This window comes from Triticum urartu, chromosome 5A (assembly GCF_056163025.1).
Source record: "Triticum urartu cultivar PI428250 chromosome 5A, HENAU_Tu73, whole genome shotgun sequence".
In the NCBI taxonomy this organism is placed as follows: Eukaryota; Viridiplantae; Streptophyta; class Magnoliopsida; order Poales; family Poaceae; genus Triticum; species Triticum urartu.
In genome coordinates, this window is record NC_141877.1 from 457079447 (window position 1) to 457151535 (window position 72089).

The window sequence follows — 72089 nt, forward strand, 5'->3', positions numbered from 1 at the left end:
TTTTAGCTATAGAACTTGTTGGAGACTTCATATTTCTCAACTCGGGTATTTGCTTGAAATATTAACTTCAACTCCTGGAACATCTCATATGGTCCATGACGTTCAAAACGTCTTTGAAGTCCCGATTCTAAGCCATTAAGCATGGTGCACTAAACTATCAAGTAGTCATCATATTGAGCTAGCCAAACGATCATAATGTCTGCATCTGCTCCTGCAATAGGTCTGTCACCTAGCGGTGCATCAAGGACATAATTCTTTTGTGCAGCAATGAGGATAAACCTCAGATCACGGATCCAATCCGCATCTTTGCTACTAACATCTTTCAACACAATTTTCTCTAGGAACATATCAAAATAAACACAGGGAAGCAACAACGCGAGCTATTGATCTACAACATGATATGCAAAATACTACCAGGACTAAGTTCATGATAAATTTAAGTTCAATTTAATCATATTACTTAAGAACTCCCACTTAGATAGACATCCCTCTAATCCTCTAAGTGATCACGTGATCCAAATCAACTAAACCATGTCCGATCATCACGTGAGATGGAGTAGTTTCATTGGTGAACATCACTATGTTGATCATATCTACTATATGATTCACGCTCGACCTTTCGGTCTCCGTGTTCCGAGGCCATATCTGTATATGCTTGGCTCGTCAAGTATAACCTGAGTATTCCGCGTGTGCAACTGTTTTGCACCCGTTGTATTTGAACGTAGAGCCTATCACACTCGATCATCACGTGGTGTCTCAGCATGAAGAACTTTCACAACGGTGCATACTCAGGGAGAACACTTCTTGATAATTAGTGAGAGATCATCTTAAAATGCTACCGTCAAACTAAGCAAAATAAGATGTATAAAAGATAAACATCATATGCAATCAAAATATGTGACATGATATGGCCATCATCATCTTGCGCCTTTGATCTCCATCTCCAAAGTACTGTCATGATCTCTATCGTCACTAGCATGACACCATGATCTCCATCATCTTGATCTATATCAATGTGTCGTCACACGGTCGTCTCGCCAACTATTGCTCTTGCAACTATTGCTATCGCATAGAGATAAAGTAAAGCAATTATTTGGTGCTTGCATCTTATGCAATAAAGAGACAACCATAAGGCTTTTGCCAGTTGCCAATAACTTCAACAAAACATGATCATCTCATACAACAACTTATATCTCATCACGTTTTAACCATATCACATCACAACATGCCCTGCAAAAACAAGTTAGACATCCTCTACTTTGTTGTTGCAAGTTTTACGTGGCTGCTACGGGCTTAAGCAAGAACCAATCTTACCTACGCATCAAAACCACAACGATAGTTTGTCAAGTTGGTGCTGTTTTAACCTTTGCAAGGACCGGGCGTAGCCACACTCGGTTCAACTAAAGTTGGAGAAACTGACACCCGCCAGCCACCTGTGTGCAAAGCACGTCGGTAGAACCAGTCTCGCGTAAGCGTACGCGTAATGTCGGTCCGGGCCGCTTCATCCAACAATACCGCCGAACCAAAGTATGACATGCTGGTAAGCAGTATGACTTATATCGCCCACAACTCACTTGTGTTCTACTCGTGCATATAACATCAAATCATAAAAACCTAGGCTCAGATGCCACTGTTGGGGAACGTAGTAATTTCAAAATTTTCCTACGCACACGCAAGATCATGGTGATGCATAGCAACGAGAGGGGAGAGTGTTGTCTACGTACCCTCGTAGACCGAAGCGGAAGCGTTGAGGCAACATAGAGGAAGTAGTCGTACGTCTTCCCGATCCGACCGATCCAAGCACCGTTACTCCGGCACCTCCGAGTTCTTGGCACACGTTCAGCTCGATGACGATCCCTGGGCTCCGATCCAGCAAAGCATCGGGGAGGAGTTTCATCAGTACGACGGCGTGGTGACGATCTTGATGTTCTACCGTCGCAGGGCTTCGCCTAAGCACTGCTACAACATGACTGAGGTGGAATATGGTGGAGGGGGCACCGCACACGGCTAAGGAACGATCACGAAGATCAACTTGTGTGTCTATGGGGTGCCCCCTGCCCCCGTATATAAAGGAGTGGAGGAGGGGAGGGCCGGCCCTCTCTATGGCGCGCCCTAGGGGAGTCCTACTCCCACCGGGAGTAGGATTCCCCCTTTCCTAGTCCAACTAGGAGTCCTTCCATGTAGTATGAGTAGGAAACAAGGAAGGGGCGCAGCCCCTCCCCCTAGTCCAATTCGGACTAGGCCTTGGGGGGCGCGCGGCCTGCCCTAGGCAGCCCCTCTGTCTTTCTCGTATGGCCCAATAAGGCCCAATACTTCTCCCGGCGAATTCCCGTAACTCTCCGGTACCCCGAAAAATACCCGAATCACTCGGAACCTTTCCGAAGTCCGAATATAGTTGTCCAATATATCGATCTTTACGTCTCGACCATTTCGAGACTCCTCGTCATGTCCCCGATCTCATCCTGGACTCCGAACTCCTTCGGTACATCAAAACTCATAAACTCATAATATAACTGTCATCGAAACCTTAAGCGTGCGGACCCTACGGTTCGAGAACAATGTAGACATGACCGAGACACGTCTCCGGTCAATAACCAATAGCGGGACCTGGATGCCCATATTGGCTCCTACATATTCTACGAAGATCTTTATCGGTCAGACCGCATAACAACATACGTTGTTCCCTTTGTCATCGGTATGTTACTTGCCTGAGATTCGATCGTCGGTATCCAATACCTAGTTCAATCTTGTTACCGGCAAGTCTCTTTACTCGTTCCGTAATACATCATCCCGCAACTAACTCATTAGTTGCAATGCTTGCAAGGCTTAAGTGATGTGCATTACCGAGAGGGCCCAGAGATACCTCTCCGACATTCGGAGTGACAAATCCTAATCTTGAAATACGCCAACCCAACATGTACCTTTGGAGACACCTGTAGAGCTCCTTTATAATCACCCAGTTACGTTGTGACGTTTGGTAGCACACAAAGTGTTCCTCTGACAAACGGGAGTTGCATAATCTCATAGTCATAGGAACATGTATAAGTCATGAAGAAAGCAATAGCAACATACTAAACGATCGGGTGCTAAGCTAATGGAATGGGTCATGTCAATCAGATCATTCAACTAATGATGTGATCCCGTTAATCAAATAACAACTCTTTGTCCATGGTTAGGAAACATAACCATCTTTGATTAACGAGCTAGTCAAGTAGAGGCATACTAGCGACACTCTGTTTGTCTATGTATTCACACATGTATTATGTTTCCGGTTAATACAATTCTAGCATGAATAATAACCATTTATCATGATATAAGGAAATAAATAATAACTTTATTATTGCCTCTAGGGCATATTTCCTTCATACACGCCCAAGAAGCCTAGCAGGTTCACGCAAAGGTTCTTCGTCACGTGCATCACGTCGATTGAGGAGCGGACCTCTAGGTCTTTCCAGTAGGGTAGGTCCCAAAATATAGATTTCTTCTTTCACATGGGTGCATGTCCCTCAGCGTCATTCGGAACAGCTAGTCCACCGGGACCCTTTCCAAAGATTATGTAGTGTAAATCATTGACCATAGCAAGCACGTGATCACCGGTGCGCATGGCGGGCTTCTTCCGGTGATCTGCCTCGCCTTTGAAATGCTTGCCTTTCTTTCGACATTGATGGTTGGTCGGAAGAAATCAATGATGGCCCAGGTACACATTCTTCCTGCATTTGTCCAGGTATATACTTTCAGTGTCATCTAAACAGTGCGTGCATGCGTGGTATCGTTTGTTTGTCTGTCCTGAAAGGTTACTGAGAGCGGGCCAATCATTGATGGTCACGAACAGCAACGCCTTAAGGTTAAATTCCTCCTGTCTGTGCTCATCCCACGTACGTACACCGTTTTCATTCCATAGCTGTAAAAGTTCTTCAACTAATGGCCTTAGGTACACATCAATTTCGTTGCCGGGTTGCTTAGGGCCTTGGATGAGAACTGGCATCATAATGAACTTCCGCTTCATGCACATCCAAGGAGGAAGGTTATACATACATAGAGTCACGGGCCAGGTGCTGTGATTGCTGCTCTGCTCCCCGAAAGGATTAATGCCATCCGCCCTGAAAGCAAACCATACATTCCTTGGGTCCTTTGCAAACTCATCCCAGTACTTTCTCTCGATTTTTCTCCACTGCGACCCGTCAGCGGGTGCTCTCAACTTCCCATCTTTCTTTCGGTTCTCACTGTGCCATCGCATCAACTTGGCATGCTCTTCGTTTTTGAACAGACGTTTCAACCGTGGTATTATAGGAGCATACCACATCACCTTCGCAGGAACCCTCTTCCTGGGGGGCTCGCCGTCAACATCACCAGGGTCATCTCGTCTGATCTTATACCGCAATGCACCGCATACCGGGCATGCATTCAGATCCTTGTATGCATCGCGGTAGAGGATGCAGTCATTAGGGCATGCATGTATCTTCTCCACCTTCAATCCTAGAGGGCATACGACCTCCTTTGCTGCGTATGTACTATCGGGCAATTCGTTATCCTTTGGAAGCTTCTTCTTCAATATTTTCAGTAGCTTCTCAAATCCTTTGTCAGCCACAGCATTCTCTACCTTCCACTGCAGCAATTCCAGTATGGTACCGAGCTTTGTGTTGCCATCTTCGCAATTGGGGTATAACCCTTTTTTGTGATCCTCTAACATGCGATCGAACTTCAGCTTCTGCTTTTGACTAATGCATTGCGTCCTTGCATCGACAATGACCCGGCGGAGATCATCATCATTGGGCACATCATCTGGTTCCTCTTGATCTTCAGCAGCTTCACCCGTTGCAGCATCATTGGGCACATCGTCTAGTTCCTCTTGATCTTCACCAGCTCCCCCCGTTGCAGCATCACCGTATTCAGGGGGCACATAGTTGTCATCGTAGTCTTCTTCTTCGCCGTCTTCCATCATAACCCCTATTTCTCCGTGCCTCGTCCAAACATTATAGTGTGGCATGAAACCCTTGTAAAGCAGGTGGGAGTGAAGGATTTTCCGGTTAGAGTAAGACCACGTATTCCCACATTCAGTGCATGGACAACACATAAAACCATTCTGCTTGTTTGCCTCAGCCGCATCGAGAAACTCATGCACGCCCTTAATGTACTCGCGGGTGTGTCTGTCACCGTACATCCATTGCCGGTTCATCTGCGTGCATTATATATAATTAAGTGTCCAAATTAATAGAAGTTCATCATCACAATAAAACCAAAGTGCATACATAGTTCTCATCTAACAACATACAGCTCTCCATAGCATCTAATTAATTAAACCATACATTGAAACTATGTAAAACATTTCAATGCGAAAACAAATGCGATCATAATCACAACCAAGGTAACAATTGATCCAACGGCATAATGATACCAAGCCTCGGTATGAATGGCATATTTTCTAATCTTTCTAATCTTCAAGCGCATTGTATCCATCTTGATCTTGTGATCATCGACGACATCCGCAACATGCAACTCCAATATCATCTTCTCCTCCTCAATTTTTTTTATTTTTTCCTTCAACAAATTGTTTTCTTCTTCAATTAAATTTAACCTCTCGACAATAGGGTCGGTTGGCATTTCTGATTCACATACATCCTAGATAAATAAAATCTATGTCACGTTGGTCGGCATAATTTTCATAAACAATAAATGAACCAATAGTTATAAAGATAATATACATACCACATCCGAATCATAGACAGGACGAGGGCCGACGGGGGCGGATACCAAAACCATCGCACTATATAAGATGCAATAATAAATGTAAGAAAATGATACAAGTATCTATCTGAACATACAAGTAAGAATATTTTTCCTTTCAGAAAGAAGATAAGAACAAGAGGCTCACCACGGTGGTGTCGGTGATGAGATCGGCGCGGGTGATCGACGGCGGTGAAGACGGGGACGGGGCGTGATGGACCGCTAAATCTAGACAAATCTCGAGGAAAATGGAGGTTGGAGGTCGAGCTTCGAGAGGAGAAAGCTTAAGTAGCGTGGCTCGGGTATTCCATCGAACACCTCATGTGCATAGGAGGTGAGCTAGAGCACCACAAAGCCCTCTCCCCCTTGACCAGAGAAAAATAGAGCACTGGGGTGCTCTGCTCGCGAGCGAGGGGTATATATAGGCACCTCATTGGTCCCGGTTGGTGACATGAGCCGGGACTAAAGGGGAGCCTTTGGTCCCGGTTCAAGCCACCAACCGGGACCAATGGTGGTGGGCCAGGAGCGAGGCCCATTGGTCCCGGTTCATCCCACCAACCGGGACCAAAAGGTCCAGATGAACCGGGACCAATGGCCCACGTGGCCCGGCCGGCCCCCTGGGCTCACGAACCGGGACCAATGCCCACATTGGTCCCGGTTCTAGACTGAACCGGGACTAATGGGCTGACCCGGCCTGGACCAAAGCCCTGTTTTCTACTAGTGCCTGCATCCACCACCACGCCGTCGTGCTGCTGGATCTTCATCAACCTCTCCTCCCCCCTTGCTGGATCAAGAAGGAGGAGACTGTCGCTGACCGTACGTGTGTTGAACGGGGAGGTGCCGTCCGTTCGGCGCTAGGATCTCCGGTGATTTGGATCACGTCGAGTACGACTTCCTCATCCCCGTTCTTTGAATGCTTCCGCGCGTGATCTACAAAGGTATGTAGATGCAATCCGATCACTCGTTGCTAGATGAACTCATAGATGGATCTTGGTGAAACCGTAGGAAATTTTTTGTTTTCTGCAACGTTCCCCAACAGTGGCATCATGAGCTAGGTCTATGCGTAGTTCTTTTTGCACGAGTACAACACAATTTGTTGTGGGCGTAGATGTTGTCAACTTTCTTGCCGCTACTAGTCTTATTTTGCTTCAACAGTATTGTCGGATGAAGCGGCCCGGACCAACCTTACACGTACGCTTACGTGAGACCGGTTCCACCGACTGACATGCACTAGTTGAATAAGGTGGCTGGCGGGTGTCTGTCTCTCCCACTTTAGTTGGAGCGGATTCGATGAAAAGGGTCCTTATGAAGGGTAAATAGAAGTTGACAAATCACGTTGTGGCTTTCACATAGGTAAGAAAACGTTCTTGCTAGAACCCTATTGCAGCCACGTAAAACTTGCAACAACAATTAGAGGACGTCTAACTTGTTTTTGCAGCAAGTGTTTTGTGATGTGATATGGCCAAAGTTGTGATGAATGATGAATGATATATATGTGATGTATGAGATGTTCATGCTATTGTAATAGGAATCACGACTTGCATGTCGATGAGTATGACAACCGGCAGGAGCCATAGGAGTTGTCTTTATTTTTTTGTATGACCTGCGTGTCATTGAGAAACGCCATGTAAATTACTTTACTTTATTGCTAAACGTGTTACCCATAGTAGTAGAAGTAATAGTTGGCGAGCAACTTCATGGAGACACGATGATGGAGATCATGGTGTCATGCTGGTGACAAGATGATCATGGAGCCCCAAGATGAAGATCAAAGGAGCTATGTGATATTGGCCATATCATGTCACTATTATTATTTGATTGCATGTGATGTTTATCATGTTTTTGAATCTTGTTTACTTAGAACGACGGTAGTAAATAAGATGATCCCTCATAATAATTTCAAGAAAGTGTTCCCCCTAACTGTGCACCGTTGCGACAGTTCGTTGTTTCGAAGCACCACGTGATCATCGGGTGTGATAGATTCCAACGTTCACATACAACGGGTGTAAGACAGATTTACACATGCAAACACTTAGGTTGACTTGACGAGCCTAGCATGTACAGACATGGCCTCGGAACATAGTAGACCGAAAGGTCGAGCATGAGTCATATAGAAGATACAATCAACATGAAGATGTTCACCGATGTTGACTAGTCCGTCTCACGTGATGATCGGACACGGCCTAGTTAACTCGGATCATGTTATACTTAGATGACTGGAGGGATGTCTATCTGAGTGGGAGTTCATTGAATAATTTGATTTAGATGAACTTAATTATCATGAACTTAGTCTAAAATATTTACAACATGTATTGTAGATCAAATGGCCAACGTTGTCCTCAACTTCAACGTGTTCCTAGAGAAAACCAAGCTGAAAGACGATGGCAGCAACTATACGGACTGGGTCCGGAACCTGAGGATCATCCTCATAGCTGCCAAGAAAGATTATGTCCTACAAGCACCGCTAGGTGAAGCACCTGTTCTCCCTGCAGAACAAGACGTTATGAACGCTTGGCAGACACATACCGATGATTACTCCCTCGTTCAGTGCGGCATGCTTTACAGCTTAGAACCGGGGCTCCAAAAGCGTTTTGAGAGACACTGAGCATATGAGATGTTCGAAGAGCTGAAAATGGTTTTTCAAGCCCATGCCCGGGTCGAGATATATGAAGTCTCCGACAAGTTCTTCAGCTGTAAGATGGAGGAAAATAGTTCTGTCAGTGAGCACATACTCACTATGTCTGGGTTGCATAACCGCTTGACTCAGCTGGGAGTTAATCTCCCAGATGACGCGGTCATTGACAGAATCCTTCAGTCGCTTCCACCGAGCTACAAGAGCTTTGTGATGAACTTCAATATGCAGGGGATGGAAAAGACCATTCCTGAAGTATTTGCAATGCTGAAATCAGCAGAGGTAGAAGTCAAAAAGGAACATCAAGTGTTGATGGTGAATAAAACCACTAAGTTCAAGAAGGGCAAGGGTAAGAAAGCCTTCAAGAAGGACGGCAAGGGAGTTGCCGCGCCCGGCAAGCAAGCTTCCGGGAAGAAGCCAAAGAATGGACCCAAGCCCGAGACTGAGAGCTTTTATTGCAAGGAAAGTGGTCACTGGAAGCGGAACTGCCCCAAATACTTAGCGGACAAGAAGGCCGGCAAAACGAAAGGTATATGTGATATACATGTAATTGATCTGTACCTTACCAGTACTCGTAGTAGCTCCTGGGTATTTGATACCGGTGCAGTTGCTCACAATTGTAACTCAAAGCAGGAGCTACGGAATAAGCGGAGACTGGCGAAGGACGAGGTGACGATGCGCGTCGGGAATGGTTCCAAGGTCGATGTGATCGCCGTCGGCACGCTACCTCTACATTTACCTACAGGATTAGTTTTGAACCTCAATAATTGTTATTTAGTGCCAAGTTTGAGCATGAACATTGTATCAGGATCTCATTTAATACGAGATGGCTACTCATTTAAATCCGAGAATAATGGTTGTTCTATTTATATGAGAGATATGTTTTATGGTCATGCTCCGATGGTGAATGGCTTATTCTTAATGAATCTCGAGCGTAATGCTACACATATTCATAGTGTGAATACCAAAAGATGTAAGGTTGATAATGATAGTCCCACATACTTGTGGCACTGCCGCCTTGGTCACATAGGTGTCAAACGCATGAAGAAGCTCCATGCAGATGGACTTTTAGAGTCTCTTGATTACGAATCATTTGACACGTGCGAACCATGCCTCATGGGTAAAATGACCAAGACTCTGTTCTCAGGAACAATGGAGCGAGCAACCAACTTATTGGAAATCATACATACTGATGTGTGCGGTCCAATGAGTGTTGAGGCTCGCGGTGGCTATCGTTATGTTCTCACCCCCACTGATGACTTGAGTAGATATGGGTATGTCTACTTAATGAAACACAAGTCTGAGACCTTTGAAAGGTTCAAGGAATTTAAGAGTGAGGTTGAGAATCAACGTGACAGGAAAATCAAGTTCCTGCGATCAGATCGTGGAGGAGAATACTTGAGTCACGAATTTGGCACACACTTAAGAAAATGTGGAATAGTTTCACAACTCACGCCGCCTGGAACACCTCAGCATAATGGTGTGTCCGAACGTCGTAATCGCACTCTATTAGATATGGTGCGATCTATGATGTCTCTTACCGATTTACCGCTATCATTTTGGGGCTATGCTTTAGAGACTGCCGCATTCACTTTAAATAGGGCTCTGTCAAAATCCGTTGAGACAACACCGTATGAATTATGGTTTGGGAAGAAACCTAAGCTGTCGTTTCTAAAAGTTTGGGGATGCGATGCTTAGGTCAAGAAACTTCAACCTGAAAAGCTCGAACCCAAGTCGGAAAAATGCGTCGTCATAGGATACCCTAAAGAAACTATTGGGTATACCTTCTACCTCAGATCCGAAGGCAAGATATTTGTTGCCAAGAATGGATCCTTTCTAGAGAAGGAGTTTCTCTCGAAAGAAGTGGGAGGAAAGTAGAACTTGATGAAGTATTACCTCTTGAACTGGAAAGTGGCGCAACTCAAGAAAATGTTCCTGTGGTGCCTGCACCAATTAGAGAGGAAGTTAATGATGATGATCAAGATACTTCTGATCAAGCTCCTACTGAATTTCGAAGGTCCACAAGGACACGTTCCGCACCAGAATGGTACGGCAACCCTGTCTTGGAAATCATGTTGTTAGACAACGGTGAACCTTCGAACTATGAAGAAGCGATGGCGGGCCCGGATTCCGACAAATGGCTGGAAGCCATGAAATCCAAGATAGGGTCCATGTATGAAAACGAAGTATGGACTTTGACTAACTTGCCCGTTGAGCGGCGAGCCATAGAAAATAAATGGATATTTAAGAAGAAGACAGACGCGGATGGTAATGTGACCATCTATAAAGCTCGACTTGTCGCTAAGGGTTATCAACAAGTTCAAGGGGTTGACTACGATGAGACTTTCTCACCCGTAGCGAAGCTGAAGTCCGTCCGAATCATGTTAGCAATTGCCGCATTCTATGATTATGAGATATGGCAAATGGACGTCAAAACGGCATTCCTTAATGGTTTCCTTAAGGAAGAATTGTATATGATGCAGCCGGAAGGTTTTGTCGATCCTAAGAATGCTGACAAGGTGTGCAAGCTCCAACGCTCGATTTATGGGCTGGTGCAAGCATCTTGGAGTTGGAACATTCGCTTTGATGAGATGATCAAAGCATTTGGGTTTATGCAGACTTATGGAGAAGCCTGCGTTTACAAGAAAGTGAGTGGGAGCTCTGTAGAATTTCTCATATTATATGTAGATGACATACTTTTGATGGGAAATGATATAGAGCTTTTGGACAGCATTAAGGCCTACTTGAATAAGAGTTTTTCAATGAAGGACCTTGGAGAAGCTGCTTATATTTTAGGCATCAAGATCTATAGAGATAGATCAAGACGCCTCATAGGTCTTTCACAAAGCACATACCTTGATAAGATATTGAAGAAGTTCAATATGGATCAGTCTAAGAAGGGGTTCTTGCCTGTGTTGCAAGGTGTGAAATTGAGCTCAGCTCAATGTCCGACCACAGCAGAAGATATAGAAGAGATGAGTGTCATCCCCTATGCCTCGGCCATAGGTTCTATTATGTATGCCGTGTTGTGTACCAGACCTGATGTAAACCTTGCCGTAAGTATGGTAGGAAGGTACCAAAGTAATCCCGGCAAGGAACACTGGACAGCGGTCAAGAATATCCTGAAGTACCTGAAAAGGACTAAGGAAATGTTTCTCGTTTATGGAGGTGACGAAGAGCTCGTCGTAAAGGGTTACGTCGACGCTAGCTTCGACACAGATCTGGATGACTCTAAGTCACAAACCGGATATGTGTATATTTTGAATGGTGGGTCAGTAAGCTGGTGCAGTTGCAAGCAGAGAGTCATGGCGGGATCTACATGTGAAGCGGAGTACATGGCAGCCTCGGAGGCAGCGCATGAAGCAATTTGGGTGAAGGAGTTCATCACCGACCTAGGAGTCATACCCAATGCGTCGGGGCCGATCAAACTCTTCTGTGACAACACTGGAGCTATTGCACTTGCCAAGGAGCCCAGGTTTCACAAGAAGACCAGGCACATCAAGCGTCGCTTCAACTCCATTCGTGAAAATGTTCAAGATGGAGACATAGATATTTGTAAAGTACATACGGACCTGAATGTAGTAGATCCGTTGACTAAACCTCTCCCTAGAGCAAAACATGATCAACACCAGAATTCCATGGGTGTTCGGTTCATCACAATGTAACTAGATTATTGACTCTAGTGCAAGTGGGAGACTGTTGGAAATATGCCCTAGAGGCAATAATAAAAGGATTATTATTATATTTCCTTGTTCATGATAATTGTCTTTTATTCATGCTATAATTGTGTTATCCGGAAATCGTAATACATGTGTGAATACTTAGACACCAACATGTCCCTAGTAAGCCTCTAGTTGACTAGCTCGTTGATCAACAGATAGTCATGGTTTCCTGACTATGGACATTGGATGTCATTGATAACGAGATCACATCATTAGGAGAATGATGTGATGGACAAGACCCAATCCTAAACATAGCACAAGATCGTATAGTTCATTTGCTAGAGTTTTTCCAATGTCAAGTATCTTTTCCTTAGACCATGAGATCATGTAACTCCTGGATACCGTAGGAGTGCTTTGGGTGTACCAAACGTCACAACATAACTGGGTGACTATAAAGGTATACTACGGGTATCTCCGAAAGTGTCAGTTGGGTTGACACGGATCAAGACTGGGATTTGTCACTCCGTATGATGGAGAGGTATCTCTGGGCCCACTCGGTAATACATCATCACAATGAGCTCAAAGTGACCAAGTGTCTGGTCACGGTATCATGCATTACGGTACGAGTAAAGTGACTTGCCGGTAACGAGATTGAACGAGGTATTGGGATACCGACAATCGAATCTCGGGCAAGTAACGTACCGATTGACAAAAGGGAATTGTATACGGGGTTGCTTGAATCCTCAACATCGTGGTTCATCCGATGAGATCATCGAGGAGCATGTGGGAGCCAACATGGGTATCCAGATCCCGCTGTTGGTTATTGACCGGAGAGCCATCTCGGTCATGTCTACATGTCTCCCGAACCCGTAGGGTCTACACACTTAAGGTTCGGTGACGCTAGGGTTGTAGAGATATGAATATGCAGTAACCCGAAAGTTGTTCAGAGTCCCGGATGAGATCCTGGACGTCATGAGGAGTTCCGGAATGGTCCGGAGGTGAAGAATTATATATAGGAAGTGCAGTTTCGGTCATCGGGAGAGTTTCGGGGGTCACCGGTATTGTACTGGGACCACCGGAAGGGTCCCGGGGGTCCACCGGGTGGGGCCACCCATCCCGGAGGGCCCCATGGGCTAAGTGGGGAGGGGAACCAGCCCATAGTGGGCTGGTGCGCCCCCCTTGGCCCACCCCATGCGCCTAGGGTTGGGAGCCCTAGGGTGGGGGGCGCCCCACCTGGCTTGGGGGGCACTCCACCCCTTGGCCGCCGCCCCCCCTAGGAGATCCCATCTCCTAGTGCCGGCGCACCCCCTAGGGGGCCTATATAAAGGGGGGGAGGGAGGGGTAGCCGCACCCTTGAGTCTTGGCGCCTCCCTCTCCCCTGCTACACCTCTCCCTCTCATAGTAGAACGGCGAAGCCCTGCTGCGGTGACCCCTGCATCCACCACCACGCCATCGTGCTGCTGGATCTTCATCAACCTCTCCTCCCCCCTTGCTGGATCAAGAAGGAGGAGACATCACGCTGACCGTATGTGTGTTGAACGCGGAGGTGCCGTCCGTTCGGCGCTAGGATCTCCGGTGATTTGGATCACGTCGAGTACGACTTCCTCATCCCCGTTCTTTGAACGCTTCCGCGCGTGATCTACAAAGGTATGTAGATGCAATCCGATCACTCGTTGCTAGATGAACTCATAGATGGATCTTGGTGAAACCGTAGGAAAATTTTTGTTTTCTGCAACGTTCCCCAACAATATGATACTGTAAGAATTCTGCAAATGAATGCAGACTATGAGAACAAAGGGATTCTCCCACGGACATGTACCTGTGACAGCATTAAGGTGCGAGGGAAGGGGAAGAGGTCATATGCATTCTCAGAAGATTTTGAAGATAAATCAGTTTAGAAGACATTGACCTCATCGTGCAAAGACATTCACTCATAGATAAGGAGTTGGTTCCAGATTTGTACGAATCCACGAATCAGTACAACTGAGGAATCTAACTACTTTGTGAAGCATAAGTGAATATACTAGGCATATTATGAGATGCAGTATGAAGTGGATCCAACATGTGTGAACAAAAACCACTTGTGGTAGAAAGTGACGAATCTGTAGGATCAAAGGGGCCGTAAACAGGAGGTTTTTATTTACCACACAAGGAACTGCTAGACGGAGTGGAAGAGGAGACTGAGCAGTTCGATCGTCCGTGCCCTAACTTGGCGACGGAGGACACCTACGGCGATGGCGGAGAAGACGATGTTCGCGGTCGGCGTGAAGACGGCGTCGGAGAGGTTGCGGCAGCTAAGCGCTTCGCCGCCGGCGTCGTCGAGGGCTAGCGGTGGCGCTAGGGTTCGTGCGAGAGTGGAAGAAGAGATAATTACTGTGGTGTGGCGTGTATTTATAGGGACATGGGCGGCTCAGTGTTATTACACAGGTGCCCCTGGCGATTCACATCTGAGGAACATGTGGCCATCATGCAGCATATCGAAGGTTGTTCCACGTCCCACGCACGCCTAGATTGTCGGGTGGTCGTTCCCACTTCTCCGGGTTTCAGGTGAAGGAATTAGCATTGAAAGCGGACTTAATGTTTGTCTCTGTATCTTCTGCTGACAAGGACGCATAGAAGACATTTGACAGTTTCAAGAGAATGCATATGATTTGAAGAGATAGAGTTTGAGATAGAAAGCATAGAGAGGTTAGGGTCCGATCACACTCACTTAGTTCAAAAGATTCAACAAGAAGACATAGCTATAAGTGAATGCTGTAGAGGACAGAACACTAGTATATATATAATCAACATAGTGAAGATAATCATGAAGACATGTTGAGATTGAAGCCAGACCAAATGTGAAGACATAGCAAATGTAACACCATGAGTGAAACACTTCAAACAGAACATTTGGTGGTGGCGTTACCCACCGTATAGGAAGTATTAGACCCAGACACGGCGCACAATTATCGTGGCGCTCCGAAGTCAAATTCCTCATTAATGTATTCACACTTAGAATGCATGTCTTCATTGATTGAAGATATACTTTACTTCGTGTGTTGCACATCTAAGTCATCAATATGCATAAGTGTTAGGATGTGTGCCTGATCACAGGACATTTTAGGATTCCAAGATATTTAGCTCACACCGTAACTTGCAAAATCTCTTCTCATCCAAGGGCTTGGTGAAGATATCTGCCAATTGCTCTACAGTGTTGACGTGTATGATATCAATATCTTCCTTCACAACATGATCTCTGAGAAAGTGATGACGAATCTCAATGTGCTTTGTCTTCGAGTGCTGAACTGGGTTGTTGGCAATCTTGATGGCGCTTTCGTTGTCGCAGTAGAGTGGCACTTGCTTCAGATGAATGCCATAGTCTTTGAGTGTTTGCTTCATCCACAGAAGCTGAGCGCAGCAAGATCCAGCAGCAATGTATTCAGATTTAGCAGTGGAGAGAGATACACAGTTCTGCTTCTTTGAAGACCAACATACAAGTGATCGTCCCAGAAAATGACATGTGCCTGATGTAGACTTACGATCCACCTTGTCACCGGCATAATCAGCATCTGAGAATCCAACTAGATCAAACTCTGAGCCCTTTGGATACCATAATCCTAGAGTTGGGGTGTAAGCCAAATATCGAAGAATTCGCTTCACAGCTAAGTGATGCGATTCCTTTGGTGCCGCTTGGAATCGAGCACACATGCAAACACTAAGCATAATATCTGGCCTAGATGCACATAGATAAAGTAAAGAACCAGTCATGGAGCGGTATACCTTTTGATCGAACTCTTTACCATTGTCGTCGGGACCCAGATGATGTTTGGCTGGCATTGGCGTCGTGAAGCCTTTGCAGTCTTGCATACCGAGCTTCTTCAGGCAACCTTTGAGATACTTCTCTTGAGATATAAAGATGCCATTGCGTTGCTGTCGTATTTGAAGACCAAGGAAGAACTTCAGCTCTCCCATCATGGACATCTGGTATTGATCTTGCATCATATATCCAAATTCTTCACTATATTTCTGATTAGTGCAGCCGAAGATAATGTCATCCACATATATTTGGCACACAAACAGTTCACCATCATATGTCTTCGTGAAGAGAGTGGGGTCGAGGGAACCAGGTGTGAAGCCTTTGCTCTTCAGGAAGTGTTTGAGTGTGTCATACCAAGCCCGAGGGGCTTGTTTGAGGCCATACAGTGCCTTGTTGAGCTTGACCATGTCAGGATGTTTTGGATCTTCAAAGCCAGGCGGTTGTGCAACATACACTTCTTCAATCTTGCCATTGAGAAATGCGCTCTTCACATCCATTTGATATAGAAGTATGTTATGATGATTTGCATAGGCCAGCAGTATGCGTATGGCTTCAAGTCGAGCCACGGGAGCAAATGTTTCATCGAAGTCAATCCCTTCCACTTGAGTATATCCTTGAGCAACGAGACGAGCTTTGTTTCTGACAACTTGACCATGCTCATCTTGCTTGTTGCGGTATATCCATTTGGTGCCTATTATATTGTGCTTCCGAGGATCAGGACGCTTAACCAGTTCCCATACATTATTCAGCTCAAACTATTGAAGCTCTTCTTGCATAGCTTGAATCCATTCAGGTTCCATGAAGGCTTCTTCAACTTTCTTGGGTTCTGTTATTGATACGAATGCGAAGTGCCCACAGAAATTTGCTAGCTGTGTTGCCCTTGAACGAGTGAGCGGACCGGGTGCATTGATGCTATCAATTATTCTCTCAATCTGCACTTCATTTGCAACACGAGGATGTACAGGGCGAAGATTTTGTTCTTGCTGATCATTGACATTGTTAGAGGGATTGTCTTCAGGCTAAGCATTGTCTTCAGGTTGATCAGGTGCGGAGATGATAAGTTCCTCTTCAGGTTGAGCTTCAGAGGGTATGATTTCTCCAGTTCCCATAAGTTTGATTGATTCACTGGATGGAACTTCATCTAGCACATTTGGCAGGTGCTCTCTTTGTGAACCGTTAGTCTCATCGAACCGCACATCCACTGTTTCAACCACTTTATAATGAAAGAGATTGAAGACTCTGTAGGAGTGCGAATCCTTTCCATATCCAAGCATAAAACCCTCATGTGCTTTCGGTGCAAATTTTGAAGTGTGATGTGGATCCTTGATCCAGCACCTGGCGCCAAATACTCTGAAGTAACTGACATTTGGCTTCTTGCCAGTAAGGAGCTCATAAGATGTCTTGTTCAGAAGCTTGTGAAGATAAACACGATTGATTGTATGGCATGCGATATCAATGGCTTCAGGCCAGAATTTTCTTGGAGTCTTGTATTCATCAAGCATCGTTCGGGCCATCTCAATGAGTGTTCTGTTCTTGCGTTCGACGACGCCATTCTGCTGTGGCGTGTACGGAGCTGAGAATTCATGTGTGATGCCCAAAGTATCAAGATATGTATCAAGGTCAGTGTTCTTGAATTCAGTGCCATTGTCACTTCTGATGTGCTTTATCTTGGCGTCATAGTTGTTCATTGCTCGATTGGCGAAGCGTCTGAAGACATCCTGCACTTCAGTCTTGTAGAGGATTATGTGCACCCAAGTATATCTAGAATAATCATCAACAATGACAAAGTCATAGAGACAAGCAGTAGTAGTAAGAGTTGAGTAATGAGTGGGACCGAAAAGATCCATGTGGAGCAGTTCGAAGGGTCGAGTTGTTGTCATGATTGTCTTCGAGGGATGCTTTGCCCTCGTCATCTTTCCTGCTTCACAGGCACCGCATAAGTGATCTTTCTTGAACTTGACGCCCTCGATGCCTATGACATGCTTCTTCTTTGCAAGGGTGTGGAGGTTCCTCATGCCAGCATGCCCTAGCCTCCGATGCCAGAGCCAGCATTCTGAAGCTTTTGCCAGAAGACATACGGCAAGTTGTGGTCCTACTAAGAAATCTACCACATACAAATCATCTTTCCTATACCCTTCAAACACTAGAGACTTGTCAGATTCCATTAGAACAAGGCAACGATATTTTCCAAACATCACGATCATGTTTAAATCGCAAAGCATTGAGACAGACATTAAGTTGAAACCAAGGGATTCAACAAGCATGACTTTATCCATGTGTTGATCCTTTGAGATTGTAACTCTACCTAGACCCAATACCTTACTTTTACCAGTGTCAGCAAATGTGATGTGACTCTTGTCGGATGGACGTAAGGTTGAGTCCATAAGAAGGCTTCTCTTGCCAGTCATGTGATTGGTACACCCACTATCAATAATCCATTCTGAAGCTGCTGGTGTCGTACCCTATAGTGCAGTTAGGGGGATAGGCTTCAGGAAGAGAATTGTGAAGCAAAAACATTTGACGAACTAGTGGGTTATGAAAGCTTAGATCGAGATTTGGACTGATAGGGTGAGTAGCAAGCGATTCAGGAACGAAGTACATAATAAGACCATTTGGGCATTTGATCTTGCGCCCTACAAGATGTTTAAGGTCCCCAGCAATAGCGTCAGACGATTTTGGTTTTCTGCTGGAGACCCTTCCCTGCAAAAGAGAGTTAAGCTTTCTTAGCCACCCACATCTTCAAGGGTGGCTTTGAAGCAATGAGTCTAAGTGTAGCATCTGAGAACTTTGGCTTTGAAGCCCTAGCAAAAAGTCTTGCAGGAGGACAATAGTATTCATAAGAATAAGTAGAATAGTTCTTGGTCTTATGAACATGGCGGTTTGATGAACCGCGCTCATATTCATAGGCCTGAGTATGGCTTCCCTGCAAAACATTTGCATTAGTTTGACTCCGGTGAGTCCTCTGTCTGTGTGAAGCCTTTGGACCGTATGAAGCCTGTGGTCTGGGGTTTGTCTTCTTCACCTGTGGTGTCATGATGACATTCACAGGAAGATTCTCCAAACACTTTTTGGGCATCCAGATCTTCTTCATAGGCGGTCCATTCCTGCAGTTAGTACCAATATACCTGGCAAACACTTCACCATTCTGATTCTTAAACAGTTTATAGTTTGCATCAAAGGATTCATCAATGACAATGGGGTTAGCACAAGTTAAGCCAGATAGAGTGGATGGATCTGCTGAAGGTTCCTTTGCAGCAAGCCATGTGGTTTTGGGGTACTGCTCAGGTTTCCAGTAAGAGCCATCAGCATTCATTTTCCTTACGAACCCAACACCCTCTTTCCTAGGGTTTCGGTTCAGGATCTGCCTTTTGAGGACATCACATAGTGTTTGATGCCCTTTGAGACTTTTGTACATCCCTGTTTCAAGCAATGTCTTCAACCTAGCATTCTCATCAGCAATAGCAGTGGTATCCTCAGCAGAGGGGTTAGTTCCCACATCAACAGTTGAAGATATTGCAACAGTAGCAGCAGTAGAACATTCACCAACAGAAGTAGCATTATCACGCTCGATGCATTTAAGACATGGTGGTTCAAAACCTTCCTGAGCTGAACTGATCTGTTCGGCGCGAAGCGACTCGTTTTCTTTTTGAAGATCTTCATGAGCCGCTCTCAATTTCTCAAGATCTTACTTCCTTTGAAGATAATCATAGGAAAGCCTTTCATGAGCTGTTGAGAGCGTTTCATGACGACTTTCAAGTTCCTCATACTTAACGTGAAGATTTTTTATGTCTTCAATTAAGGACTGAGATCGAGTCATTTCAGCGTCTAACAGATCATCGCTTTTGTCTAACAGTTTTTGAATGTGTTCCATGGTTTTCTGTTGTTCAGTTACAATTTTAGCCAGTGTTTTGTAGCTGGGTTTGGAACCACAATCAGAGTCATCGTCACTAGACGTTTAATAGTGAGTAGTGCGTGTGTTTACCTTGGCACCGCGTGCCATGAAGCAGTAGGTAGGAGCGGAGTAGTCCTTGTCATTTGCATCGGTGTCGGTGATGGAGTCATTGTCTTCAGTGTTGAAGATGGACTTGGCAACGTATGTTGTAGCCAGACTCGCAACGCCAGAATCGGACTCCTCCTCAGACTCCACCTCCGCCTCCTCAGAAGCGGACTCCTCCTCTGAATCCATTTCCTTGCCAACAAACGCATGTGCCTTGCCAGATGAGCTCTTCTTGTGTGATGAAGACTTTGAGGAGGACTTGGAAGAAGACTTTGAGTATTTATTCTTCTTCTTGTCATCAGAATCATACTCCTTACTCTTCTTTTTCTTCTTGTTCTCAATGTCCCACTGCGGACACTCAGAGATGTAGTGGCCAGGTTTCTTGCACTTGTGGCATGTTTTCTTCTTGTAGTCATGAGCAGAAGCTTCATCATTCCTTGAGCTTGATCGTGAAGACTTTCTGAAGCCTTTCTTCTTGGTGAATTTTTGGAACTTCTTCACAAGCATAGCAAGCTCCTTTCCAATGTCTTCAGGATCATCAGAACTGCTATCAGGTTCTTCTTCAGATGAGGAGACAGCTTTTGCCTTCAAGGCACGAGTTCGCCCATAGTTGGGACCGTAGATATCTCTTTTCTCAGAAAGCTGAAACTCATGTGTGTTGAGCCTCTCAAGTATGTCAGATGGATCGAGTGTCTTGAAATCAGGACGTTCTTGAATCATCAGGGCTAGGGTGTCAAATGAACTATCAAGTGATCTCAGGAGTGTCTTGACGACTTCATGCTTGGTGATCTCAGTAGCGCCGAGGGCTTGAAGCTCATTTGTGATGTCAGTGAGTCGATCAAACGTGAGCTGGACATTCTCATTGTCATTTCTCTTGAAGCGGTTGAAGAGGTTGCGAAGGACACTGATTCTCTGATCTCTCTGGGTTGAGACGCCTTCGTTGACCTTGGAGAGCCAGTCCCAGACTAGCTTAGATGTTTCCAAAGCACTCACGCGACCATACTGTCCTTTGGTCAGATGATCACATATGATATTCTTGGCTGTAGAGTCCAGTTGAACGAACTTCTTGACGTCAGCAGCAGTGACACCTTCTCCAGCCTTGGGAACGCCGTTCTTGACGACATACCATAGGTCGACGTCAATGGCTTCAAGATGCATGCGCATCTTATTCTTCCAGTAGGGATATTCAGTTCCATCGAAGACGGGGCACGCAGCGGAGACTTTAATTATCCCTGCAGTCGACATAGCTAAAACTCCAGGTGGTTAAACCGAATCACACAGAACAAGGGAGTACCTTGCTCTGATACCAATTGAAAGTGCGTTATATCGACTAGAGGGGGGTGAATAGGCGATTTTTATGAAAGTCTTCAAAACGTGGAAGTTTCAAAGATAAACGATAGAAATAAACCTATTACCATGCAGCGGAAGGTAGACTACACTAGGCAAACCATAGTCAAGTATTCAATGAAGTGAAAGCACAATGACTAATAGCAGCTAGGTAGTAAGGATCAGGTAGGAAGATATTATGAAGCCAATCAGAACAAGCAGTCACTCAGTGAAGACAAAAGATAGTGCAATCATACAATGACTTCACAAGGACCAACAGTAAGTAAAGGGAAGGGAAGGATGAAACCAGTGACTCATTGAAGACAATGATTTGTTGGATCAGTTCCAGTTGCTGTGACAACTGTACGTCTGGTTAGGGCGGCTAGGTATTTAAACCTGAGGACACACAGTCCCGGACACCCAGTCCTGAACACGCAGCTCAGGACACCCAGTCCTCACCGTATTCCCCTTGAGCTAAGGTCACACAGACCTCGCCCAATCACTCTGGTAAGTCTTCAAGGTAGACTCCCAAACCTTCACAGACTTTGTTCACCGGCGATCCACAATGACTCTTGGATGCTCAGAACGCGACGCCTAACCGGCTGGAGGATTCACAGTCCTCAAGTGTAATAAGTCTTCAGATCACACAGACAGAAAGACTTAAGTGATGCCTAACACTCTTTGGCTCTGGGTGGTTAGGGCTTTATCCTCGCAAGGAATTCTCTCTCAAAGGCTTCGAGGTGGGTTGCTCTCAAACGACAAAAGCCGTACTCTAACTCTGAGCAGCCAACTGTTTATGGTTGTAGGGGGTGGGCTATTTATAGCCACTAGGCAACCCAACCTGATTTGTCCGAAATGACCCTGGGTCACTAAGGAACTGACACGTGTTCCAACGGTCAGATTTCAAACACACACGGCAACTTTACTTGGGCTACAAGCAAAGCTGACTTGTCCGACTCTGGACAAGATTTGCTCTCATAGTCTTCACTTGAAGACATAGGTATTGGTTAAGCATCACTTCAGTCATTCTGACTGGTTCTCTTGGACCCCACTTAACAGTACGGTGGTTCCTATGACTCAATAAAGAAGAAAAAGAACTATGAAAGATCTGAGTCTTCGAGCTCCATAGGCTTCATGCGATGTCTTCTCTTGTCATAGTCTTCAATGTGAATATCTTCACATACCATCTTTGACATCAATGTCTTCATACATTTTTAGGGGTCATCTCTGGTAGGAAAACCGAATCAATGAGGGACTTCTACCTGTGTTATCCTGCAATTCTCACAAACATATTAGTCCCTCAACTAGGTTTGTCGTCAATACTCCAAAACCAACTAGGGGTGGCACTAGATGCACTTACATTCCTACTCATAGGATTTAAGATACATGTCATCTCATTTTCTATAATTTTCCTACCCTATGAAAGGGGGCACCTGATGCACTTATCCCTCTGTAAAGAAATATAAGAGAGTTTAGATCACTAAAGTAAGGATCTAAATGCTCTTATATTTGTTTACGGAGGGAGTACTTGACATCATCGGCCTACAAGGAGCGGTTTGGTAGCCTTACCTCTTCGTCCGTGGCATTTATTGTGTGGAAAGAAACACATCTCCCCCCCTTAAGTTGTTTGCTTGGCTAGTCAAAACAGTGTCTATACGACAGATAGATTACATTGGCGGGGATGGCCAAACATGATCTTTGTCCCCTTTGCAAAAAAGTCTATGTCATCCGCCCATCTACTTTCCCTGAGTTTGGGCGGAGCTCATCAATTGGCTTGGCCTTCATGATATTTTGCCTATGCAATGAAGACACACTACCTCGATGAAAGCTTGGTGGATTGATACTATGAGCAAGAAAAGTGGTCATAAGGGCTCTTGTCCGCTTAATGATAGTGGTTTAGTGGGAGATTTAGAAGGAGCGCAACGTAAAGGTATTCCAAAACATTGTCACCTCACTACGGTGATTGTTGGTTAGATGAAAGACGAGGCCTCGCTTTGGATCATTGCAAGCGCAAGACATTTGAGTGATGTAATGTCATTAGAGTATTTTGCTTGTTTCCCTCCTTTGTGGGATAATATCTAAACCTTCTCTCTTTGTTAACGAAAATGCAAGCCATTTGCCTTGTTTCAAAGAGAGAGTAAAAAGCTACGACTCAGGTTTTGATCCACATGTAACATGGTACGTGTAATTGTTCAGTTAACGCCGAATCACTGACCTAACACTCGTGCTCTCTTTCAGAAAACCTAACCCTTCAAGATTGTACGATATGGTGTTGTGCGTGTGTGCAGATCCATTAATCCAACATCTAAAACAAATGCGTTTGCGTAGTAGATCCACGGATCGTAGTGGACTGACACTATGAGCAAAAGAAGTGGTTAGAAGGACCCATGACTCCCTGATGAGCTAGTTTAGTGTGAGATTTGGAAGGGGTGCAACACAAGGGTATTCCGAGACATTAACACTCCCACTATGGTGATTGTTGCTTAGATCAAAGGTGAGGACCGACTTCAGGTCAACGCGGGTGCGAAGGCATTTAAGTAATGCAATTTCTTTGTTCCCTTGCTTTGCAGGATAATGTCTAAAATCGACTCTCTTTAATTAATAATGAACATGATAGTGAGTCATTTGCCCTCTTTCATCAATCAAAGAGAGAAAAAGACCGCGGCTCGGTTTCGATCGACGCGTAACACGGTGCGTGTAATTGCTCACTTAACGCCAAATCACTGACCTAACACCCATGCTCTTTTCTCAGAAAACCTAACCCGTCAAGGATTCCACGGTACGGTGACGTGCGTGTGTGCGGATCCATTAATCCATCACCCCCGAAAGGAAAAAAAAATGCGCCTGCGTGGTAGATCCACGGAGCCGATCGACAAGCCGGAAAGGGACGCCGGCGTTGGGCGACAGGGGAAAGAGGGCGAAAAGAGATGGGCATTACGCATATGTTTAACAAACTCCATGTCATGTCGCGTTAGTGCTCCTCCATCCATCGGCAGTTTTCAGGTTGCTGTCTGCTGCCCAAAAGGCGCCAAACCGAACCCCGCTCAATCGGCCATTGGCAGCGACGCTCAAGATAGCAGCACCAGCAATGCTTAATTAGAAACCTGTATTTGTGTCCAATTAGCAATTTCAGCGTGGCAGCCGCTAATTGAAAAAGATCTCAGCTTGCTTTGCTGCTGGTGCTCAAGATCGGTGCGCCCAGATCAAGATCGGCCACCATCACATGTGATCAGTTGGGTCGCTGTGCGTCAAGATTTGAGATGCGTCGCCCCAGGGCCGCTTTGGGCGCCGGAGATTAATTTGGGAATGCTGGTGTGGTAGCAGCACCGTTGCATAGTTTATGCGCCAGTACGCAAACTGCCGGCCGCGCCAGGGACTGTGGACCAAGTGTCAGCATCGGTGCTAATGACGTGTAGGTTAATTTTCTTGAGACAACAATCACGTGGAGGGTTACTGTGTTGCCAAAGGAAGAATGTTTGGTTGGTATCCAAGATGTATGTATAACTTTTATGTTGTTGTGAACAAAAGTATATGGCCTGCGTTTGATGGACTGACTGCCAGCAAAACGAACCGACATTGATCAAATAGTTTGTTGAAAAATTTGTTATTAGTAATATGCTTGGAGTCGAACAAGCACGCTCAATATATACAAACGCTCGTCCGGAATTACTCGTCGCTTAAATGGATGTATCTAGCACTGAAATATGACTAGGTACATCCATTTCAGCAATAACTAATTTCTTATGAAGGTAGTATACTCTTTCGGTAAAATATACTTGGAATGCCACTTTACAAACCAACAAAAATAGACTTGGAGTTCAACTGTTCTGTTAATAAATGGCTAGCTGTAAACAATGTCTATGGAGTAATATTCCTTTGGGCATAATTCCACATACTGCAGAAGAAGAATAAGCCCGAAATGCATTCTTATGTTTTTGTGGGTTTAAGGTTTACATAGTTGTCTTTCTCGCTCTTCGAACCCATGTACCAGTGGTGCATGATTAGTCCATTTCGTGCTGGAGTCGACGATGGCGGTGCCTTCGGGTGTCGCTCACCTCCATGGAGGCATTGTTTGATGGAGCTGCAAGGCTGCGACACTTCCTCCTTATTTGTAGTCTTCGGGGAAAACCTCATATCCTTTTGGATCCTTCGATGGTGGCGCTTCGAGCGTCGCCCCCTTCATTGAATGCTCTTCTTCTCTGTTCGTGCCGACGGTGTCAGAGTTTACCTTTTAGCGATCTTAGTGGTGGGTGTGCACAATGAATCAATCTGAGTGTGGACTTAGCTCCTTGATACCCTTCGACTTCACCAGCAGTGCCGTTGTTGTGTTGTAGCCTCGGTCGCGTCTGGCTCTTCGTCTGGATGTGGACTCGGTTGCTTGTTGCCCTTCGGTTGTGCCAATAGCCTTGAAACTGAAGGAAATATACCCTAGAGGCAATAATAAAGTTATTATTTATTTCCTTATATCATGATAAATGTTTATTATTCATGCTAGAATTGTATTAACCGGAAACATCATACATGTGTGAATACATAGACAAACAGAGTGTCACTAGTATGCCTCTACTTGACTAGCTCGTTAATCGAAGATGGTTATGTTTCCTAACCATGAACAAAAGAGTTGTTATTTGATTAACGGGATCACATCATTAGAAGAATGATGTGATTGACATGACCCATTCCATTAGCTTAGCACCCGATCGTTTAGTATGTTGCTATTGCTTTCTTCATGACTTATACATGTTCCTATGACTATGAGATTATGCAACTCCCGTTTGCCGAAGGAACACTTTGTGTGCTACCAAACGTCACAACGTAACTGGGTGATTATAAAGGAGCTCTACAGGTGTCTCCAAAGGTACATGTTGGGTTGGCGTATTTCGAGATTAGGATTTGTCACTCCGGTTGTCGGAGAGGTATCTCTGGGCCCTCTCGGTAATGCACATCACATAAGCCTTGCAAGCATTGCAACTAATGAGTTAGTTACGAGATGATGTATTACGGAATGAGTAAAGAGACTTGCCGGTAACGAGATTGAACTAGGTATTGAGATACCGACGATCGAATCTCGGGTAAGTAACATACCGATGACAAAGGGAACAACGTATGTTGTTATGCGGTCTGACCGATAAAGATCTTCGTAGAATATGTGGGAGCCAATATGAGCATCCAGGTTCCGCTATTGGTTATTGACCAGAGACGTGTCTCAGTCATGTCTACATTGTTCTCGAACCCGTAGGGTCCGCACGCTTAAGGTTTCGATGACAGTTATATTATGAGTTTATGAGTTTTGATGTACCGAAGGAGTTCGGAGTCCCAGATGAGATCAGGGACATGACGAGGAGTCTCGAAATGGTCGAGACGTAAAGATCGATATATTGGACGACTATATTCAGACATCGGAAAGGTTCCGAGTGATTCGGGTATTTTCGGAGGTACCGGGGAGTTACGAGAATACGAGGAAGAAGCAATGGGCCTTAATGGGCCTTAGTGGAAAGGACCAGGAGGTGGCGCGCGCCCCTCCCAAGCCCAGTCCGAATTGGACAAGGGGTTTGGGGCGCGGCCCCTCTCTCCCTTCCTTCCCCTCTTCCCCCCTTTCCCCCCTTCTCCTAGTTGGACTAGGAATGGAGGAAACCTACTCCAACTAGGAGTAGGAATCCTACTCCCTGGCGCGCCCCTCCTAGGGCCGGCCTCCTCCCCCTTGCTCCTTTATATACGGGGGCAAGGGGGCACCTCTAGACACACAAGTTGATCTTCGTGATCGTTCTCTTAGCCGTGTGCGGTGCCCCCTTCCACCATAATCCTCGATAATATTGTAGCGGTGCTTAGGCGAAGCCCTGCGACGGTAGAACATCAAGATCGTCACCACGCCGTCGTGCTGACGGAACTCTTCCCCGACACTTTGCTGGATCGGAGTCCGGGGATCGTCATCGAGCTGAACATGTGCTAGAACTCGGAGGTGTCGTAGTTTCGGTGCTTGATCGGTCGGGCCGTGAAGACGTACGACTACATCAACCGCGTTGTCATAACGCTTCCGCTGTCGGTCTACAAGGGTACGTAGATCACACTCTCCCCTCTCGTTGCTATGCATCATCATGATCTTTCGTGTGCGTAGGATTTTTTTAAAATTACTACGTTCCCCAACAGAGACATCATGGTTGGTCTCGGTTGATTGCCGCTCTTCGTCTATGGTGATGGTGTTCCTTGTGCAACCTCTTGTTCGTGGGGACATGGAAAATGATGGCACTATGCTTCTTTTTTCTTTTCGACGCTTGCCCTGTTCTATCCTCGACCTAGCTTTTCTCTTCTACATTCTCTTTTGTTGTGATCATTGGTGTGACCTAATTCTTCTCATTCATGTTTTCCCCAATAATTTCCCTGCTCCTCTTCTTAATGATGGAAGTAGTGCTGATACATCTCGTCGAGAGAAATGTGTTGAACTATCGAGGAGTTATACCATATGAATGGATATGTAAATTCGCAGGGGCACACACCTGCGAAAATACCTGCTGCCATCCATCTGCATCGTGATCCGTGCACATGCTTAGACAGAAAATGGTTGAAAATGGATGGAAATTGTTAATTCTCTGAATATGAAACAGTATACGTGTTTATTCTGTACAAATACGACTGTCTACCTGTCTGTATCCTACACCCACCGTTCTATTACGAAGCCTGTTCCACGAGTTCCGGCCACTGTGCATCTTCTTTCTTCCTTCATCCTCACCTTGTTCTTATGTTATTTCATTTCTGCGCTTTCTACTCTTCTTTTATATTCCTTTCCCTTCTGTACAATGCTTTCGTTTACGTGATCTCGATTCATCCGTTTGTGTTGTTCTTTTTGTTGTTTTTGATGCATCATTTTTCCCATGCAAACTCGCTACTGTTATTTTCCCAACCTTTTTTGTTCTCTTGCCTCAAATATATATCCTTCTATTCTTCAATAGTCATCCTTCTACTGTCAAATATTGATTTGTGAAAACAATTTGCTATCTCTTGAGCACTGCGTTGGTTTTCCCCGAAGAGGAAGGGATGATGCAGCAAAGTAGCGTAAGTATTTCCCTTAGTTTTTGAGAACCAAGGTATCAATCCAGTAGGAGGCTACGCGCGAGTCCCTCGCACCTGCACAAAACAAATAAATCCTCGCAACCAACGCAAATAGGGCCACTTACGAGAGTGAGATCTGATAGATATGATAAGATAATACTTTTGGTATTTTTATGATAAAATATGCAAAGTAAAATAAAGGCAAAGTAAATAACTAAGTAGTAGGAGATTAATATGATAAAGATAGACCCGGGGGCCATAGGTTTCACTAGTGGCTTCTCTCGAGAGCATAAGTATTCTACGGTGGGTGAACAAATTACTATTGAGCAATTGACATAATTGAGCATAGTTATGAGAATATCTAGGTATGATTATGTATATAGGCATCACGTCCGAGACAAGTAGACCGACTCCTGCCTGCATCTACTACTATTACTCCACTCATCGACCGCTGTTCAGCATGCATCTAGAGTATTAAGTTAAAAACAGAGTAACGCCTTAAGCAAGATGACATGATATAGAGGGATAGACTCATGCAATATGAAGAAAACCCCATCTTGTTATCCTCGATGGCAACAATACAATACGTGCCTTGCTGCCCTTACTGTCACCGGGAAAGGACACCGCAAGATTGAACCCAAAGCTAAGCACTTATTGTTGGAGAACGTTGCAGAAAACAAAAATTTTCCTACGGTTTCACCAAGATCCATCTAGGAGTTCATCTAGCAACGAGTGATTGGATTGCATCTACATACCTTTGTAGATCACGCGCGAAAGCGTTCAAAGAACGGGGATGAGGAAGGCGTACTCGACGTGATCCAAATCACCGGAGATCCTAGCGCCGAACGGACGGCACCTCTGCGTTCAACACATGTACGGTCAGCGTAACGTCTCCTTCTTCTTGATCCAGCAAGGGGGAAGGAGAGGTTGAGCGAGATGGCTCCAGCAGCAGCACGACGGCGTGGTGTTGATGGAGCTGCAGTACTCCGGCAGGGCTTCGCCAAGCACTATGGGGGAGGAGGATGTGTTGGAGAGGGAGAGGGAGGCACCAAAGATCAAGGTAAGAAGTCCTCCATCTCCCCACTATATATAGAAGGGCCAAGGGGGGGGGCGCCGGCCCTAGGAGATCTAATCTCCTAGGGTGGTGCGGCCAAGGGGAGGAATCCCTCCTCCCCAAGGCACCTAGGAGGTGCCTTCCCCTCCTAGGACTCTTCCTCCTTGAAACCCTAGGCGCATGGGCCTCTTGGGGCTGGTGCCCTTGGCCCATGTAGGCCAAGGCGCACCCCCTACAGCCCATGTGGCCCCCCGGGACAGGTGGCCCCACCCGGTGGACCCCCGGGACCCTTCCGGTGGTCCCGGTACAATACCGGTGACCCCAAAACTTGTCCCGATGGCCGAAATAGGACTTCCCATATATAAATCTTTACCTCCGGACCATTCCGGAACTCCTCGTGACGTCCGGGATCTCATCCGGGACTCCGAACAACATTCGGGTTACTGCATATACATATCCCTACAACCCTAGCGTCACCGAACCATAAGTGTGTAGACCCTACGGGTTCAGGAGACATGTAGACATGACCGAGATCGCTCTCCGGTCAATAACCAACAGCGGGATCTGGATACCCATGTTGGCTCCCACATGCTCCTTGATGATCTCATCGGATGAACCACGATGTCGAGGATTCAAGCAACCCCGTATACAATTCCCTTTGTCAATCGGTATGTTACTTGCCCGAGATTCGATCGTCGGTATCCCAATACCTCGTTCAATCTCGTTACCGGCAAGTCACTTTACTCGTACCGTAATGCATGATCCCGTGACCAGACACTTGGTCACTTTGAGCTCATTATGATGATGCATTACTGAGTGGGCCCAGTGATACCTCTCCGTCATACGGAGTGACAAATCCCAGTCTTAATCCGTGTCAACCCAACTGACACTTTCAGAGATACCCGTAGTATACCTTTATAGTCACCCAGTTACGTTGTGACGTTTGGCACACCCAAAGCACTCCTACGGTATCCGGGAGTTACACGATCTCATGGTCTAAGGAAAAGATACTTGACATTGGAAAACTCTAGCAAATGAACTATACGATCTTATGCTATGTTTAGGATTGGGTCTTGTCCATCACATCATTCTCCTAATGATGTGATCTCGTTATCAATGACATCCAATGTCCATAGTCAGGAAACCATGACTATCTGTTGATCAACGAGCTAGTCAACTAGAGGCTTACTAGGGACATATTTGTGTCTATTATTCACACATGTATTACGATTTCCGGATAACACAATTATAGCATGAATAAAGACAATTATCATGAACAAGGAAATATAATAATAATGCTTTTATTATTGCCTCTAGGGCATATTTCCAACACTTATCCCATTGCAAGAAAGATCAATCTAGTAGGCCAAACCAAACTGATAATTCGAAGAGACTTGCAAAGATAACCAATCATACATAAAAGAATTCAGAGAAGATTCAAATATTATTCATAGATAGACTTGATCATAAACCCACAATTCATCGGTCTCAACAAACACACCGCAAAAAGAAGATTATATCAAATAGATCTCCACAAGAGAGGGTGAGAACATTGTATGAGGTCCAAAAAGAGAGAAGAAGCCATCTAGCTACTAACTATGGACCCGTAGGTCTGAGGTAAACTACTCACACTTCATCGGAGAGGCTATGGTGTTGATGTACAAGCCCTCCGTGATCGATGCCCCCTCCGGCGGAGCTCCGGAACAGGCCCCAAGATGGGATCTCGTGGATACAGAAAGTTACGGCGGTGGAATTAGGGTTTTGGCTCCTTTTCTGATCGTTTGGGGGTACGTGGATATATATAGGAGAAAGGAGTACATCGGTGGAGCAACAGGGGGCCCACGAGGGTGGAGGGCGCGCCTGGTGGGGGTGGGCGCGCCCCCCTACCTCGTGGCCTCCTGTTTTCTTTCTTGACGTAGGGTCTCTCTAGTCTTATTCGTTGAGAAAATCACGTTCCCGAAGGTCTCATTCCGTTTGGACTCCGTTTGATATTCCTTTTCTTCGAAACCCTAAACAGGCAAAAAATAGCAATTCTGGGCTGGGCCTCCGGTTAATAGGTTAGTCCCAAAAATAATATAAAAGTGGATAATAAAGCCCAATAATGTCCAAAACAGTAGATAATATAGCATGGAGCAATCAAAAATTATAGATACGTTGGAGACGTATCAAGCATCCCCAAGCTTAATTCCTGCTCGTCCTCGAGTAGTTAAATGATAAAAACAAATTTTTTGATGCGGAGTGCTACTTGGCATAATTTTAATGTAATTCTTCTTAATTGTGGTATGAATATTCAGATCTGAAAGATTCAAGACAAAAGTTCATATTGATAATACTTCAAGCATACTAACAAAACAATTATGTCTTCTCAAAATAACATGGTTAAAGAAAGTTATCCCTACAAAATCATATAGTCTGGCTATGCTCTATCTTCACCACATAAAATATTTAAATCATGCACAACCCCGATGACAAGCCAAGCAATTGTTTCATACTTTTGACATTCTCAAAACCTTTTCAATCTTCACGCAATACATGAGCGTGAGCCATGAATATAGCACTATAGGTGGAATAGAGTGGTGGTTGTGGAGAAGACAAAAAGGGAGAAGATAGTCTCACATCAACTAGGCGTATCAACGGGCTATGGAGATGCCCATCAATAGATATCAATGTGAGTGAGTAGGAATTGCCATGCAATGGATGCACTAGAGCTATAAGTATATGAAAGCTCAAAAAGAAACTAAGTGGGTGTACATCAACCTTGCTTGCTCATGAAGACCTAGGGCATTTTGAGGAAGCCCATCATTGAAATATACAAGCCAAGTTCTATAATGAAAGATTCCCACTAGTATATGAAAGTGATAACATGAGAGACACTCTACTATGAAGATCATGGTGCTACTTTGAAGCACAAGTGTGGTAAAAGGATAGTAACATTGTCCCTTCTCTCTTTTTCTCTCATTTTTATATTTGGGCCTTTTTTTATGGCCTATTCTATTTTTCATTTTTTTCTTTTTCGTCCGGAGTCTCATCCCGACTTGTGGGGGAATCATAGTCTCCATCATGCTTTCCTCACTAGGACAATGCTCTAATAATGATGATCATCACACTTTTATTTTTCTTACAACTCAACAATTACAACTCGATAGTTAGAACAAAATATGACTTTATGTGAATGCCTCCGGCGGTGTACCGGGATATGCAATGACTCATGAGTGACATGTATGAAAGAATTATGAATGGTGACTTTGCCACAAATACGATGTCGACTACATGATCATGCTAAGCAATATGACAATGATGGAGTGTGTCATAATAAACGGAACGGTGGAAAGTTGCATGGCAATATATCTCGTAATGGCTATGGAAATGCCATAATAGGTAGGTATGGTGGCTGTTTTGAGTAAGGTATATGATGGGTGTATGATACCGGTGAAAGATGCGCGGTATTAGAGAGGCTAGCAAAGGTGGAAGAGTGAGAGTGTGTATAATCCATGGACTCAACATTAGTCATAAAGAACTCATATTCTTATTGCAAAAATCTACAAGTTATCAAAGCAACGTATTACGCGCATGCTCCTAGGGGGATAGATTGGTAGGAAAAGACCATCGCTCATCCCCGACTGCCACTCATAAGGAAGGCAATCAAAAAATAAATCATGCTCCGACTTCATCACATAACGGTTCACCATACGTGCATGCTACGGGAATCACAAACTTCAACACAAGTATTTCTCAAATTCACAACTACTCAACTAGCATGACTTTAATATCACCATCTCCATATCTCAAAACAATTATCAAGTATCAAACTTATCATAGTATTCAACGCACTCATAAAAAAGTTTTATTATTAATCTTGTATACCAAGCATATTAGGATTTTAAGCAGATTACCATGCTATTTAAGACTCTCAAAATAATCTAAGTGAAGCATGAGAGATCAATAGTTTCTATAAAACAAATCCACCACCGTGCTCTAAAAGATATAAGTGAAGTACTAGAGCAAAATTATATAACTCAAAAGATATAAGCGAAGCACATAGAGTATTCTAACAAATTGTTGGGGAACGTTGCAGAAAACAAAAAAATTTCCTACGGTTTCACCAAGATCCATCTAGGAGTTCATCTAGCAACGAGTGATCGGATTGCATCTACATACCTTTGTAGATCACGCGCGGAAGCGTTCAAAGAACGGGGATGAGGAAGGCGTACTCGACGTGATCCAAATCACCGGAGATCCTAGCGCCGAACAGACGGCACCTCCGCGTTGAACACACGTACGGTCAGCGTAACGTCTCCTTCTTCTTGATCCAGCAAGGGGGAAGGAGAGGTTGAGGAAGATGCTCCAACAGCAGCACGACGGCGTGGTGGTGGTGGAGCTGCAGTACTCCGGCAGGGCTTCGCCAAGCACTATGGAGGAGGAGGATGTGTTGGAGAGGGAGGGGATAGGGAGGCACCAAAGGCGTGTTGTGAGAGGCCCTCTTTTCCCCACTATATATAGGGAGTCCAAGGGGGGGGGGGCGCCGGCCCTAGGAGATCCAATCTCCTAGGGGGGTGCGGCCAAAGGGAGGAATCCCTCCTCCCCAAGGCACCTAGGAGGTGCCTTCCCCCTTTGGGACTCTTCCCTTCCTTGAACCCTAGGCGCATGGGCCTCTTGGGGCTGGTGGCCTTGGCCCATATAGGCCAAGGCGCACCCCCTACAGCCCATGTGGCCCCCCGGGGCAGGTGGCCCCACCCGGTGGACCCCCAGGACCCTTCCGGTGGTCCCGGTACAATACCGGTGACCCCGAAACTTGTCCCGATGCCCGAAATAGCACTTCCTATATATAATTCTTTACCTCCGGACCATTCCGGAACTCCTCGTGACGTCCGGGGTCTCATCCGGGACTCCGAACAACATTCGGGTTACTGCATATACATATCCCTACAACCCTAGCGTCACCGAACCTTAAGTGTGTAGACCCTACGGGTTCGGGAGACATGTAGACATGACCGAGATCGCTCTCCGGTCAATAACCAACAGCGGGATCTGGATACCCATGTTGGCTCCCACATGCTCCTCGATGATCTCATCGGATGAACCACGATGTCGAGGATTCAAGCAACCTCACATACAATTCCCTTCGTCAATCGGTATGTTACTTGCCCGAGATCCGATCGTCGGTATCCCAATACCTCGTTCAATCTCGTTACCGGCAAGTCACTTTACTCGTACCGTAATGCATGATCCCGTGACCAGACACTTGGTCACTTTGAGCTCATTATGATGATGCATTACCGAGTGGGCCCAGTGATACCTCTCCGTCATACGGAGTGACAAATCCCAGTCTTGATCCGTGTCAACCCAACAGACACTTTCGGAGATACCCGTAGTATACCTTTATAGTCACCCAGTTACGTTGTGACGTTTGGCACACCCAAAGCACTCCTACGGTATCCGGGAGTTACATGATCTCATGGTCTAAGGAAAAGATACTTGACATTGGAAAACTCTAGCAAACGAACTATACGATCTTATGCTATGTTTAGGATTGGGTCTTGTCCATCACATCATTCTCCTAATGATGTGATCTCGTTATCAATGACATCCAATGTCCATAGTCAGGAAACCATGGCTATCTGTTGATCAACGAGCTAGTCAACTAGAGGCTTACTAGGGACTATGTTGGTGTCTATTATTCACACATGTATTACGATTTCCGGATAACACAATTATAGCATGAATAAAGACAATTATCATGAACAAGAAAATATAATAATAATGCTTTTATTATTGCCTCTAGGGCATATTTCCAACACAAATTATAAATCATGTATGGCTCTTTCAAAAGGTGTGACAGCAAGGATGATTGTGGTAAACTAACAAGAAAAGACTCAAATGATACAAGACGCTCCAAGCAAAACACATAGCATGTGGTAAATAAAAATATAGCTCCAAGTAAAGTTACCGATAGAAGTAGACGAAAGAGGGGATGCCTTCCAGGGCATCCCCAAGCTTTGGCTTTTAGGTGTCCTTAGATTATCTTGGGGTGCCATGGGCATCCGCAAACTCAGGCTCTTGCCACTCCTTGTTCCATAATCCATCAATTTTTTACCCAAAACTTGAGAACTTCACAACACAAAACTTAAAGTAGAAAATCTCGTGAGCTCTGTTAGCGAAAGAAAATAAAAGATCACTTCAAGGTACTGTAATGAACTCATTATTTATTTATATTGGTGTTATACCTACTGTATTCTAACTTTTCTATGGTTTATAAACTATTTTACTAGCCATAGATTCATCAAAATAAGCAAACAACACACGAAAAACAGAATCTGTCAAAAACAGAACAGTCTGTAGTAATCTGTAGCTAACGCAAGATCTGGAACCCCAAAATTTTTAAAATAAATTTCTGGACGTGAGGAATTTATCTATTAATCATCTGCAAAAAGAATTAACTAAATATCACTCTCCAAATAAAAATGACAGCAGTTCTCGTGAGCGCTAAAGTTTCTGTTTTTTACAGCAAGTTTAACAAGACTTTCTCCAAGTCTTCCCAATGGTTCTATTTGGCACAAACACTAATTAAACACAAAAAACACAACCAAAACAGAGGCTAGATAAATTATTTATTACTAAACAGGAACAAAAAGTAAGGAATAAAAATAAAATTGGGTTGCCTCCCAACAAGCGCTATCGTTTAACGCCCCTAGCTAGGCATAACAAGCAAGACTAGGTATTGCCATCTTTGGTATTAGGAAAGAAAAGAGCAAACTTGCTATCTATAGAAGTAATCCTTCTATTTTGATAAAGCACATAGCTATTAATGGTAGAAGAAAGATTAAGTATGTTACGGAGGTTTGTATCTAGGCTAGCCTTTATCTCTTTAATAGATTCATTTTGGTAGGAGAGCAAAAGAGATGTAGATTCAACTTTCTCATTCATGGGGTGCCTAAATATAATTTTCATTTTTTCATAAGTGTCTACGACATCCCCTTCAAGGAAACCCCTAGCTAGGCATAACAAGCAACAGTTTCATTGACAATAATAATTATATGTTGTAGATTATTAGGTTTATTGTTCACTATTAGGGTTTTAAGTTTTCTTTATAATTTGTGATTAGTTGCGATGCCATTACTATTTGTGCCTTGTAGATTATTAGGGTTTAGGGGTTTAGGGTTTTAGGATTAGTTTTATTAACGACTTGCAAAGATTGTCCTTTCAAAAGTTTTGACCTTCCAATATAAAATTATTCTCGGCCACTCAACACAACTATTTTTACCGAGAATGATATACAGTAATGATCTACGACTCAATTAAATTTACGCAATGTTCAAGTTTCACAGGAAGAAATATGGATTTTAAAGTTCATATAATTTAGCTTCAGCGTCTGTAACTTGTGAAAATAGATTCCACTGTTATCTAGCCTGCGTGCCACCGTTTACTCTTTCGTACTGTGTCCCTTATGTTGGTGAAACTTTTGTGTGGTCTCGTTGACTCTGTCTGGTGGCTTTATTCATAAAGTCAGGCGTATGCCTTTTCTCTAAAAACTTGTGAAAATAGATTTTATACACATACATGTGCTCCCATTGTTTACAGATGCATCATAAGATTCTAGCTCATACAATTTCAAATTAAAAGTACTCAATATTTCAAAGATAACAAATGACCAACGCGAACACTGACGCAATAAATACAAATATCAAATATCAGAATGATCCAGCTATAGCACACATTAAAAGCTCGTTCTTGAACAAACAAGATCGCTCAAGGACTAAACAAGAAAATCAAGTTTGCAGTCGAATATGTACCTATTTGCACCAAATATACTGTTGTGGTGCTTCTTATCTTGATGGCTTCAATCTCCGAGGACACAAGATGATCTCTTTTCTTTTTGCGTATGTACTCAAATGATGTTCGAAGGTGGATATTCTATTTTGATGCACATGAGAGAAGAACAAAGAAGAAGCAGCAAGAGTACCATAACTAGGGTCCGGTGAACCATTTTTCCTTATCTTCAAGTGTTTGTCATTTCCCTATCTACACGACCCCACACGAACAGGTATATCGTCATGATATGCGAACATATATTATAGATAAAAGTGAAAACAAAAACCTGTCTATACATCCCCAAACGCGAATCTTGGCGCAGATCAACGGCACAGAATCTGCGTGCGCCGCACTTACGCGCCCTAAACCCTCTCCCGGAATGGATAGACCGTATCGAATTGATCGAACGAGCTTGACTCTATAACACAAACTTTTAGATCAATGCCTTTGAATTCCAAAACAAATTCCTTTACAGCATGCACACACATTCCCCCCATGAAACCCTAGATGGGAAGAACGGACGGCCAGGATGGGCCTCCAGCACCACCATCGCCATCCAGATCTCTGCAACAGGAAGCGCCCGCAAGCAGGGGAAGGAGGAGGAAAGTGGACGTTGGGCACGGGAGTCTCGGTCCGTGGGAAAAAGAGGGAGCGAGAGGAGGGAGACCACGCCCTGCACGCCGTACCCTCGGCTGGCTACCCACCCTAACCCTAACCCAGGTTTAATTTACTCACCACCATCATCATCAACCGCTCTGTAGACTAGTTTATGCGCCCCAAAAGCCCAGCTTTTCACCACCACCACCATCATCTTTGACCCGTCCCTCCATCCCCTCCCCTTCTCCCCCACAAGCGCTTGTCTCTTTGCAGGCTGGGCCAGCCACTGACCCAGCGCCAGCAGCTCTCCTCCCCTTGCCCGGATGAATCCCCACACCAATTAGTACTCTCGCCACTCCACCCGCCCCCACCTCCCTCCACTTCCCTCCGCCATTGCCAGCCCCGCCCGCACATGGCCCGCCTTCCGCGCGGAGACGACGAATATCCCGCCGCCGCCGCGTCTCCGCTCCCTCGACCCGCCGCCACGGCCACCCCGCCCTCCTCCTAAGGTAAGGTATGCCGCCTCCCCCGCCCGGCCACGGCCCGGCTGCTTGGTTTCTTGACTGGACGGCCGCCTAGGGATTTAGGGGCGGCGTCATTTTCCTCAGGTGGAGGTGGGGATGGATATGCGGGTGCTCCTTCTTGATCTGCTGCTTGTGCGGCTTTACCGCCGCCGCCCATCACTCTCCAGATCCAATCCCGCCCCTTTTATTCATTAAAAAACCATTTTTTCTCTCTTCTTTCCGTTGCTTGCCTGCTAGCTTGCATTCAATGGGGGCGCTGGAGTGAGTGCCCCCCATGCCCTGATGTGGATGCCATGCTAGTCTGTCCCTACGTATGCGCGACACCGCATGTGTGCTTGCCGCGCTGTGGCTCATATGATCCATGGCGCGCTCCATCATGCCTGCTTCTCCCTTTGGGGGAAGGGAGGGGAAAGGTGGGATGTGTGCGCCTTGTGACGAGCTCGCAGCTGTGCCAGGTTGCAATGCTCCCTCCTTCCTTCCTCCCCCTTTCCATCCCCTTCACCTCGCCGCTTTGGGGATATCTTAAAGATTCCCTTTTGTTATTAATCCCCGCGGTTCTGGCCCACTCCGCCCTATTTTTGTGGGAGATGCTGCTGGCTCGGGGTTTCCTGGGGGTGGGGTGGAGTGGGGGGCTTGTGATTTCTTCTTTCTAGCCAGGACCTCTCTCCTCCCTTCACCTCCTCTCTTCTCCTCTTTTGGGATGCGGCGGAGTGGCAGGGGCGGCCGGGTGGATGGATCTGCCCAGCGCTTAGTTGCAGTAGCTTGTGTGTGAGTCTGCAGGTGACTTCTTGGTCTCATGGGTGGTTCTCAAAATGATTCCCCCCTTTCTCTTTCTGTGTAGGGATTTCTTTCTTTTCTGCTCGGCGTGTCCGTTTTAGGTTGTTGTTTCTGTCGATTTTACCTGGTGGTTTGGATTTCTTGGAATATTTCTGATCCTTGTTCTCTTCTGGTGAATTGATACGAACAAACCCTAGTTATTTTATTGGTATGCTGATACGCTGTCTGGGCGAATTGATTTGCAGGTTAGGAGGTTGGGAATTGCTCGGTCAGCCTTGTACTGAGCACTGACCGGGCGCCTAGACTGGGCGTTTGTTGTGATTCCGGTCAACCGCTTGCTCAGTTCATGTCTTCCAAGCCTGCCTCCCAAAGTATGCCGGAGCAAGCGGCAAAGCCAAAGGAAATGGGTGAAGATGACAGGCAGCGATCTGCTGCTGAGGAGGTTTCGGGGGAGCCGGACCAGCAGCAAGAATCTCCAGCTCCTGTGCTGGACAAGGATGCTCCAGATCTCTCCTCAGACTCTGGGGGCCTGGATGTGCCACTAGCCCCAGAGGCAGAATCTGATGAGTCAAAAGAGACCAAGAACTCCGATTCCAACGAGAATCAAGAAAAGAAGTCGTCGCAAAAGAGTAGTATCAGTGATAGCTTTATTTCAGCTAAAGTGAGTGATGGGACAAATAGTCTGGGTAAGACCAGTGGTAGTGCTAAGACAAGTGGCCGAGATTTCACCGAGAGTGGCAAGAGCAGCATGTGCCGTGTTAGTGCAAGCAGTGATTTGAGTGATGAGAGCTCCTGCAGCAGTATGAGCAGTGCCACCACAAAGCCGCACAAAGGGAATGATTCGAGGTGGGAGGCCATCCAAGTGGTCAAATCCAGGGAGGGCGTTCTTGGTCTGAACCAATTTAGGTTGCTTAAGAAGCTGGGTTCTGGTGATATCGGAAGTGTGTATCTCTCTGAATTGAGTGGTACCAAGAGTCACTTTGCAATGAAGGTGATGGATAAAACATCTCTGGCTAGTCGGAAGAAGCTGCTCCGGGCACAGACCGAGCGGGAGATACTGCAGTCCCTGGATCATCCATTTCTGCCGACCCTATATACTCATTTTGAGACGGACAAGTTTTCGTGTCTGGTTATGGAGTTCTGCCCTGGAGGGGACTTGCACACTCTTCGACAAAGGCAGCCTGGAAAACATTTTTCAGAGCAAGCAGCAAAGTATGCACTTTCTCTTGCTAATTATTTCACATGAATGATTTGTTTATAACATTCTTTGTTAGGTATTTTATCATGTGTCTCGTCTGCTTCAACATCACTTCATTATTTTTGGGCCTGATAGCTTCATGTTGCCATAGTCAGGTTGCATATGAAATACTTAAGTCTTTTTTACGTCGTAATATATAGCATGTTTATTGTGCACAATAGAATCAGAAAGGTGCAGTATGTTGTAGAAACTAATGTGTCCCATGCTGATAGTTGCACGTTGCTAAGTGGATCATTGTTGGATTTTCATTTGCCTATGAAAGCTGTGCTGAATGCTGACGAAGGATTTAACTTATTTTTTTTCTTTCTCTCTTGATGTTTCAGGTTCTATGTAGCAGAGGTGCTCCTTGCATTGGAGTACCTGCATATGCTCGGGATTATATACCGTGATCTCAAGCCAGAAAATGTCCTAGTTCGGGAGGATGGGCACATCATGCTGACTGATTTTGACCTCTCTCTTCGTTGTTCAGTGAGCCCAACCGTGATCAGGGGTGCAAATCCTGGCTTAGATGCGCTGCAGAGGAACAATGCAGCGTACTGCGTCCAACCTGCGTGCATTCAGCCATCCTGTGTTGTTCCAACCACATGCTTTGGTCCTCGATTCTTCTCGAAATCCAAGTCCAAGTCAAAGTCTAAGAAGGAGAAGCCAAAGCCGGACATCGTGAACCAGGTTAACCTATTCCCTGAGATGATCGCCGAGCCAACTGATGCTCGGTCCATGTCCTTTGTGGGCACCCACGAGTACCTGGCCCCAGAGATAGTGAAAGGGGAAGGCCATGGCAGCGCGGTGGATTGGTGGACCTTTGGCATATTCTTGTACGAACTACTGTTCGGCAAGACCCCTTTCAAGGGTTCAGGCAACCGGGCGACGCTTTTCAACGTCGTCGGTCAGCCCCTGCGGTTCCCAGAGTCCCCGCTAGTGAGCTTCTCGGCAAGGGACATGATAAGGGGACTACTGGTCAAGGACCCGCAGCACCGGCTGGGCCACAAGCGTGGGGCCACGGAGATAAAGCAGCACCCCTTCTTCGAGGGCGTGAACTGGGCCCTTATAAGATGCGCGAGCCCTCCGGACATACCCAAGCCCGTGGAGCTGGACTGCCGCCCGAAGCAGGCCCCGTCGGCGAACGGGAAGGTCGCGCCGGCCTCCAACCAGAAGGGCTCGGACAACTACCTAGAGTTTGAGTTCTTCTAGCCTCTCTTTGGTGGTGCATTATGGATCCTCCGGAACAACAGCACATTTGAGCTGAGGCACCACAGAAAGAGAAAGTGTAGAGCTCCCCCTCTTGGCCTGGGAAGGTACTCTCATTTGTTGTAGATTGTATGCTCTTTTCTGGAGCCTCCTCCCCAAGTTTTCTTCTTTCCTTTTTTCTTTTTCGCCATTGAACTTGTTAGTCCTCTCTCTTAGTCAACCAAATACTCTATGCATGTTAATTGCGATTTTCGGAAACCGCATTGTGGCGGTGCCTCCTGAACGGGTTTGAAGGAGCGCGCCTGTTCAGGCCGTCGAATGTAACCGCTATTTGTACCTTGTAACTGATGTTTCTTCTTCATCCATCGCTCGCTCCGCGTCGCTTATTCTGCTGCTTCTAGTGTTGCTGATACCTTCATGCTAACAGACAATGCAGCTGTTACTATCTATCTCACCAGGACCAGGTATTCCTGTTGTATGAATATGATTGCAGATTGTGACATGTGGAGAGTAGGAACAAGCTTATTTATGTATGCACGTCTCTTGCCCGGTTTTTGATGTTGTGTGAGATGAAAGAAGGGTGGTTTATACTCGCTCCGTTCCAAAATACTTGACTTTCATTTGTTCATGGATGTACCTATATACTAAAATATGTCTAGATACATCTATATTTTGACAAATGGAAGGCATGTATTGTGGAACGGAGGGAGTACATACTTCCACACCATGGATGCTTCTTTTCTGAGGGAATTCACATCATGTATGCTACTTCCTCCGTCTTAAAATAACTGTCTCTGATTTAGTACCCCTCTATAAAGAAATATAAGAGCGTTTGGATCACTATTTTATTTCTTTATGGGGAGTACAACTTTGGGAGGGATTTGGATTTGCTTCAGCGAGATTTTTCGCATGGGTCTTGGGTTCAGATTGACGTATCTCTCGGCTGGAGATGAACTTTCAGGACAGAACAGGAGATGCACCACCAGCACTTTGACAACTCACAGGCCTGTTGCCCACTCAAGTCAGTTTGGGGATGTTGGAGTAGCTAGCTAGGAACCGTGTCGTGCTGGAACTTCTTCTTTTGGCGACGAGTGCCATTGCTGGAAGTTTTAAGCTGGGGAGAAAAATATCAACCGAAAACAACAGTACCTTTCAGCGGGAAACATCACCCTCAAAGACGAGTCAAGCCACCACCGTCCGTTGAGGAATCCTATTTCTCGCATGGTGGACACGCGTGTGCGTGTGTGTGTGTGTGCGACTCACCAAAAATCCTATTTCTCGCATGGTGGACACGCGTGTGCGTGTGCGTGTGTGTGCGACTCACCAAAGCGTGTCATTGTCCAAGATGGTACAAGCCGGGTTCCATAGGAAAGTTGTCACGCCAATCAGGCCGATATGGCGACTCTGATAGAGTTGTCCTAGTAAAGCGTGTTGTCGCCCAAGATGACAAACTAGGTTCCGTATGAAAGAAGTTGCTAGGCCTTCAACGGTGCTACCGGTGCCAAATTGGCCAAAAAGGTGCCGCATTACCAAGTTGTTAGGCCTTCAACGGTGCTGCCAATGTCAAATTGGCGAAAAAGGTGCCACATCACCACCGACGACCAAAGAAAAAGTTCTGGCACCAGCTTCACATTGGAGTGCAATGTAGCCTGTAGGGCACAAACGCCAAATGGTTGGAAAGTGCATTTGGTACCGGTGCGGGCATACATTGTGGAAGGCCTTAGTAATGTGGCAACGAGCTGCAATGTCCGTCGGTTTAGCTGAAAATTCATGTTCAACACTCCTAACTACACTGATTTACACATTTGCCCCGAGTGTCATTCATGCTTACTTTTTCAGTGTTTTTACCTTGAGAGGTTTGCCTTCTCATCCGTGTTAATTATTATTTTGCCAGTTTTTTCCAGGACTTTGATGAATTGATTCTCATTTCTCCTAACCGGTTCTTTTCCGAGCTTTTCTTGCTCGTATATGTTTTTCCATATGGCTGCCTGAGCCTGCACACAACGATGAAAACACCTTGCACCGGGGAAACGGCTCGTGTTACCACCGTCGCACAATTCTTGAGGGCGTCCGAGGTAAACGAGGTAGATAAGGGCAATTGGTGTCCGCGTCATGCCAGATTATCTTGATATGGCAAGAAATGGAAAATTGCAAATGATCTAGGTTCCCTTTTTAGGGGTGACAAATGATCCAATTGCAACTAAATGTGGGGCAAAAGATCAATTCTCTGACAGGAAAAACGGGCAAAGATGGAGAAACCTACCGGCCCAAGTTGCACAACGGGCACACAGCCCATAGCTAAGCATAAAACAAAAGTTAGTAGCTCTCAGCCCATAAAGGGTATAACTGAACCGGGCCTAAACAGCAAAGGGCGACATTTGTTCCAGGTCTGCTGAGACATATATACAGTACGCATGTAATAGTTTCAATTCCAGCTCTTTTCTTTTTGAGCGTAGGAACTTTCATTTTGAGGCTCATAATCTTGCCAAATTTGCTTGTAACCTAGATGTAGGTGAACATGTGTGGTTGGGCAATCCTCATGGCTCAAACCTTGTATCTATGACCGTGGTTTTGGATGAATAAAGACGGTCTCCCGGCTAGGTTCTTCCAACAGAATTGGGCCGTGCTGAAATCTGAAATTATCACTGCTGTTTTGTAGTTCTTAAAGTCAGGAATAATGCCTGACGGGGTAAACGACACGGCTATTGTTTTTATCCCAAAAATTCCTTTCCCAATGGAACTCAAGGATTTTAGACCGATAAGCCTATGTAACGTCATTTACAAGATTGTTTCAAAATGTTTGGTGAACAGGCTAAGGCCGATGCTTGTGGAGTTAATTTCAGAGAATCAGAGTGCCTTTATCCTAGGAAGGCTTATCTCTGACAATTCTATAATTGCTTTTGAATGTCTTCATCATATATCGTCGCTGAAACAAAACAGGCCGGCGGCGTGTGCTTACAAGCTTGATTTGTCAAAGGCATATGATCGTGTCGACTAGGATTTTTTGGAGAAAGCACTTGGTAAATGGGGCTTCACCCAACAGTAGATTTCTTGGATTATGGTGTGTGTGAAATCAATGAAATATTCTGTCAAATTCAATGGACAATTGTTTGAGAGTTTCATTTCCTCTAGAGGACTAAGGCAAGGTGACCCTTTATCGCCACTCTAGATTTTGCCACTCTAGATTTTACCAATTTTCCTTATGCCACTCTAGATTTTGACATTTCAGTATTGCCACTCTTAGCTTTTGAAAAATATCACAATTGCCATTATGTGGCAATAGCAAATTAATTTTATTTCACTTTTGCCACTCTAGCTTTTGACAATGTATCACAATTGCCACTCTAATTTATTTTGGTTTTGCCACGGAATGGCAATTGTGATAATTGTCAATAGCTAAGAGTGGCAGAACTGAAATGTTAAAATCTAGAGTGGCATAAGAAAAATTGGCAAAATCTAGAGTGGCAAAAACAAAATTTTCCCTTTCTTATTTCTTTTTGTTGCTGACGCCCTGTCTGCACTCTTATCAAAATCAGTTGGTGAAGGTTCTCTAAAGGGGGTGGCTATCTGCCGTGGTGCACCAGTTATTTCTCACTTGCTATTTGGGATGATACTATGCTGCTGTTTGAAGCGTCTGGCCAGCAGGCGAGCATTGTTAAGGGGTTGTTGAACACTTATACTTCAGCGACGGGTCAACTCATTAACCCAGAGAAGTGTTCCATCCTTTTCTCAGACAATTACTCTGTTGCGGTGGCAGATGAAGTCAAGTGCACCCTTGAGGTTATGCAGCAGGTGTTTGAGCCAAAGTACCTCGGCCTTCCTGTGCTGGAAGGAAGATTGCATAAGGGACAATTTGAATCACTTCAGGAAAGATTGAGGAAGAGATTAATTGATTGGAGTGAACAATATGTCTCATCGGGTAATAAAGAAATTTTGATCAAGGTGGTGGCGCAAGCAAATGTTGGGGAACGTAGTAATTTCAAAATTTTCCTACTTACACGCAAGATCATGGTGATGCATAGCAACGAGAGGGGAGAGTGTTGTCTACGTACACTCGTAGACCGTTCGCGGAAGCGTTATATCAATGCGGTTGATGTAGTCATACGTCTTCATGATCCGATCGATCCAAGTACCGAAAGCACGGCACCTCCGAGTTCTTCACACGTTCGGCTCGGTGACGTCCTCGCCTTCTCGATCCAGCAAGAGGGGCGAAGTAGTAGATGAGTTCCGGCAGCACGACGGCGTGGTGACGGTGTTGGTGAAGAACAATCTCCGCAGGGCTTCGCCTAAGCACTACGAAAACTAGGACGGAGGATAAACTAGAGGGGACGGGGTTGCCGGCACACGGCTTGGTGTTTCTTGATCTTGGGTGCTAGCCCTACCCCTCTATTTATATGGTGAGCCTTGGGGTCAAAACTTGGAGTAAAAGCCTCCACAAAGTCGGTTTCACCCGAAAGGCAAGAGTCCTTCTCGGACTCCAGGGCCAGACGCCAGGGTTCCCGGCGTCTGGACCCAGACGCCAGGGACCCTGGCGTCTGGCCCCTAGACTCCGCAAAACTTCCTTTTGTGCTTTCCAAAAACCTTATGATCTTTCCCCTTTGGCCCAAATAAAGTGTTCTCGTACCCAAACATTTCGGGAAACATCCGGAACCCCTTCCGGTAAATTCCGGAACCCTTCCGGTGACCAAACACTATTATCCCATATATCAAACTTTATCTCCGGACCATTCCGGAGTTCCTCGTCATGTCCGTGATCTCATCCCGGACTTCGAACAACATTCGGTCACCAACATACATAACTCATATAGTACTATATCGTCAACGAACGTTAAGCGTGCGGACCCTACGGGTTTGAGAACTATGTAGACATGACTGAGACACCTCTCCGGTCAATAACCAATAGCGGGACCTGGATGCCCATATTGGCTCCTACATATTCTACGAAGATCTTTATCGGTCAGACGCATAACAACATACGTTGTTCCCTTTGTCATCGGTATGTTACTTGCCCGAGATTCAATCGTCGGTATCTCAATACCTAGTTCAATCTCGTTACCGGCAAGTCTCTTTACTTGTTCCGTAATACATCATCCCGCAACTAACTCATTAGTTGCAATGCTTGCAAGGCTTATAGTGATGTGCATTACCGAGTGGGCCTAGAGATACCTCTCCGACAATCGGAGTGACAAATCCTAATCTCGAAATATGCCAACCCAACAAGTACCTTTGGAGACACCTGTAGAGCACCTTTATAATCACCCAGTTACATTGTGACGTTTGGTGGCACACAAAGTGTTCCTCCGGTAAACGGGAGTTGCATAATCTCGTAGTCATAGGAACATGTATAAGTCATGAAGAAAGCAATAGCAACAAACTAAACGATCAAGTGCTAAGCTAACGGAATGGGTCAAGTCAATCACATCATTCTCCCAATGATGTGATCCCGTTAATCAAATGACAACTCATGTCTATGGTTAGGAAACTTAACCATCTTTGATCAACGAGCTAGTCAAGTAGAGGCATACTAGTGACACTCTGTTTGTCTATGTATTCACACATGTATTATGTTTCCGGTTAATAAAATTCTAGCATGAATAATAAACATTTATCATGAAATAAGGAAATAAATAATAACTTTATTATTGCCTCTAGGGCATATTTCCTTCAGTCTCCCACTTGCACTAGAGTCAATAATCTAGATTACACATTAATGATTCTAACACCCATGGAGCCTTGGTGCTGATCATGTTTTGCTCATGGAAGAGGCTTAGTCAATGGGTCTGCAACATTCAGATCCGTATGTATCTTGCAAATTTCTATGTCTCCCACCTGGACTAAATCTCGGATGGAATTGAAGCGTCTCTTGATGTGCTTGGTTCTCTTGTGAAATCTGTATTCCTTCGCCAAGGCAATTGCACCAGTATTGTCACAAAAGATTTTCATTGGACCCGATGCACTAGGTATGACACCTAGATCGGATATGAACTCCTTCATCCAGACTCCTACATTTGCTGCTTCTGAAGCAGCCATGTACTCCGCTTCACACGTAGATCCCGCCAAGACGCTTTGTTTAGAACTGCACCAACTGAGAGCTCTACCGTTTAATATAAACACGTATCCGGTTTGCGATTTAGAATCGTCCGGATCAGTGTCAAAGCTTGCGTCAACGTAACCATTTACGATGAGCTCTTTGTCACCTCCATAAGCGAGAAACATATCCTTAGTCCTTTGCAGGTATTTCAGGATGTTCTTGACCGCTGTCCAGTGATCCACTCCTGGATTACTTTGGTACCTCCCTGCTAGACTTATAGCAAGGCACACATCAGGTCTGGTACACAACATTGCATACATGATAGAGCCTATGGCTGAAGCATAGGGAACATCTTTCATATTCTCTCTATCTTCTGCAGTGGTCGGGCATTGAGTCTTACTCAACTTCACACCTTATAACACAGGCAAGAACCCTTTCTTTGCTTGATTCATTTTGAACTTTTTCAAAACTTTGTCAAGGTATGTGCTTTGTGAAATTCCAATTAAGCGTCTTGATCTATCTCTATAGATCTTGATGCCCAATATGTAAGCAGCTTCACCGATGTCTTCAATAGAAAAACTTTTATTCAAGTATCCCTTTATGCTATCCAGAAATTCTATATCATTTCCAATCAGCAATATGTCATCCACATATAATATCAGAAATGCTACAGAGCTCCCACTCACTTTCTTGGAAATACAGACTTCTCCAAAAGTCTGTATAAAACCAAATGCTTTGATCACACTATCAAAGCGTTTATTCCAACTCCGAGAGGCTTGCACCAGTCCATAAATGGATCACTGGAGCTTGCACACTTTGTTAGCTCCCTTTGGATAGACAAAACCTTCTGGTTGCATCATATACAACTCTTCGTCCAGAAATCCATTCAGGAATGCAGTTTTGACATCCATTTGCCAAATTTCATAATCATAAAATGCGGCAATTGCTAACATGATTCGGACAGACTTAAGCATCGCTACGGGTGAGAAGGTCTCATCGTAGTCAATCCCTTGAACTTGTCGAAAACCTTTTGCAACAAGTCGAGCTTTATAGACAGTAACATTACCGTCAGCGTCAGTCTTCTTCTTGAAGATCCATTTATTCTCAATTGCTTACCGATCAACGGGCAAGCCAACCAAAGTCCACACTTTGTTCTCATACATGGATCCCATCTCAGATTTCATGGCCTCAAGACATTTTGTGGAATCTGGGCTCACCATCGCTTCTTCATAGTTCGTAGGTTCGTCATGGTCTAGTAACATAACTTCCAGAACAGGATTATCGTACCATTCTGGTGCGGATCTTACTCTGGTTGACTTACGAGGTTCAGTAACAACTGTGATGAACCACTTTCCAATAAGGGAGCAGGTATAGTTACCTCATCAAGTTCTACTTTCCTCCCACTCACTTCTTTCGAGAGAAACTCCTTCTCTAGAAAAACTCCAAATTTAGCAACAAAAGTCTTGCCTTCGGATCTGTGATAGAAGGTGTACCCAACAGTCTCCTTTGGGTATCCTATGAAGACACATTTCTTCGATTTGGTTCGAGCTTATCAGGTTGAAGCTTTTTCACATAAGCATCGCAGCCCAAACTTTCAGAAACGACAACTTTGGTTTCTTACCGAACCATAGTTCATAAGGCGTCGTCTCAACGAATTTTGATGGTGCCCTATTTAAGGTGAATGCGGCCGTCTGTAAAGCATATCCCCAAAATGATAGCGGTAAATCAGTAAGAGACATCATAGATCGCACCATATCTAGTAAAGTACGATTACGACGTTCAGACACACCATTACGCTGTGGTGTTCCGGGTGGCGTGAGTTGCGAAACTATTCTGCATTGTTTCAAATGAAGACCAAACTCATAACTCAAATATTCTCCTCCACGATCAGATCGTAGATACTTTATTTTCTTTTTACGATGATTTTCAACTTCACTCTGAAATTATTTGAACTTTTCAAATGTTTCAGACTTATGTTTCATTAAGTAGATATACCCATATCTGCTTAAATCATCTGTGAAGGTGAGAAAATAACGATATCCGCCACGAGCCTCAACATTCATTGGACCACATACATCTGTATGTATGATCTCCAACAAATCTGTTGCTCTCTCCATAGTTCCGGAGAACGGCGTTTTAGTCATCTTGCCCATGAGGCACGGTTCGCAAGTACCAAGTGATTCATAATCAAGTGGTTCCAAAAGTCCATCAGTATGGAGTTTCTTCATGCGCTTTACTCCGATATGACTCTAACGTCCCGGACACACCCGCCGGTGATCGTTACTCCCGGCGGGATCTAGACTGGCCCCACAGATCAATACTAGACTTTTCTGTGCACTTTGTCCTCACTCGTGCGCACCCGGGAGCAACTTCCCGGTCGGTCACCCATCCTGAAACTACTCCAAACTGAGCACACTTAACTTTGGAGTTCTTTCCGAATGGGCTCCCAGAAAAGAAGGAATTCCTTATTGATATGAGTAGTCTATCATCCCTTATAAGCCAGGCTATCACATACAATCCAACTTGTAACGTCCCAGACACACCCGCCGGTGATCGTTAATCCTGGCGGGATCTAGAGTGGCCCCACAGATCAATACTAGACTTTTCTGCGCACTTTGTCCTCACTCATGCGCACCCGGGAGCAACTTCCCGGTCGGTCACCCATCCTGAAACTACTCCAAACTGAGCACGCTTAACTTTGGAGTTCTTTTCGAATGGGCTCCCGGAAAAGAAGGAATTCCTTATTAATATGAGTAGTCTATTATCCCTTATAAACGAGCCTATCACAATGACCTAAACGGCAGTGCCACAAATAAGTCGCACTATCATTATCAACTCTGCATCTTTTGGCTTCAATATTATGAATATGTGTATCACCACTATCGAGATTTAGCAAAAATAGACCACTCTTCAAGGGTGCATGACCATAAAAGATATTACTCATATAAATAGAACAACCATTATTCTCTGATTTAAATGAATAACCGTCTCGCATCAAACAAGATCCAGATATAATGTTCATGCTCAACGCTGGCACCAAATAACAATTATTTAGGTCTAATACTAATCCCGAAGGTAGATGTAGAGGTAGTGTGCCGACCATGATCACATCGACTTTGGAACCATTTCCCACGCGCATCGTCACCTCGTCCTTAGCCAATCTTTGCTTAATCCGTAGCCCCTGTTTCGAGTTGCAAATGTTAGCAACAGAACCAGTATCAAATACCCAGGTGCTACTGCGAGCATTAGTAAGGTACACATCAATAACATGTATATTACATATACCTTTGTTCAGTTTGCCATCCTTCTTATCCGCCAAATACTTGGGGCAGTTCCGCTTCCAGTGACCAGTCTGCTTGCAGTAGAAGCACTTAGTCTCAGGCTTAGGTCCAGACTTGGGTTTCTTCTCCTGAGCAGCAACTTGTTTGCTGTTCTTCTTGAAGTTTCCCTTCTTCTTCCCTTTGCCCTTTTTCTTGAAACTGGTGGTCTTATTGACCATCAACACTTGATGCTTCTTCTTGATTTCTACCTTCGCGGCTTTTAGCATCGCGAAGAGCTCGGGAATAGTCTTATTCATCCCTTGCATATTATAGTTCATCACAAAGCTTTTGTAGCTTGGTGGCAGTGATTGAAGAACTCTCTCAATGACACTATCAACAGGAAGATTAACTCCCAGTTGAGTCAAGTGATTATGAGACCCAGACATTTTGAGTATATGTTCACTGACAGAACTATTCTCCTCCATCTTGCAGCTATAGAACTTATTGGAGACTTCATATCTCTCAATCCGGGCATTTGCTTGAAATATTAACTTCAACTCCTGGAACATCTCATATGCTCCATGACGTTCAAAATGTCGTTGAAGACCTGGTTCTAAGCCGTAAAGCATGGCACACTGAACTATCGAGTAGTCATCAACTTTGCTTTGCCAGATGTTCATAACATCTGGTGTTGCTCCTACAGCAGGCTTGGCACTTAGCGGTGCTTCCAGGATGTAATTCTTCTGTGCAGCAATGAGGATAATCCTCAAGTTACGGACCCAGTCTGTGTAATTGCTACCATCATCTTTCAACTTTGCTTTCTCAAGGAACGCATTAAAATTCAACGAAACAACAGCACGGGCCATCTATCTACAATCAACATAGACAAGCAAGATACTATCAGGTACTAAGTTCATGATAAATTTAAGTTCAATTTAATCATATTATTTAAGAACTCCCACTTAGATAGACATCCTTCTAATCCTCTAAGTTATCACGTGATCCATATCAACTAAACCATGTCCGATCATCACGTGAGATGGAGTAGTATCAACGGTGAACATCACTATGTTGATCATATCTACTATATGATTCACGCTCGACCTTTCGGTCTCCGTGTTCCGAGGCCATATCTGTTATATGCTAGGCACGTCAAGTTTAACCTGAGTATTCCGCGTGTGCAACTGTTTTGCACCCGTTGTATTTGAACATAGAGCCTATCACACCCGATCATCACGTGGTGTCTCAGCACAAAGAACTTTCGCAACGGTGGATATTCAGGGAAAACACTTATACTTTGATAATTTAGTGAGGGATTATCTTATAATGCTACCGTCAATCAAAGCAAGATAAGATGCATAAAAGATAAACATCACATGCAATCAATATAAGTGATATGATATGGCCATCATCATCTTGTGCTTGTGATCTCCATCTCCGAAGCACCTTCATGATCACCATCGTCACCGGCGCGACACCTTGATCTCCATCGTAGCACGGTTGTCGTCTCGCCAATCTTATGCTTCCACGACTATCACTACCGCTTAGTGATAAAGTAAAGCATTACAACGCGATTGCATTGCATACAATAAAGTGACAACCATATGGCTTATGCCAGTTGCCAATAACTCGGTTACAAAATATGATCATCTCATACAATAAAATTTAGCATCATGTCTTGACCATATCACATCATAACATGCCCTGCAAAAACAAGTTAGACGTCCTCTACTTTGTTGTTGCAAATTTTACGTGGCCGCTACAGTCTTAGCAAGAACCGTTCTTACCTACACATCAAAAACCACAACGATAGTTTGTCAAGTTGGTGCTGTTTTAACCTTCGCAAGGACCGGGCGTAGCCACACTCGGTTCAACTAAAGTTGGAGAAACTGACACCCACCAGCCACCTGTGTGCAAAGCACGTCGGTAGAGCCAGTCTCGCGTAAGCGTACGCGTAATATCGGTCCAGGCCGCTTCATCCAACAATACCGCCGAACCAAAGTATGACATGCTGGTAAGCAGTATGACTTATATCGCCCACAACTCACTTGTGTTCTACTCGTGCATATGACATCTATGCATAAAACTTGGCTCGGATGCCACTATTGGGGAACGTAGTAATTTCAAAATTTTCCTACGCACATGCAAGATCATGGTGATGCATAGCAACGAGAGGGCAGAGTGTTGTCTACGTACCTTCATAGACCATTCGCGGAAGCATTATATCAACGCGGTTGATGTAGTCGTATGTGTTCACGATCCGACCGATCCAAGTACCGAAAGCACGACACCTCCGAGTTCTGCACACGTTCGGCTCGGTGACGTCCTCGCCTTCTCGATCCAGCAAGAGGGGCGAAGTAGTAGATGAGTTCCGGCAGCACGATGGCGTGGTGACGGTGTTGGTGAAGAACAATCTTTGCAGGGCTTCGCCTAAGCACTACGAAAACTAGGACGGAGGATAAACTAGAGGGGACAGGGTTGCCGGCACACGGCTTGGTGTTTCTTGATCTCTTGGGTGCTAGCCCTACCCCTCTATTTATATGGTGAGCCTTGGGGTCGAAACTTGGAGTAAAAGCCTCCACAAAGTCAGTTTCACCCGAAAGGCAAGAGTCCTTCTCGGACTCCAGGGCCAGACGCCAGGGTTCCCGACGTCTGGACCCAGACGCCAGGGACCCTGGCGTCTGGCCCCTGGACTCCGCAAAACTTCCTTTTGCGCTTTCCAAAAACCCTGTGGGCTTTTTCCTTTGGCCCAAATAAAGTGTTCTCGTACCCAAACATTTCGGGAAACATCCGGAACCCCTTCCGGTAAATTCCGGAACCCTTCTGGTGACCAAACACTATTATCCCATATATCAAACTTTATCTCCGGACCATTCCGGAGTTCCTCGTCATGTCCGTGATCTCATCCCGGACTCCGAACAACATTCGGTCACCAACATACATAACTCATATAGTACTATATCGTCAACAAACGTTAAGCGTGCGGACCCTATGGGTTCGAGAACTATGTAGACATGACCGAGACACCTCTCTGGTTAATAACCAATAGCAGGACCTGGATGCCCATATTTGCTCCTACATATTCTACGAAGATCTTTATCGGTCAGACCGCATAACAACATACGTTGTTCCCTTTGTCATCGGTATGTTACTTGCCCGAGATTCGATCGTCGGTATCTCAATACCTAGTTCAATCTCGTTACCGGCAAGTCTCTTTACTCATTCCGTAATACATCATCCCGCAACTAACTCATTAGTTGCAATGCTTGCAAGGCTTATAGTGATGTGTATTACCGAGTGGGCCTAGAGATACCTCTCCGACAATCGGAGTGACAAATCCTAATCTCGAAATACGCCAACCCAACAAGTACCTTTGGAGACACCTGTAGAGCACCTTTATAATCACCCAGTTATGTTGTGACGTTTGGTGGCACACAAAGTGTTCCTCCGGTAAACGGGAGTTGCATAATCTCGTAGTCATAGGAACATGTATAAGTCATGAAGAAAGCAATAGCAACAAACTAAACGATCAAGAGTGCTAAGCTAACGGAATGGGTCAAGTCAATCACATCATTCTCCTAATGATGTGATCCCGTTAATCAAATGACAACTCATGTCTATGGTTAGGAAACTTAACCATCTTTGATCAATGAGCTAGTCAAGTAGAGGCATACTAGTGACACTCTGTTTGTCTATGTATTCACACATGTATTATGTTTCCGGTTAATACAATTCTAGCATGAATAATAAACATTTATCATGAAATAAGGAAATAAATAATAACTTTATTATTGCCTCCAGGGCATATTTCCTTCAGCAATACCTACGTATGTCATGAGCGTGTTTCGTTTACCGGTCTCCGTTTGTGATGATTTAACACGAATGATGAGACAATACTAGTGGGGAGTAGAAAATGGAAAGATAAAAATAGCCTGGCTCAGTTGGGAGAAAATTGAAAGTGCAACTTTCCCTGGGTGGTTTTGATAATTACTAACAACATATAGCTCATTGAACTAATACTATTTTTCAAGATGATCATTTCAGAAAGTTCAATGATTAACATGGCATGGATTAGGAATGTGGACCCCTCAAAATGCTAAGGACACATATTGGTTCAAGCTCAAGACTCTACACTTTACTTTTAGTGATCCAAGATCACATTGAGCCCATAGGAAAAGCCAATACTATTAAAAGGGGATGAGGTGTTGCTTAATAGCTTGCTTGCTTGCTCAAAATGCTTAGTGATATGCTCCAAAAACCCTCAACCACTTTCTCATATCCACATATGTCCCAAACCAAAAAGTCAAACTCAGCCCCACCGAAATGTTCTATCCGGTGCCACCGAGTTCACTTGACATAGTCACTGCCACAAACCCTAGTCACTTCGGTCTCACCGATAGGGATCTCGGTCTCACCGAGATGGGATTGCAAACTCTCTGTTTCCCTTCGTAACGTTTTGGTCCAACCGAGATGAGCGATCAGTCCCACCGAGTTCGCAATGCAACCTCTCTGTTTCCCTTTCGTAACATTTCGGTCTCACCGAAATGAGCGATTCGGTCCCACTGAGTTTGCCTGACCAACTCTCTGTTTAGCTTATTACCAAAATCGGTCCCATCGAGTTTGTGTAATCGGTCTCACCGAGATTACGTTATGCCCTAAACCTAATGAAATTGGTCCCACCGAGTTGACATGTCAGTCCCATCGAAAAGCCTAACGTTCACATTTTGAACTGAATCGGTCCCACCGAGTTTTCTGATTCGGTCCCACCAAGTTTGGTGAATTGTGTGTAACAGTTAGATTTTGTGTGGAGGCTATATATACCCCTCCACCCTTCCTTCATTATGAGGCAGATCCATCAGAACATGCCTACACTTCAGCATTCATTTTCTGAGAGAGAATCACCTACTCATGTGTTGAGACCAAGATATTCCATTCCAACCATTTGAATCTTGATCTCTAGCCTTTCCCAAGTTGCTTTCCACTCAAATAATCTTTCCACCAAATCTAAATATGTGAGAGAGAGTTGAATGTTGGGGAGAATATCATTTGAATCACAAGAGCAAGGAGTTCATCATCAACACACCGTCTATTACCTTTTGGAGAGTGGTGTCTCCTAGATTGGTTAGGTGTCACTTGGGAGCCTCCGTCAAGATTGTGGAGTTGAACCAAGGAGTTTGTGCGGGCAAGGAGATCGCCTACTTCGTGAAGATCTACCCTAGTGAGGCAAGTCCTTCGTGGGCGATGGCCATGGTGGGATAGACAAGGTTGCTTCTTTATGGACCCTTTGTGGATGGAGCCCTCCGTGGACTCGCGCAACCGTTACCCTTCGTGCACTATTAGGGAAAACCTTATACACAGAACTTTAGCAGTAGCGCGTGTTAAAAAATCACGCTAGTGCTAAGTAGCAGTAGCGCTTTGGCGCAAACCGCGCTACAGATACAATTTTAGCAGTAGCGCGCCTGAAGATAGAAGTGGCACTACTAAAATTCTCACTGCCAAGCCGATAGGCTACACATAGTAGTAGCGATCTACTGCAAACAGCGCTACTGCTAGTTGGTTTGTAGCAGCTAAAGGAAATAAAATTAAATGAAAATCAAATAGAAAAGTAAATGAAAATGAAAGAAATAGAAAAAGGAGAAAGGAAAAGAATGAAATGTAAATAAAAATAAATGAAAAAGGGAAAAAGAGAAAGGAATAGCAGTAGCACATATCCGGAAATGCGCTATAGCTAACTTAGCAGTAGCGCACTTCCCAGAACGCGCTACCGCTATTTTTGACTTCACCGCGCGGTTCGTTCCTCCCCACGGCCACTTCCCCCAAATCCAAACTCATCCGCGCTGTCGCCGCCACAGTCGCCCGTCGGCCGCCACGCGCCGCACACCCTCAACACCGCCGCCGACCACGGATTCGCCGCCGCCCCCGACCCCGACCTCGACGCCGCCCCCGACCCCGACCTCGACGCCGCCCCCGACCCCGACCTCGACGCCGCCCCCGCCCCCGACCTCGACGCCGCCCTCCGCCGCGCGCCCGAGCCCCGAGCCCGACCTTGACGCCGCCTGCCCCTCCCTCGCCGCAGGCATCCGAGGTGAGCACGCCTGCTCCTCCCCCTCCCCTACCTCTGCCTAGGGTTCTTCAAATTGTAATTGCATCAAATTAGTTAGGGTTCATCTAGGGGTGGAAACGAATTGGATGTTTTCTTGATAAATAGTTTTATGAATAAACACTATTGTAATGCATAATAATTTCTAAGATTAATCATAAAACGAGTAAAATTTGACAACTTATTTGATTTTTAAGTTGGATAATTGGAATATCCGATCGAATATGAATATCGGATATTTCGGATTATCCGCTACCACTTTCCACCCCTAGGTTCATCAAATTAGATGGTAATTAGGGCAGTTGTTCCTAGGTACTAATTAGTTAGTAAGAACTAGGTACTAATTAGGTACTAGTTTAATTTTATTTATAGTAAGTGTATTTTTAGTAAGAACTAGTTGAATTAATAGAACTAGTTGAAGATGTCACATTGTTGTTATTTTTTTAGTTAAAGCAATTATTTCCGCATCGACGTCGACGATGCCTATCCTGCATCCTCATCGTCGACTTGGCGGAGGACACCTGCTTGACTAGATGGGCCATGTCCGGGACTGGGCTCCGCCGGGCTGGTACTGGAAGGCGGTACCTACAGGGGGCGCAGCTTGGTGAGGAGCCAGCCCGTCATTGACCCGAACCTTCTTTGGTGGCAGTTGCGTGGGCCAGTGACGATTCAGAGGCTTGAGGACCCCGCGGAGGTGGTATGTCACCGTGTCAGGGAGGAGGACACGCACGTCCATCGCTACTTGTTTGCGTTGGAGCACAAGTTCTCCAATATGTGGTAGGTTCTCCACGGATCTCACTGGAGCTATGATCCTGTGATGGTTCCTTCTCTTTGGGTGTCCACCGCCCGCACCGATGCCCGTCGTGCGCTAGGGTTTTAGTTGTATTAGTGATGTTATATGTATGATACTACTCGGGATGTATTAGTGATAATATTCGACGATGTACGGACGCATGAGATGATTTACTTTTGCTTATTGAATGCATGCTAATTTGAATACTTATTTATTTTACGATTTGGTTTTGCTTATTGAATGCTCATGTCAATATGAGTCCTATAAGATATTTTGAAATACAACCCATTAACAGTCGCGGCATGGGCGCCCGCTCGTGTAGTCCACGTCGGATTCACTGTGCTCGTCGATTGGGCAAGACGTGCTGCTTTCTATTGGCCAGTAGTTGGTCCACCTCATTCCTCGCGTGATGGGTGGAGCAGAGCATGCAACCTTCTCTCCTCTCCTCTTCCACACGCAACCTCTCCTGCCTATGCCGTCCGCCGCCGCTTTGCCTCATCTCGGTGGCGAGCAAGAAGAACCGGGAAGATGGGGTGGATCGTGCAATGTTGGTGAACGACGACGGGGTCCTTGACGAGGACGGCGAGGTCGGTGTTGACAACTGCAGCGGGAGGTCGTCAAATCCGTCGTCGTCGCCATTCCGCTCGAGGTAGTCGTCGTCCACGTGCTCCTCCTGAAGTTCCTCCTTGCCACCACTGGTGGACGCCGGTGAGGCCGGCCTTCCCTCCACGCGCAGGTAATCCTCCACTCCCCTCGACGCCCTCTCCCTTCCCCTATCTCTCTTCCCTTCTCTCGTAACTCTGTTCCTCCCTTCTCGATGTCTTCAAGGGTGGGGAATGGCGGTCTCGAACCAGTGAATCTGCGAGAAACATCGGAGACAGGAGGTGGGAGGGAAGGTATCGGCGGCAGGAAGTTCTGGGAGGAGCAGATTAGTGATAGCGGGATCTGCGAAGGCATGTCGTGGCAGGAGCCAGGAGGCAGTGCGGAGTGGATCAACAGCAACAGCCGACGAGGAGGCAAGATTCGTCGGTGGCGGTGCATTTGGATGGCGGCGACACCACTGTGGACGATGCCAGTAGCAGGGATAGTGAGCCGGGCGTAGTCCAAAGAGTGTGGAGTGAAGCCGGATCCACAAGTGTCCGAGTGGATTAAACAGGTATTATGCAAACTGATACACTATGGTTTGAGGCAATTTCTCTGTTATAGATGAACCATCGTCTGATGTTGATACTATAAACTCCTAGATTTTCTTCTTCTTTGCAGCTCTGTCTTTCTTGTCGCCATGAAATTTGTTCTTTGTGTTGTCTACACAGTTCAATGAAATTGGAATCTTTCATTTTACTCTTTCTTCACAAAAGTATTTATAGATTGAGGCCTAATGCAAAAACATCTCTCTTTACAAATTATTTCGTACTATCTCCTCGGGTGAAACACTGGTCTGTTCAACCAAACGCCCGATAAAGCCTTTTGACACGATGATCAATTAACTATGAAGAAAACCCAACAAATAAACTACACGGCCGCAGGTTACATAGCCTGTTAATTCTGAATATCAAAGACAGTAAAACAAGCAAAAAAAGGGTGCGGTTTAAGTAACACCCTTATGCAAAATGTATCCACTATAGGGATATTATAATTTTTATGACCACTAACTGTTGGGTAACGTACTAATTTCAAAAAATTTCCTACGTACACGCAAGATCATGGTGATGCATAGCAACGAGAGGGGAGAGTGTGATCTACATACCCTTGTAGACCGACAGCGGAAGCGTTATGACAACGCGGTTGATGTAGTCGTACGTCTTCACGGCCCGACCAATCAAGCACCGAAACTACAGCACCTCCGAGTTTTAGCACACATTCAGCTCGATGACGATCCCCGGACTCCGATCCAGCAAAGTGTCGGGGAAGAGTTCCGTCAGCACGACGGCGTGGTGATGATCTTGATGTTCTACCATCGCAGGGCTTCGCCTAAGCACCGCTACAATATTATCGAGGATTATGGTGGAAGGGGGCACCGCACACGGCTAAGAAAACGATCACATGGATCAAAATTGTGTGTCTAGGGGTGCCCCCTGCCCCCGTATATAAAGGAGCAAGGGGAGGAGGCCGGCCGGCCCTATAGGCGCGCCAAGGAGGAGTCCTCCTCCTAGTAGGAGTAGGACTCCTACTAGGAGGGGGAAGGAAGTGGGAAGGGAGAAGGAAAGGGGGGCGCCGCCCCCCTTCTCCTAGTCCAATTCGGACCAGGGGAAGAGGAGGCGCGCGGCCCACCCTGGCTGCCCTTCTCTTTCTCCACTAAGGCCCATATGGCCCATTAATTCTCCCGGGGGGGTTCCGGTAACCCTCCGGTACTCCAGTTTTCTCCGAAATCACCCGGAACACTTCCGGTGTCCGAATATAGCCGTCCAATATATCAATCTTTATTTCTCGACCATTTCGAGACTCCTCGTTATGTCCGTGATCACATCCGGGACTCCGAACTAACTTCGGTACATCAAAACTCATAAACTCGTAATATAACTATCATCGAAACCTTAGGCGTGCGGACCCTATGGGTTCGAGAACAATGTAGACATGACCGAGACATGTCTCCGGTCAATAACCAATAGCGGAACCTGGATGCTCATATTGGCTCCTACATATTCTACGAAGATCTTTATCGGTCAGACCGCATAACAACATACGTTGTTCCCTTTGTCATCGGTATGTTACTTGCCCGAGATTCGATCGTCGGTATCTCAATACCTAGTTCAATCTCGTTACCGGCAAGTCTCTTTACTCGTTTCGTAATACATCATCTCGCAACTAACTCATTAGTTTGCAATGCTTGCAAGGCTTATGTGATGTGCATTACCGAGAGGGCCCAGAGATACCTCTCCGACAATCAGAGTGACAAATCCTAATCTCAAAATACGCCAACCTAACATTTACCTTTGGAGACACCTGTAGAGCTCCTTTATAATCACCCAGTTATGTTGTGACGTTTGGTAGCACACAAAGTGTTCCTCCGGCAAACGGGAGTTGCATAATCTCATAGTCATAGGAACATGTATAAGTCATGAAGAAAGCAATAGCAACATACTAAACGATCGAGTGCTAAGCTAATGGAATGGGTCATGTCAATCACATCATTCTCCTAATAATGTGATCCCGTTAATCAAATGACAACACATGTCTATGGTTAGGAAACATAACCATCTTTGATTAATGAGCTAGTCAAGTAGAGGCATACTAGTGACGTTTAGTTTGTCTATGTATTCACACAAGTATTATGTTTCCGGATAATACAATTCTAGCATGAATATTAAACATTTATCATGATATAAGGAAATAAAATAATAACATTTTTATTGCCTCTAGGGCATATTTCCTTCAGTCTCCCACTTGCACTAGAGTCAATAATCTAGATTACACAGTAATGATTCTAACACCCATGGAGCTTTGGTGCTGATCATGTTTTGCTCGTGGAAGAGGCCTAGTCAACGGGTCTGCAACATTCAGATCCGTATGTATCTTGCAAATCTCTATGTCTCCCACTGGACTAGATCCCGGATGGAATTGAAGCGTCTCTTGATGTGCTTGGTTCTCTTGTGAAATCTGGATTCCTTTGCCAGGGCAATTGCACCAGTATTGTCACAAAAGATTTTCATTGGATTCGATGCACTAGGTATGACACCTAGATCGGATATGAACTCCTTCATCCAGACTCCTTCGTTTGCTGCTTCCGAAGCTGCTATGTACTCCGCTTCACATGTAGATCCGCCACAACGCTTTGTTTAGAACTGCACCAACTGACAGCTCCACCATTTAATGTAAACACGTATTCGGTTTGCGGTTTAGAATCGTCCGGATCAGTGTCAAAGCTTGCATCAACGTAACCATTTACTATGAGCTCTTTGTCACCTCCATATATGAGAAACATATCCTTAGTCCTTTTCAGGTATTTTAGGATGTTCTTGACCGATGTCCAGTGATCCACTCCTGGATTACTTTGGTACCTCCCTGCTAGACTTATAGCAAGACACTCATCAGGTCTGGTACATAACATTGCATACATGATAGAGCCTATGGCTGAAGCATAGGGAACATCTTTCATTTTCTCTCTATCTTCTGCATTGGTCGGGCATTGAGTCTTACTCAATTTCACACCTTGTAACACAGGCAAGAATCCTTTCTTTGCTTGATCCATTTTGAACTTCTTCAAAATTTTGTCAAGGTATGTGCTTTGTGAAAGTCCAATTAAGCGTCTTGATCTATCTCTATAGATCTTAATGCCCAATATGTAAGCAGCTTCACCGAGGTCTTTCATTGAAAAACTCTTGTTCAAGTATCCCTTTATGCTATTCAGAAATTCTATATCATTTCCGATTAGTAATATGTCATCTACATATAATATCAGAAATGCTACAGAGCTCCCACTCACTTTCTTGTAAATACAGGCTTCTCCAAAAGTCTGTAAAAAACCAAATGCTTTGATCACACTATCAAAGCGTTTATTCCAACTCCGAGAAGCTTGCACCAGCCCATAAATGGATCGCTGGAGCTTGCATACTTTGTTAGCTCCCTTTGGATCGACAAAACCTTCCGGTTGCATCATATACAACTCTTCTTCCAGAAATCCATTCAGGAATGCAGTTTTGACATCCATCTGCCAAATTTCATAATTATAAAATGCGGCAATTGCTAACATGATTCGGACAGACTTAAGCATCGCTACGGGTGAGAAGGTCTCATCGTAGTCAATCCCTTGAACTTGTCGAAAACCTTTTGCGGCAAGTCGAGCTTTGTAGACAGTAATATTACCGTCAGCGTCAGTCTTCTTCTTGAAGATCCATTTATTCTCAATTGCTTGCCGATCATTGGGCAAGTCAACCAAAGTCCATACTTTGTTCTCATACATGGACCCCATCTCAGATTTCATGGCTTCAAGCCATTTTTCGGAATCTGGGCTCACCATTGCTTCTTCATAATTCATAGGTTCATCATGATCTAGTAGCATGACTTCCAGAACAGGATTACCGTACCACTCTGGTGCGGATCTTACTCTGGTTGATCTATGAGGTTTAGTAGTATCTTGTTCTGAAGTTTCATGGTCATCATCATTAGCTTCCTCACTAATTGGTGTAGGTGTCACAAAAACTGGTTTCTGTGATGTACTACTTTCCAATAAGGGAGCAGGTATAGTTACCTCGTCAAGTTCTGCTTTCCTCCCACTCACTTCTTTCGAGAGAAACTCCTTCTCTAGAAAGTTTCCGAATTTAGCAACAAAAGTCTTGCCTTCGGATCTGTGATAGAAGGTGTATCCAATAGTTTCCTTTGGATATCCTATGAAGACACATTTCTCCGATTTGGGTTCGAGCTTATCAGGTTGAAGCTTTTTCACATAAGCATCGCCAACCCCAAACTTTCAGAAACGACAACTTTGGTTTCTTGCTAAACCACAGTTCATAAGGCGTCGTCTCAACGGATTTTGATGGTGCCCTATTTAACGTGAATGCGACCGTCTCTAGAGCATATCCCCAAAACGATAGCGGTAAATCAGTAAGAGACATCATAGATCGCACCATGTCTAGTAAAGTACGATTACGACGTTCGGACACACCATTACGCTGTGGTGTTCCGGGTGGCGTGAGTTGCGAAACTATTCCGCATTGTTTCAAATGTACAGCAAACTCGTAACTCAAATATTCTCCTCCACGATCAGATCGTAGGAATTTTATTTTCTTGTTACGATGATTTTCAACTTCACTCTGAAATTCTTTGAACTTTTCAAACGTTTCGGACTTATGTTTCATTAAGTAGATATACCCATATCTACTTAAGTCATCTGTGAAGGTGAGAAAATGATGATATCTGCCACGAGCCTCAACATTCATCGGACCACATACATCTGTATGTATGATTTCCAACAAATCTGTTGCTCTCTCCATAGTACAGGAGAACGATATTTTTGTCATCTTACCCATAAGGCACGGTTCGCAAGTACCAAGTGGTTCATAATCAAGTGGTTCCAAAAGTCCATCGGTATGGAGTTTCTTCATGCGCTTTACACCGATATGACCCAAACGGCAGTGCCACAAATAAGTTGCACTATCATTATCAACTCTGCATCTTTTGGCTTCAACATTATGAATATGTGTGTCACTACTATCGAGATTTAATAAGAATAGACCACTCTTTAAGGGTGCATGACCATAAAAGATATTACTCATATAAATAAAACAACCATTATTCTCTGATTTAAATGAATAACCGTCTTGCATCAAACAAGATCCAAATATAATGTTCATGCTTAATGCTGGCACCAAATAACAATTATTTAGGTCTAATACTAATCCCGAAGGTAAATGTAGAGGTAGTGTGCCGACCGCGATCACATCGACTTTGGAACCATTTCCCACGCGCATCGTCACCTCGTCCTTAGCCAATCTTCGCTTAGTCCGTAGTCCCTATTTCGAGTTGCAAATGTTAGCAACAGAACCAATATCAAATACCCAGGTGCTACTGCGAGCATTAGTAAGGTACACATCAATAACATGTATATCACATATACCTTTGTTCACCTTGCCATCCTTCTTATCCGCCAAATACTTGGGGCAGTTCCGCTTCTAGTGACCAGTCTGCTTGCAGTAGAAGCACTCAGTTTCAGGCTTAGGTCCAGGTTTGGGTTTCTTCTCTTGAGTAGCATCTTGCTTGCTGTTCTTTTTGAAGTTCCCCTTCTTCTTTCCTTTGCCCTTTTTCTTAAAACTAGTGGTCTTATTGACCATCAACACTTGATGCTCCTTCTTGATTTCTACCTCCGCTGCTTTCAGCATTGCGAAGAGCTCGGGAATAGTCTTATTCATCCCTTGCATATTATAGTTCATCACGAAGCTCTTGTAGCTTGGTGGAAGTGATTGGAGAATTCTGTCAATGACGCAATCATCTGGAAGATTAACTCCCAATTGAATCAAGTGATTATTCTACCCAGACATTTTGAGTATATGCTCACTGACAGAACTGTTCTCCTCTATCTTGCAGCTATAGAACTTATTGGAGACTTCATATCTCTCAATCCGGGCATTTGCTTGAAATATTAACTTCAACTCCTGGAACATCTCATATGCTCCATGACGTTCAAAACATCGTTGAAGTCCCGATTCTAAGCCGTAAAGCATGGCACACTGAACTATCGAGTAGTCATCAGCTTTGCTCTGCCAGACGTTTATAACATCTGGTGTTGCTCCAGCAGCAGGCCTTGCACTCAGCGGTGCTTCCACGACGTAATTCTTCTGTGCAGCAATAAGGATAATCCTCAAGTTACGGACCCAGTCCGTGTAATTGCTACCATCATCTTTCAACTTTGCTTTCTCAAGGAACGCATTAAAATTGAACGGAACGACAGCACGGGCCATCTATCCATAATCAAACATAAACAAGCAAGATACTATCAGGTACTAAGTTCATGATAAATTTAGGTTCAATTAATCATATTACTAAAGAACTCCCACTTAGATAGACATCCCTCTAATCCTCTAAGTGATTACGTGATCCAAATCAACTAAACCATGTCCGATCATCACGTGAGATGGAGTAGTTTCATTGGTGAACATCACTATGTTGATCATATCTACTATATGATTCATGCTCGACCTTTCGGTCTCCGTGTTCCGAGGCCATATCTGTATATGCTTGGCTCGTCAAGTATAACCTGAGTATTCCGCGTGTGCAACTGTTTTGCACCCGTTGTATTTGAACGTAGAGCCTATCACACCCGATCATCACATGGTGTCTCAGCACGAAGAACTTTCGCAACGGTGCATACTTAGGGAGAACACTTCTTGATAATTAGTGAGAGATCATCTTAAAATGCTACCGTCAATCAAAGCAAGATAAGATGCATAAAAGATAAACATCACACGCAATCAATATAAGTGATATGATATGGCCATCATCATCTTGTGCTTCTGATCTTCATCTTCGAAGCACCGTCGTGATCACCATCGTCACCGGCGAGACACCTTGATCACCATCGTAGCATCGTTGTCGTCTCGCCAATCTTATGCTTCCACGACTATCGCTACCGCTTAGTGATAAAGTAAAGCATTACAGCGCAATTGCATTGCATACAATAAAGCGACAACCATATGGCTCCTGCCAGTTGCTGATAACTTGGTTACAAAACATGATCATCTCATACAATAAAATTTAGCATCATGTATTGACCATATCACATCACAACATGCCCTGCAAAAACAAGTTAGACGTCCTCTACTTTGTTGTTGCAAGTTTTACGTGGCTGCTACGGGCTTAAGCAAGAACCAATCTTACCTACGCATCAAAACCACAACGATAGTTTGTCAAGTTGGTGCTGTTTTAACCTTCGCAAGGACCGGGCGTAGCCACACTCGGTTCAACTAAAGTTGGAGAAACTGACACCCGCTAGCCACCTTTGTGCAAAGCACGTCGGGAGAACTGGTCTTGCGTAAGCGTACGCGTAATGTCGGTCCGGGCTGCTTCGTCCAACAATACCGCCGAACCAAAGTATGACATGCTGGTAAGCAGTATGACTTATATCGCCCACAACTCACTTGTGTTCTACTCGTGCATATAACATCAACACATAAAACCTGGCTCGGATGCCGCTGTTGGGTAACGTAGTAATTTCAAAAAATTTCCTACGTACATGCAAGATCATGGTGATGCATAGCAATGAGAGGGGAGAGTGTGATCTACGCACCCTTGTAGACCGACAGCGGAAGCGTTATGACAACGCGGTTGATGTAGTCGTACGTCTTCACGGCCCGACCGATCAAGCATCGAAACTACGTTACCTCCGAGTTTTAGCACACGTTCAGCTCGATGACGATCCCCGGACTCCGATCCAACAAAGTGTCAGGGAAGAGTTTCGTCAGCACGACGGCGTGGTGATGATCTTGATGTTCTACCATCGCAGGGCTTCGCCTAAGCACCTCTACAATATTATCGAGGATTATGGTGGAAGGGGGCACCGCACACGGCTAAGAAAATGATCATGTGGATCAACTTGTGTGTCTAGGGGTGCCCCCTGCCCCCGTATATAAAGGAGCAAGGGGAGGAGCCCGGCCAGCCCTATAGGCGCGCCAAGGAGGAGTACTCCTCCTAGTAGGAGTAGGACTCCTACTAGGAGGGGGAAGGAAGTGGGGAGGGAGAAGGAAAGGGGGGCGCCGCCCCCCTTCTCCTAGTCCAATTCAGACCAGGGGAAGAGGAGGCGCGCGGCCCACCCTGGCTGCCCTTCTCTTTCTCCACTAAGGCCCATATGGCCCATTACTTCTCCCGGGGGGGGGGGGGGGTTCCGGTAACCCTCCGGTACTCCGGTTTTCTCCGAAATCACCCAGAACACTTCCGGTTCCGAATATAGCCGTCCAATATATCAATCTTTATGTCTCGACCATTTCGAGACTCCTCGTTATGTCTGTGATCACATCCGGGACTCCGAACTAACTTCGATACATCAAAACTCATGAACTCATAATATAACTATCATCGAAACCTTAAGCGTGCGGACCCTACGGGTTCGAGAACAATGTAGACATGACCGAGACATGTCTCCGGTCAATAACCAATAGCGGAACCTGGATGCTCATATTGGCTCCTACATATTCTATGAAGATCTTTATCGGTCAGACCGCATAACAACATACGTTGTTCCCTTTGTCATCGGTATGTTACTTGCCTGAGATTCGATCGTCGGTATCCAATACCTAGTTCAATCTTGTTACCGGCAAGTCTCTTTACTCGTTCCGTAATACATCATCCCGCAACTAACTCATTAGTTGCAATGCTTGCAAGGCTTAAGTGATGTGCATTACCGAGAGGGCCCAGAGATACCTCTCCGACATTCGGAGTGACAAATCCTAATCTTGAAATACGCCAACCCAACATGTACCTTTGGAGACACCTGTAGAGCTCCTTTATAATCACCCAGTTACGTTGTGACGTTTGGTAGCACACAAAGTGTTCCTCTGACAAACGGGAGTTGCATAATCTCATAGTCATAGGAACATGTATAAGTCATGAAGAAAGCAATAGCAACATACTAAACGATCGGGTGCTAAGCTAATGGAATGGGTCATGTCAATCAGATCATTCAACTAATGATGTGATCCCGTTAATCAAATAACAACTCTTTGTCCATGGTTAGGAAACATAACCATCTTTGATTAACGAGCTAGTCAAGTAGAGGCATACTAGCGACACTCTGTTTGTCTATGTATTCACACATGTATTATGTTTCCGGTTAATACAATTCTAGCATGAATAATAACCATTTATCATGATATAAGGAAATAAATAATAACTTTATTATTGCCTCTAGGGCATATTTCCTTCACTAACAAGCTCAATTAATAACAAGCTACTGCTGAAGTAAGGTGTGATGAACTGAAGGGGAAATCGGGCATTCTTCCTAACCTTGTGCTTAAGTATTAAAATGCCAGATCGTATGCTAGGCTTGCTATCCCAGTTAGACATCACTGATCCTAAAACTAAACCTTTCTTTTACGCATCAGAGTATACTGACAGAGGGGTAGTCTTATATGTCGTTGTTGAAGCAAAATACTCCAAAGTGCATATGCTGCTCCCAGTGGTTACCATGTCAAAAATTTCCAAAGATTTAGTAAATAACAAATCATATGAATTGTCGACAATTGTAAATCTCTTGACAGCAACATGCTTTTTTTTCATGTCCTATGTTTGTTGAGTACTAGAAATTTTCAACATACATAAATGGACGTGTATGGTAAATAGCATGCCCACTTCAACACTGAAATGGACTTGTATATATATGAATTGAGTACCTGAATTTTCAAGAGACAAAAAAACAACTTTCACATGGTTCTGCCGCTTCTAATATCAACAAGTGTAGTTTTCGAGAACCAGAAACAGGTTCATAGCTACATATAAACTTCGACATGATATACTACCATGTTTTAGATTTCCTTTGGACGATAACCAAGGTGTTTGGTGCATGGTTGAGTGGGTGTTTCGTGTTGCCGCTCCTAATTGGATAAGTACTACTCCTTGCAATGGGTTTCTAACTAATTAATCGAGGGATCAAGTCAGCCTAGAGTTTACACGGCTTTAGTGGCTGACACGCTGTGGATTTTTTTTAATCTTTTGATTGATTTTTTCCTACAGCAGCTGAAAGGAACAAGGCGGCTGGGAAGTCCTGGGCTACATATCCTTCCTTTCCTTGATTTTCCTTCCAAAATCGGAGGTAATTGATTAACTAAATCCCATATGTGCTGACTTCTAATGCTTCTGAACATTTCTTGGTTTTATGTGTCTGTTAGCTTTTACTGGAAACCTTGCTATCCTTGTGCTTTACCAGCGTGAAGTTCAGCACTATGGCTGCCATTATGTGTCTCTAATGGTTTGGTGATCAGGAGTCATGTGTGATACACTTATCATTTCGATGTTTAAAGATGATCATTTTGTAGGAAGATGCCCTGGTTCTCATCAAATGCAAGCTGCACTACTGTCAAAAAGTGTACTCTATTTTGCAGTGACATAACCTGCAAGTAATGTTGTTTGGTATTGCTTCAAATTTAGGAAGTTTAGTCATGTTACCAAGCTAGGATTTTGAAATTTCAGTTGCGAAGTTCATATCTGCAAGACATCTGGGAAAAAGTCTTTAGATGTTCGGTACATAAGAATACTAAGCCGTCAGCTGAATTGCTGTGTGGTGCCGTGGTATTTGCATAAGTAGTGTTATATATATTTTAGTTTAGACATGTGCATCCGTGGTGCTAACCTTCAGCTCATTCCTATGTTATACTTGTGCTTGAATGAGTTCATACTGATGCTAGAGATGACATAGCTTTTCGGTGTTTCCTGCAGGGTAATCCACCAGAGGGATAGGTAGATGGGAGCTGGGGGCGGAGGTGACGCCATCTACTCGGGAATAAGCGAATGATATAACTATGATGTCAAATTGGTCGGCAAATACTGCTGCTTTTGGATCTGAATGTACACCGCTATGCATGTTGCAAGCAATGAACTCTTCTACAAGAGAAAATATCAGGAAGCAACAGCTCACTATACTGGAGCTATTAAAAGAATCCAAATGAGCCCGTGGTAAGGATTTGGTTTACAGTGATTATACTTTATATAGCATCTCAAGGCAACTTTAGCTCATTGGTTAAATTTGATTCTCAGTTCAATTGGTTAAATTTGGTTCTCCCTTCAAGTTAGATGATCCTCTCATTAATATAAATTCAGTCATAGAACATATCATTTATAAGTTTTATTTTTTGTTATACATTGTTAACTGTAGGACATCCTGATTACTATAGTGTTTTACTTTGATGAGTCTTCTTTCTCAGTTTAAGGTAGTGAGGCCTTAGTTAATCTTCAAGTGTGCTATGTTCTTGTTTGTTGGTATGCTTTTGCAAACTAAAAATGTTCTATTTTTTCAGGTCTCTGCTAGAGGAATGTATTTTTCTTGCAAACTGAATTGGTTTTCTGGATCATGTCTTTGCATTTTAGTGTATGGCTTGAGCACTATTCATTGGATGTACTTTGTTGCTTCCAGCCCATAGATAAGAATATTTGAGTCGCTGGAGAGATTGTTGAACATATGACAATGATGCAAATCTGTGGCCACCTACAAGTGAAACTGCTTGAAGACCAAGTTCGAATATGTATGAGGGCATGCGAGTCTACTCGGAGTCTCGCACCCTGATGTAATCAGTCCAGTAGTGAGGGGAAGGCGCCGCCGAGGAGGATGTGGAGGAGGACGAGGTCGAGCCGGGTCAGTGAAGGGTGTTGTGTTTGGCTCGCTGGCCAAGCAGCCGCCTCTCTCCTCCTTGTCTTCGACATCGTGAAGAACTATGCTGAAATGGACGCATTCTGCGGGAGCAGCAGAGGCGTCGTGTGAGCCTTGGGTTCTTCATCGATTCGTTCATGCATGCCCTTGGTCACATGAACGCCTCGAGTACAAGTTTCCTCTCGTCTCTCCTCCCTGTTATGGATCTGACATGAGGATAAATTGTTGGGATAGTAGGTAATATCAGGATTTTTTATTGTTGCTGCTTCTATTTACCTTGATGTTCATGGTTTTTGGTGTATGGCGTTCTCCTTTTACCTGGATGCCAGACCAAATAAGATCTCAACTCAGTTTCTTTATTTGCATTTCATCTCGTGTATCATGAAGAAACTTCAACACTAAAAAGAGCAGAGCTATTTTCTCGACAATAGAAGCTAGAGAAATTATTCCATTATAATTTTCATGCATATGATTTAATCTAATTTTTAATTGTGCTAATTTAATAACGGTACTATTTAAATTACTGATTTGGAGATATGTGCAATACATCTTTCACCAATCAATAGTCCACCTACCTATGTACTCTATGCATTAACTGGATTAATTAACGACAAATGAAGGATTTATTGAAGTCAAGTTACTAAATATTCATGATGGTATCTTTTTCCCTGAACTTCTTATCCAGGATCAACTAGGAGTTGAATACTTAAGTGGTTCAGTAAAACTTCAAATGCAATAGTGGCAAACATCTCTGTTGATGCTACAAAGCATCTTGATGATTTGAAGTGAGTCTCCATGTTAATTACATTACTTTTTTTATCATGCCCTATTGATTGAAAAGTTACTTAGCCCTAAGCATCCATGCTTAATAATGAGGATGGATTTGGGACTTTGTTTAGCTTTCCAACATATGCTTATAGAACTAAACTTTTATAGTTTATTAGTACAGAGCTAGATCTCTCACTATGCTCATCACAGGTAATGAAGTCATATCACTTGGCTTTCCAGCAATGGGTCAGCAAGTGGGTCATGATGAACCAATTTATGTTCTCTTGCATTTGGATGCCCACGATCATACTGATCTGATCTCTGTTGTAGGTTCCACAAAAACACTGAACTTGTTGATTTTGTAGCCTCCTCGTAGCAGGGCCAGGAGAGCAGCGTCAGTTGGATCCATGAGGGGCACCGGTGTGGGATCTGCTGCGGCCAAGTATGCCTCTCTTCCTCCCCGTCCTCCCGATCCACTGCCTCTCTTTGTTTCTGAATTTCACACTGAAATTGTGAGGTTAGGCTCAAAAAGATACAATGGTTACCGATGGTGATGACGATGACGAATACTGGCCCGACATCTGGGACAGTGGATGCGTTGAGCTCGAGATGAAGATCAGCCACTCCATCCATGATCACTGTTCCCCCCTTCTTTTTGTCGAGACGATTTCAGTACTCTTTATCAATGATCTTTAGAACCAAGATGCATGTATCACTCATTCAATCAAGTGGGTAATGATCTTTTAATTTTGTTCTTGATGATATGAAATTCCTAGCTTATCCAGGCTCCCAGCTGCTTATTATGCCTATGATGCAATACCACTACACAATATAAAAAGGAAAGTGGAAGGGGCGCCTCCCACCTGGCATCGCCTAGCTTCCTCTCAAGCGGCGCCACCGGTGGCGCCCCAACCGCTAGTGTATATCTTGTGTTGCTCAAATAGGATATGTGCTTG

General features: G+C 44.7%; 1 protein-coding gene across 4 annotated transcripts; it reads left to right on the forward strand.

Annotated features, from left to right (window-relative positions):
- Positions 1 to 37929: 37929 nt before the first annotated feature.
- LOC125509666 (serine/threonine-protein kinase D6PK) lies at positions 37930 to 41755 on the forward strand. 4 transcript variants are annotated; one of them, XM_048674684.2, is made up of 3 exons: positions 37930 to 38161; positions 39194 to 40160; positions 40530 to 41755. In XM_048674684.2, exons 2-3 carry the CDS (start codon positions 39295 to 39297, stop codon positions 41395 to 41397), a joined length of 1734 nt encoding a protein of 577 aa, XP_048530641.1. In that variant the 5' UTR covers positions 37930 to 38161; positions 39194 to 39294; the 3' UTR covers positions 41398 to 41755. The 4 variants fall into 4 exon arrangements, with proteins under 4 accessions (XP_048530641.1, XP_048530639.1, XP_048530642.1 ...); XM_048674682.2 differs by having other exon boundaries at positions 37934 to 38156; XM_048674685.2 differs by lacking the exon at positions 37930 to 38161 and adding an exon at positions 38313 to 38626.
- Positions 41756 to 72089: the final 30334 nt, after the last annotated feature.

Bases quoted from the DNA above. Each gene is read 5' to 3' on its own strand.
- LOC125509666 (XM_048674684.2), top strand. From the start codon at position 39,295: ATGTCTTCCAAGCCTGCCTCCCAAAGTATGCCGGAGCAAGCGGCAAAG. The intron at 40,161-40,529 runs GTATGCACTTTC...TTGATGTTTCAG, and splicing joins TTTTCAGAGCAAGCAGCAAA to GTTCTATGTAGCAGAGGTGC.